The following is a 61,493-nucleotide window of genomic DNA, read 5'->3' as shown; positions in this document are numbered from 1 at the left end:
ACAGTGACATCACTATCAGAAATCAACTAAAAGGGACCTCTCAGAGATTGCCGGTCTGGTGGGTAGCCAATCACAGGCTGCTCGTGCCTCCCGGCCAATCACGAAGCGGACAATACGCCCCGCCTCCACGCTAGTCAAACACACCAATCAGAATCTCGTTACTGTGACAGAAAGCGCAGGCGCTGCTATGTCCCAGGTCCCCTGTGTTCCCGTCCTCTCCACCCCCAACCCCCCCCGGCGTTGGTAGGATCATACCAATGACTGATAACCGTAATATGTAAATTAGGGGGCGGAGCAGCGCGAGAGGCCAGGCCGGCTGCAGCTCGGACGGACGTTTGTCGTACCGGGGCACTGAGGCGTTACCTTGCCTGCAACAGCGGCCAGCCCACGAGGAAGAACAGAAGGCACGTGGGCCTTACGGGTATCGTGGGACGGAGCCTGTCCTGCCGGTGGTCCGGAAAGGGCCTGGGCGGGGCACGTCTAGCCATTGGCTCGATAGTGTTGGTGGGGTCTAGCTAGGCAACGTCTCGCTGGTCTGCCAGCACCGGCGGGTCAGTGCGCATGCGTGGTTGCTACGTGCGGATGGGGAGGGAGCGGGGATTCAAACGCTACGCGGAGCGGAGCCCCCTGGCCCTGCCTAGGGGCAGGCGCGGTGAGCGCAGGCTCGGGGCGCGGCGGCCGGGCTCCGCCGTGTGTGTATGTGTGTGTGTATATATATATATATATATATAGGGGTCTGGTCTCTGCCCTGGAGCTTGCCCGGCCCGCCGCCACCCCCAATGCAGCCCCTCCTGGGGCTCCCTGCCCGCGGGGTGTGGGGAGCCTTCCCACCCGGGCCGGCTTCCCTGTGAGGGGGGAGGAGGGGAATCATTCTCGCCTCAGACCCGCCCCTGGGTGCGGGGGCTGGTGGGGGGTGGCCTGGCCTTCCTTTGTAGCGCTCATGGCTGTCCCCAACAGGCCGTAGCTCCCGGGTCTGTGGGAGTGGGTTATAAACACGCGTTATGTCGGGTTGCCCCCTGTAGCAGAGACTTTCCAAGCATGGTTCCGTTGTTGTTCGTTTGTGACCTGGTCGGGCCTGTGACCCCCAAGCCTGGCCCGGCCCCCCTGTGCTAGGTGCTGTACAAACTCGGTACAAAATGCTAGCCCTTGTCCCAAATTGCTCACTCTGGCCTTGGCGCAAATGTGCTGAGTGTTTTTGGATCAATGTCTGGTGTTTTGTTTTGTTTGTCAGATCTGCAGGGAAGGCAGTTCCACTCCTAGTTGTGGAGTTCCCAGAGCTGGTTAAAATGGATCAGTCCGTGGTGCACCTCTGGGTGAAAACGGAACCCTTCATAGTGGGGGCTTTGCAGATCCCCCCTCCATCCAAGTTCAGCATGCACTATCTCCGGAAGATGTCCACGTATGTCCGGACGCGGGCCAGCGAGGGCTGTTATCCACGCCTTTTCTGGCCTATGTGGCGACACATTGCCTGTGGGAAGCTGCAGTTAGCCAAGGATTTGGCCTGGCTCTACTTTGAGATATTTGACAGTCTAGTGGAACGGACTCCAGAGGAACGTCTGGAATGGGCAGAGGTGGTGTCCAGCTGCACGTCAGAAGAGGAACTAGAGAAGCAGAGGAATAAGGCATGAAATATAATGTTGTAATCTTTCTCTGGTGAACTGTTTTAGGCACTGGAGCATGGGCTATGCCAATCAAGATTGTATGGTTAGGGCCTTTTGCTACTCATGCACATCATTTGGGATCACATCCAGCCTTTTGATCTGAAGGGTTGTACAATCACATCTCCAACAGCCTTTTTCTCGCACTCTTCATGGCAGTGAAGCCCTAATCATTCTGCTAACCGTGCCTCTGAATGCAGATCACGCTACCATTCAAGTTGTTAGTTGTTTTCTGTTTGACTGGGGTAAATACCAGCAACCAGATCTGCCCTTCAGAGCCACATTGCTACTTTTCCACTTTAAAAGACAAGGTAGCATTACAGAACAAATGTTGTTCAGCAAGATTGCATATGGTTGGTATAACTAACAGACACCTTTCTAGAGTAAAACATTTGACATAAAAAATAACAGGGTCTTGCTTAAACCCTTAAAAGCAGAGAAATCCCAAGTGTGGTTTATTCCTAACACACTACTATTTTTCTACACAATATAGGAAGATGTGCACAAAGGAGACTTCTGTAAAGGTGACCTGCAAACAATTTCAATTAACCTATTCCTTTTTTTCTGCTTTATGATGTATAAAATAGATTTGAACATCTACATTTTTTTTTCTCTGTTTGTTTCACTTTATCAGGATTGTCAGCTATTGTTTCCCCTGGTTTTGCTGACTGACTTGTAGGGAGAAGGGGGGAAAAAAAGAAAGGTCTCAGAATGTATGTTCTCCCACAAAGGGTGGGACTATTCAGAAAAGTCATCCTTTAACGTGTTAGTTGGTCTTACCAGAAATGAGATTTAAACAGTCTGATTTAAAAATCCACTCCTCTTTTTCTTGCCTCTTGCAATGTCATTTTGCTTATTCTCTAGTCATTGTAAGGCTAGACAGGACCTGAATTTGTAATGGGGCATGGCGGAAAGCAGAAGAAAACTTTTGTCCTCTGGCATAAGTCCAATATTTTTCCTTTGCATGTCACTGTTAAAGAACTCTTTCCACACTTTTTGCTAAACTTTTAACACTTTCAGCATTTGTTGATTGAGGCCTTTGTGGAAGGGTCTGGATCAAGGCTTATTCTTGTGGGAGGAACCTGACCTCACTTCCTTTGGTCTGTACTGGAAAAGCCAGTGGTCTTCTGAAATTGTAATGCTGTTCTCTGACAAACTCGTGTGTGGTGCAAAAAGGCATGCTAAGGAGTGCACATATAAAAGATCCATGTGATTGTCCTGAAATCAATTGAGCTTAAACAGCAAGCTACCTAGGCCAGGAGTAGCTGTCCATTAGTCATTTGCACTGGTCCTTTGGGTCTTGTGTTCATTCACAAAGTCTATGTGCTATTATCTAGTGGGGCTTTGGTAGCGCTTGCAGTAGTCAAGATTGCAAAACAGGTTTGTTTATAACCACTTTTTTGCGAACTGATCTTTGAAATGTACAGCATTTAGGGGGCACGATTTGAACACAGGTCAGCCATTTGAGCTAGAGGGTGAAAAACTATATCCATTTGAAAACCATTCTAACACACTCATTAAAGACTACACTTAATTGTTTTTTTTTAATTTGATGCTTGATAATGGCCATTTTTCATTGGAGGGCCTAGTGCTTTTGTTTGATGGTGTCCCAAACTGTGCATATTGAGCCCAAGGAGAAGTGTTTTTAGGAAATTATGGGCAAGAGGAAAAAAGGTTTGAGAACGAGTGTCTTCCTAAGGTTACCAGTGGCATGTGCAGTGGCAAATATTGTGATGTAGACAGTGAGAGAGGCAGAGCTTTTTGCATGGTGTAACATGGCTACCAGTGAGGCTTGTAAAGGAGGGGTGTAGAGTTAAAGAAACAGAAACCCCGTAGGAACCAAGCAAGTACCTGTCAAGCCCATAAACCTAGTGTGTGTGTGTGTGTGTGTGTGTGTGTGTGTGTGTGAGCTAGAGCTTTCTTGAGGCTTGTTTAATAGCTGATAGTAACACCACACACCTATTTGTGTAGGGGAGCCACAATCAGTTGTGATATTGTAGCTACCCTGTTATCTATGTTCTAAAATAATAGGCTCTTTGGTTGAATTATTGCATGCATTAGTCATGTTCTGGTATGTGTTAACTTTGTGTTCCCCTCTTGGCCAGCTGTCAGTAGACACTTTGCAGTTCCTGCTGTTCTTGTACATTCAGCAGCTAAACAAGATTTCCTTGCGGACATCTCTGATTGGAGAAGAGTGGCCAAGTCCCAGGGACAAATCTCAGTCTGACAACCTGACTGGAAAATCCACCTGTCAAAATAAGGTATTGTTTGTAACCCTGTCCCCACAGAGGTTACTGTGAGGGAGGGGCTGCAAAACCGTCACCTTAAAGTGGGGTGGGGAGCAGATCTGCTTTGTGGGGGAAATGAACTCCTGCCCAAGGCTTGTGTTTGCACGTAGGGGTGCACTTAATCAATTGAGCTAAATAATAAATGAGATGGTTACTCTAACATTAATTTTCAAAAATCTAACTTGCCCATAAAAACTTGCAGCAGACTGAACTTTCACATCCAGTCTCAATCTGTGATAGGTTTTTTAAAATTTCCCCCCCAAATCTTTGCCCTTCAAAATAGAGGAGTGTAACAAAGCAGAAAATGTTCATTTATTTCAGAGGCTGCTCCTCCATAATTACATGTTCAGGCTTCTAGGGTAGCCATTCTTAGAGTTACACAGTTACACAAAGCTGTGAGAAATAGATTAGTCAAATATAATCAAATGTAGGTGGTTATGTCTTGTATCTCACATTCAGAAGTATCTGAAGTTAGCCAGGTAAGCCAATCCTGCTGCACTACCATATTCGAAAGTGAATTACAAACTGAGGGCAGCACAATAGAGACACTTAGCTGACCCACACCTTGAAAAAAGGCCAGTTGCTAGTGTCAGCAGGATTTTTGTCAGGGGTATGACATCAATACCATACATGTTGTAGTGTCACGTGGAACAAGAACTGTTGAACTGCAACTCAAGAGCATCTGAAACTAAAAATAGGGGTTAGCGGACTTTAAACACAAAGACTTATAATAGACAAGAGGGGGAAAGTGCTTATCCAGGGCTTTGTGCTGAATGGTCCTCTTTACACATACTGTTCAGGGCATTCAGCATCATTCTATAGTGGATGATTTTTGTTAACTGCAGTTCAAGTTCAAAACTAGACTGGCCCATCTTGTGAAGCTTCATGAGTAGATAATGGATCTGCCATATCTATTTCAGAAGCTTCATTCCCCCACAGGTTGGGGGATTATATTCATTGTGCTTATCCTTTTGTGAACTATTGAGGAAATGCCCCTGCTTGATGCTAATTTTCTAGGTATCTGGAATGGGCACTCCAGGTGATTGTAACTCCTTGGTGTGGTCCAGTGAGGCCTGTCCAGCATAAGCTGATGTCTGTTGGAGTTTTCATCATCGGTTGTCTCATATTCTGGTTTTCCCTTGCTATGGAGACCTTCAGCACTTGAACTATAATGATCCTTTGAGATGAATGTTTAATGGGATTTTTCCTCATAATGGTTTATCTGAGGTTTTTCCCACAACTCCTCCTGAGTTAGTACTTGATTGCATCTATTCTAAGCATCCAGGTTCAATAGGAACCATAATTACCTTCATGGAGGCTTAGACTGTCAGGTGTTCGTTACAGTTCATTCCCACCCTCGTTTCCAAGCACCTGTGTGCTGAACCTTTTCATGAAGAGTGGAGTGGGAATCCATTTCCTTCTCTCACTCTAACTAATATAATGACTGGTTGGTCATGGCCACGGCAAGTAGAACTATTGAACCTCTTCCACTCTGAAGATGGCTAGTGGATCCAGTGTCCTTTATTTGCTGGGGGAGTCTGTTGTGGGGGTAAGAGAAGGTCTGCAGAATCAATGGTTCGGGGGAAGGAGTCTGTATTCTACTTCTACTGATTTCTCCATTTAGAGCTGCTGTGGGTGGGATCTGAGCAGGATGCAATGGATATTGCATTGAGAAAGTGTCTCAGCCCAGTAAGAGCTCCTCTGTTTTTGTTTTGATTTCTAAGAACTGGAATGATTACACCCACCAAGCGTTTGTGCAGAACCACCTGTTGGATCTGCTGGAACTGCTACTGGACCCGGACCAGCTCACGGCCTCTTCCCATTCCACTCACGGTAGCCTGGTCTCCCTTGAAGCTGTTCGAGCTCTCAGCTTTCTCATTGAGGGGACTGTGAACAAAACCAGGACTGTCCATCCTCTTCATGAGCTTGCTCTCTGGCAGCCCTTGCATGTGAAGAACGGCTACTCGAAGATTACCAAAGCCTTCTCTTTCCCCAAGCTAGAGGTCTGGCTGAGGGCCTGCCTGACTGGGAGCCCATTTGGGACATCTGCCTGCCTCAAGTCTGGGAAGAAACTTGCGTGGGCACAGCAAGGTATTTGAAAGCCTTGGCTTTGCTCTTTAGTTTTAGGATCAACTCTCCACTCTCCTCTGCTCCTGTTGATCAGGAGTCTGGTTTGTGGGCATTGGTGCTCTCCTGCCTGTCCTCTTGTTTACAGGAGAGAAGGGGGAGTTCACAGCTAAAGAGCTGGTCATGTAAAATGCCTTCACCTCCTGTTTCCAAACTCTCCTATTTAACACTCATTACTCCCTCTCTGTTCTCTAGCTTGCATGTGTCCCCCTCCCTGCTTCAAGTTGATATCCAGATATTGTGTGGTGTATATTGGCTGTTGCTAGCAGGCTTTCTTATTCTTCAAGATACATATTTGTTTGCAAGGTGCATTCTGCTGCATAGTGAACGTTAATGCCCAAGAAAGCAAATGATTGATTGCACAAGTTAAATCCAGGGTTAGGTGGAATTGCTGTATAAGCTGCTCCATATAGCTCTGTCAATGTAATTCAGTCCCGACTAATGTTACTACTCTTCTGTTCCTAAGTGGGGACTAACAGATGAATGGGGTGGTCCTCTAGCTGTTCAGGTACTTTCATGGCCTCAGTCACTGTTGTATCTGAGTGCCTCACAAACATTAATGGATTTACCTTCAAACACTCCTCTGCGGTGGGTCAGTATTCTTACTCCCATTTGACAAATGGGAATTGAGGCGCAGTGTAGATTAAGTGACTTGCCCAAAGTTGCAGAGGGCAGTCTGTGGAAGTATTACACTGCAGCTGGGAGGTGTGACTGCAGCACATGTTGACGTACCCAAGCTATATTTGATCTTCTGTCTGTGGGCATCAGAATGAAGACTCCTGATCTCATTTAACATACGATTATAGGTTTTCAGAGGGAGAGAAAACTAGTCTTAATCCAGTCCATCAGACAGAATGGAAGAACATCCTATAGTAACAAGTGCCCTGAGGGCTGTATGCCTACAGGGAGCACACCACTTGGTAAGAATACATTGGAACAGACATGCTCCTATTCCATCAGCACAGTGGTGAAAATCTGCAGACTGCTGTAATTCTCAGTTTGTCAGAAAGAGCCCTTATGTTCAGGAGGAATTTTACAAAGAGAGTTGGGATCTAAATCCCAAGCATCAGGGTGACTGTTTTTTTGATGGGATATTTACTCTGTGGCTGCCTGGTGAAATGTGATGTCATGGTCCGCCTGCTTAGGAAATACGTTCAGACTTTTTTTGTGCTAATGTATGTAACTTTTGCCTTGCAGTTGAAGGAACAACCAAGAGAGCAAAGATTGCCTGCAATGCCCATGTGGTTCCTGAGGTTCACCGCAATGTGGTGATGAGCCAAGTCTACAAACAGACGCTGGCCAAGAGCTCGGATACCCTGGTGGGTGCTCATGTGAAGATCCATCGCTGCAATGAGTCCTTCATATATCTGCTCTCCCCTTTACGGTGAGTTTGTTCTCCTGGGATGCAGTGAAACGTCTTTGGGTGGGTTGCATAGGTATTTCCTGGTTCCCATTAGACATGGCAACCCCATTTTAACAGTGTGTGGCCTTGTCCTGTTCTTGGGCATCCTGGCTTACTTGCGATCTTTCTCTCTTTCAGATCTGTGACCATTGAGAAGTGCAGGAATAGCACTTTTGTCCTGGGCCCTGTGCAGACGGCCATTCACCTCCACAGCTGTGATAATGTCAAAGTCATTGGCATCTGCCACCGTCTGTCTATCTCTTCTACAACAGGCTGCACCTTCAACATTCTCACACCTACACACCCTCTCATTCTCTTGGGTAACCACGCAGTAACTTTTGCCCCTTATCACACCCATTACCCAATGCTTGAGGACCACATGGCCCGGATGGGCCTGGCTACAGTGCCTAACTACTGGGACAGTCCAATGCTGGTGTGCAAAGAGAACAGTGATGCCAGTGTCTTCCAACTCTTACCCCCCAGTGAGTTTTATACCTTTGTTATTCCTTTTGAGATGGAAGGAGACACGACAGAAACACCTGGGGGGCTGCCACATGCATACCAGAAGGCACTGAGTCAACGAGAGCAGAAGATACAGGTTTGGCAAAAAACTGTGAAGGAGGCAGGACTAACCAAGTGAGTAATTGGCTTCCTCCAGATATTTAATGCTCTGAAACTCAACTTGCCCATACAGGTACAAATCTCTTTGACTTGACATCACTGAACAAAAATGCCCTTGCATGAGGTCTGTTTATCTAGTCCAGTGGTCGCCAACCTTTTTATACCCAAGATCACTTTTTTTGAATTTAAGAGCAACCCAGGATCTACCCTGCCCTTTCCCCGAAGCCCTGCCCCGCTCACTCCACCCCCGCCCCCGTCGCTTGCTCTCCCCCACCCTCACTCACTCTCATCAGGTTGGGGTAGGGGTTTGGGGATTGGGAGGGGGTGAGGGGTGCAAGCTCTGGGAGGAAGTTTGGGTGCAGGAGGGGGCTCCAGGCTGGGGCAGAGTGTTGGGGTGCAGGAGGGAGTGTGGGGTGCTGGCTCTGGGAGGGGGCTTAGGGCTGGGGGTTTTGGGTGCAGGAAGCGGTATGGGGTGCTGGCTCTGGGAGGGGGGGAGGGGTGTGGGCTTCCGCTAGGCAGCACTTACCTCGGGCAGCTCCCGGTCTGCGGCGCAGCGGGGCTAAGGCAGGCTCCCTGTCTGCCCTGGTCCCATGCTGTTCCTGGAAGGGGCCAACATGCCCCTGTGGCCCCTGGGGGAGGGGATGTGGCACCACGCGCTGCCCCTCTCTGAAGGCACCGCCTTTGCAGCTCCCATTGGCCACAGTGCCCTGTTACCAGCCAATGGGAGCTGTGGGGGTGGTGCTTGCAGGTAGGAGCGGCATGCGGCCGGGGCAGGCAGGGAGCCTGCCTCCCCCTGGGCCGCGGGGGCTTGCTGGTCTTTTCCGAGAGTGGCGTGCGGCCGGGGCAGGAAGGGAACCTGCCTTAGCAGCCGTCCCATTGCACCGCCAGGTTTTTAGCGATCGCGATCGACTGGGAGAGTCTCCAGGATCGAGCAGTCAATCGCAATATACCGGTTGGTGACCACTGATCTAGTCTGTGTTTTATGCATGAGCGCATTGGGGGCGTGAGGAGCTGGCAGCGTTTGGTATCCTGCTTTTGTATTGAAAACTCCTGCCACCTTATTCTGTTTGAAGGAAATCGTGTGTGTGTGTGTGTGTGTGTGTGTGTGTGTGTGTGAGAGACAAGCTCACAAAATACAGGAAAAATTGTGCAAAGATTTTATGAAATGAAAGAACACGCATACTATGGGGTTCACCCTGTGTGTATTAACTCCTCAGACACAAAATGAGAAGCTTGTAGTTCTGTAAGTAAAACATATTAATGCAGTCAAGTCTCCAGTCTACTAACTAGGCCTTACTTTGCTTTTGTAGCTGATCTTGCATACTGTACTAATCTACACTTTTACCAATTTACTGCTTTTTCAGCACCTAGCCTGTTAAGTTTTGAATAAATTAAAACATGTTCTTTTGATGCCAAACTGACTGGATAGGAGTGCAGGACTCCAGATATTGACCGTTCTGAATTTAGCTGGTCCTGTCTTCAGGATTTTACTCTTGGTATCATTTTGATGCAAACAAACTGCAACAAACTGTCTCCCAGTGTTGATAAATGCAAAGTAATGCACATTGGAAAACATAATCCCAACTATACATATAAAGTGATGGGGTCTAAATTAGCTGGTACCACTCAAGAAAGAGATCTTGGAGTCATTGTGGATAGTTCTCAGAAAATATCCACTCAATATGCATTGGCAGTCAAAAAAGCAAACAGAATGTTGGGAATCATTAAGAAAGGGATAGATAATAAGACAGAAAATATCATATTCCCTCTATATAAACCCATGGTACGCCCACATCTTGAATAGTGCATGCAGATGTGGAACTCCTTACCTGAGGAGGTTGTGAAGGCTAGGACTATAACAATGTTTAAAAGGGGACTGGATAAATTCATGGTGGCTAAGTCCATAAATGGCTATTAGCCAGGATGGGTAAGAATGGTGTCCCTAGCCTCTGTTCGTCAGAGGATGGAGATGGATGGCAGGAGAGAGATCACTTGATCATTGCCTGTTAGGTTCACTCCCTCTGGGGCACCTGGCATTGGCCACTGTCAGTAGACAGATACTGGGCTAGATGGACCTTTGGTCTGACCCAGTACGGCCTTTCTTATGTTCTTATGTTCTTATGTTCATCTCAAAAAAGATATATTGGAATTGGAAAAGGTTCAGAAAAGGGCAACAAAAATTATTAGGGGTATGGAACGGCTGCCGTATGAGGAGAGATTAAAAAGACTGGGATTTTTCAGCTTGGAAAAGAGACGACTAAGGGGGGATATGATAGAGGTCTATAAAATCATGACTGGTGTGGAGAAAGTAAATAAGGAAGTGTTATTTACTCCTTCTCATAATACAAGAACTAGGGGCCACCAAATGAAATTAATAGGCAGCAGGTTTAAAACAAACTGAAGTATTTCTTCACACAACGCACAGTCAACCTGTGGAACTCCTTGCCAAAGGATGCTGTGAAGGCCAAGACTATAACAGAGTTCAAAAAAGAACTAGATAAATTCATGGAGGTTAGGCAGGGATGGTGTCCCTAGCCTCTGTTTGCCAGAAACGGGGAATGGACGACGGGATGGATCACTTGATGGTTACCTGTTCTGTTCATACCCTCTGGGGCCACCTGGCTTTAGGCCACTGTCAGAAGACAGGATACTGGGCTAGATGGACCTTTGTTCTGACCCAGTATGTCCATTCTTATGTTCTTATAACCTCCTTTACAAACCCACAATAGGGGTAGAACTCTGGTCTTCAATTTTAAAGGCTAGAATAGAAGGAAGCAACAATAGCTTGTGTTTCAGCTGTTTTTTGTTTCCCTGTTCTGGGCTCAGCCCGTGGCTTCTATATTTGGGGGTCAGTAAGCCAAGTCATGGAGAGAGTCCATAGCTTCTCTGAATTGTTTAATTTTGGATGGTCTCAGTCCTCAGTTTAGTTAGATGAAGCCAGGGTTCCAATGAGACTGAGTGGTATCATTGGTCTGTGATTTGTCAAGTCCTTCCAGACCACCTTCTTTTGTTTAGGGCCTGAAGAGTCCCTTGTCATGAATACTACATTTGATCAAGGTGCTCTTTGCACTCCGTGCAGATTTCAAGACTTGAATAGATTGGAAAATGGCCTTGGTATCTGACAGTCTTCTGATTCAGAATTTCTATTGCACTGCATTACATTTGTCTATCTTGAATCCTGACTCCTCCAGTATCCGTGTGTGCATATGTCTTGTTGAGTAAAGGCAGCACTTCAGACGTGAGTGATTTAATACCATTGACATGAGGGGTTGGGTAAGTAGCATGGGGTTAATGTGTCACTCTCTCCTCTGGAGATGACTATTTAAATTTTGCCTGGGTTACAAATGGCAGATATGTATAGACTTAAGTTTTATGTGATGTAGGTTTTTTAGTAAAAGTCACAGGACGTGGGCAATGAACAATAAATCATGGAAACCAGAGCTCCGCCGCCCGGGGCTGAAGTCACAGAGGTCACATAAAATCACCGAATCCCTGACCTCCGTGACAGACTCGTAGCCTTAGGTATGTATAATTGTCTGTTTGTGCTCTGAGAATCCTAGGGCAGAAGTCCTACAGGGCAGAGGTACAGTAACAGCAGTGTGGGGAAGTCTGCGTGGCTTATTTCAACACCAGCAGTCTCTCTTTCAGGGGTATTCTAACTAATAGTTTTGATTAGGTGAATTCAATCTTTCCCATGTGGGCAATATGGGAAGCAAATCCAATGGCTTTGTTAGGCATGGTAAGTGTAGATCTGTTGCTTATTTTCAGTGAGGATGGAAAAGGCTACTCATTTGAGTAGCCAAAGAGAGATGTTTGGAAGTGTGGTGTGAATGCTTACAAGACTATTTCACTTGCTACATTGCTGATGTCCTGGTGGGTTTCAGGGATCAGAGGAAGCAGTTCCAGGTGCTGGTGGAGAACAAATTCTATGAATGGCTAATTCACACAGGACATCGTCAGCAGCTGGACAGCCTTGTGCCTCCTGCAGCAGGCTCCAAGCAAGCAGCAGGATAGGATGCTCTTCTTTAACTGAAGGAAAGGAAGGGTGAGTATTGGGACAGTTTCTCTCCTGCTGCATGATAGAGAAATTGTCATACTACTTTACATACATTTGTGTGCACATGGTATCCAGATGGAAACAATGAGTGTGAAATTGTGTCCGTGGGCCTCCTCCCAACAGCTTCAGATCTGGCTTTGGTTTTCCGTTTGGAGCCAAAACCTCCTCTGAACTTCTATCTACTCCCTTGTGCACTCCAATTCTTCCTTCCGTCCCCTTGGCCTTTCTGGCTGAAGAGCTCTGTATGGATCTCTGATTTCAGTTTCTGACGGAATAATTTTGAAATGAGGTTGAAGTGCTTCACTTACGCCTCTGGTCTGTATATAGTATTTGTCTCTGACAAACCAGCCTGCATGTGTCTGCATAGACAAGATGTGCGCTTCAGGTATAGTCTGAAACCAAATCAGTTAGAACAGTCTAGTTGTTCTGATCCCTTACTTGCCCTCATCTCCTGCTGCTCACCATGTACCTGAGGGCTTGTCTACATGGGGGTTTAATCCACAGTAGCTCGAGTCAGACTAGTGTGAAAATGCCTGTGCACTCACGATGCAATTCATTAGAGCGCAGTTATACCGCAAACTCTGGAATCCTTTTTCGAAGTGTATTATGTTTGATGCAAATTGTGTTAGTGCAGTTGACTGTGTGGACACAGTGCTGCCATGCAGTACTTGGGCAGTTATTCAGCTGGTATCCCACGTTGCTGTGCATGTGTCCATTATTGATCTGTCTGTTTATCTGTGTGCCTTCCACTACTCTGGGATCAAGTTGACTGGATGTTCCTTCCCCTGTTTAAAAATTGTCATGGGAACAGAGTTTGCCCATTTGCTCCTGGATTCAAATATATTGGCATTCCTTCACGCTCCAGCAGCCTTTACAACATGCCTTGAGCACCCACTTGGAGTCTTGCTGTGCCCCAGATCTCATCGCCACCTGGGGGTCAGTGCAGCAAGTTCTTGTGGCCAGCCACCAGATGAAGGATCTCTTTTTGGACATTGCTAAGTAGTGGTCCATAAGGGGCCACAACCAGGATGCTGACCAGTGTGTGATAAAGAGCAAACAGCTTAGGAGGACTTAGATTAAAGCCAGGAGTGCCAGGAAAAGGTCCAGCAGTGGAATTGTATCCTACCTATTTCTTGAGGAGCTGGATGGGCTTTTGATCAATTACATCGTTACCAAGCCTGAGGAGCTTGTGGACCCTGATACTCCCCCTGTAGACTGCAGACAAGTGGCAAGAGTCATCAGAGGAGGAACATGAGGAGGGCAGTGAGGGGCTCTCCCCAGAAAGTCAGGATCTCCTCAGCCAGAATCAAGGGTCCTGATTCCTATGTGGGTGAGCCAGAAACCAGGCTGAGACTGAGAGGCAGATTACATGCCCTTCATATAGGATTTATCTTTACAATGTATTATTGTTATATGACACCACTGTGCTAGCTTCTGAGCCAAGTGCCCCATGGCCACAGCCTTTTTTGGCAGGTGAGAGCTGGGAGTCTTTCCGAGTCTCCAGCACCTGCCTCCCTTTATTAGCCCACGTTTTCAAAATGGTGTCTACTCCAGCCGAGCAATTGGCTTCTGTCTCAGGCGAAAACCTCGACCATCAACTCTTTACAAGCATATGCCACGGAGGACATGTATCCATCTACCTTATTTTCTTTTCTCCTTTCTGCATCTGTCCTGTCTGGCAAATGCGAGCTCCCCCTTCCCCCCCCAAAACCCCTGTCCATCTGCTCAAAATAGTGGCTGGCAGCATGGCACAGCTGCAATCTCTACTCCGGGGTAAGCAACCTATGGCACGCATGCTGAAGGCAGCACGTGAGCTGATTTTCAGTGGCACTCTCACTACTCGGGTCCTGGCCACCAGTCCGGGTGGTTTTTAATTTAATTTTAAATGAAGCTTCTTAAACATTTTAAAAACCTTATTTACTTTACATACAACAATAGTATATATAGACTTATAGAAAGAGACCTTCTAAAAATGTTAAAATGTATTACTGGCATGCAAAACCTTAAATTAGAGTGAATAAATGAAGATTCGGCACACCACTTCTGAAAGGTTGCCGACCCCTGCAACTCCATCCCTCGCTCCCCTCCCGCAGCATATTTGAATAATGAAAACACTCAGTTGTGCAACTTTAAGCCATTTGGGACAGTGGCTCTGGGAAAAGGGGTTTGGTTAGTAGTCTCAGATGACAGGGGCATTGCATGCCTGTAAAGCACTAAGCCTACAGCTCCCTGCTGAGGTATAAACATGCATTCATACACGGAAAGAGGTCAACCTTATGGATAGCTTACAGCTGTTAATGTCTTTCCACAGACTTGCATAGAGAGAGGGTTTTGGAGCAGTTCGTGCTTCGGACAGTCAGTGCAGAACCTGATCTGTTTTTCTCTGCACTTTAAGCATGTCTGTAGGGGAGATAAAGTAGAATCAGAGAAATTGCTTGATTTTCCCCCCCCCCCCCTCCCCTCCCCCCACCCCCCATCTGCACTTTATCTGGGATAGGTGCACAGTCATTGCTCTGGCATGCCCTCCACTCCTGCCACACTTCTGGGGGACTGGCTTGGTGAAGTTCTTCACCATGTATCTCACTGGTCTGCCCTTTGCCATTGTTAATAAGGCCGTTCTCTGTCGCCTAGTCACCCACCTCAGTGTAACATCACTGAGAGTCAGGACACGGATTACTATCCCGCTCATTCCATATGCTCCCCACTAACTCCTCTGACACCATAGAAACAACTCCAAGGCACAGCCAAATTGCAAAGCCAGAGTGGGAATATAATTCCCAATCCCACCCCCAGCCTCCGAGGCACAGCTGCAACTCAAGCCAATCTAGCCCTCCTGAGCATACACTGCCTACTGGCTGTGTGGGCACACTAAGACTCAAGAATCTCGGGGGTGGTGGGGTGGGAATGAGAGACACATATTAAAAAGGATATCCTAGCCTGTCTGGAATACCACTAACATCTGCTTGGCTAGGTTTTTTTCCCTACTCCCTCAGCAATGGCACCTGCAGTGGCCAGACCTTCAAGGACAGGGGCTTTATCCATGGCTGATGGGGAAGAAACAGAGAATTTGGGATGAAATATCCAGCTTTCATTGTAGACCCCCTCCCCCCAAATAAAAAGAAACTGGTGAAGAGCTGGTCATTGTATTTGAGGTCAGAGATGGAAGAAGACAGGGAGCTATTGAACAAGAGAGTTGAAGTGGCTAGAAACAGTGTCACAGTGGCTAGGGACAGCGTTGCCATGGCAAAAGGCACTGTGGAGGAAGAAAGACACATGCGTAGGTGACTCAAGGAGGTTGTACAAGCTCAGAATGCTCTGCTGCAGCGCATGCTGCGAGTGGGCACACAGACAATCCAGTGCCCTCAGCCAGGACCCAGCCATGTTCTTCTTTGAGTGATTGCTCATATTGATTCCAATTAGGTGTGTGCAGTTGTCGGAAAGTTTTTCCCTTAGGAGCACCCATCGGGTCGGCTGTGGAGCCCCCTGGAGTGGTGCCTTCATGGCGCTCAATATATGACCCTGCCGACCCGGCACCTCCTCAGTTCTTTCTTACGGCCAGTGACGGTTGTTGGAACTGTGGCGTCTTGCTCAGCAAGTTCTACCACGTTTCCCTACCTTTGTTTGTTTTGTTTGTTCTCTATACGGATTAGTTAGTTTAATTGTTAGTTAGTATTAGTAGTTAGCAGTTGGGATGTGGGGTTTATCCTCTGTCCTGACCGCTTTTTCTTGGGAGGGCTTACATGCCCAAGTCCCAGGGGTTCAAGCCCTGCAAGTCCTGTAGCAAGCCCATGCCAATGGGTGACCCCCACAACGCTTGTCTAAAGTGTCTGGGGGAGGCTCACCAAGCCAGTTGGTGCAGGATTTGCAAGGGGTTTTGCCTCAGAACCAAAAAGGAGTGAGACTTTCACCTCAAGCAGCTCCTTATTGAGGCGGCACTTAGACCTCAGCCTCTGCTGGCGCGGCGGGACCTGGCGCTGAGTTCATATGGTGCATAGCGCAGTGGTGGAAGCGGCACCCTGGACGGACTCTGGCAGAGACCCGCAGCACCGCCGCTCCCCAGCTCCGAAACCGGCGGGATTGACCCAGCACTGCTCCCAATCCCCAGTGCAGAAGCGGCACCAGAAGCAAGGGAGGAGCAGCTCTCTGTCCCAGGGGTCCGCCAATGGGGCTGGCCAATGGGGTGCATCCTCATGAGGAGCACCCAATGCCAAAGGATGCGGAGATGGCACTGTCGACTTTCCTCCCGCAAGGGGACCGTCGAGTCCGGTGCCGTTGGACTCCCTGGCCCAGGTCATCAAGGAGGTGGAGCTAACATCCACCCCGGACACCTTTGAGACCGTGAGGGACCTCACTGCCATGACAGTGCCCAGGTCACCCACTCCTTGCACCAAGCCTCCAGTACCACATCGTATGGCACCGTTTCGAGGCAAACTAGCGATGCTCCAGCCCTCGGCACCGTTGATAAAGTCCCGGTGCTGCTCTAGATTGCGCCAGCGCTCCTGCTCGTGACGTCAATCCTTGTGTCAATCCCCATTACGCAGCAGGTTCTGGTCCCAATGCCGCTTAGTGACCCCGCGCAGCTCCAGATTGGGGCACTGCTCCAGGTCGTGGCACTGCTGTCCAGCCCTTGAGATGAAGGATGCGTATTTCCATACAGCGATTCGTCCCGCACATCGGCACATCCTACGCTTCGTGGTCAACCACAAGCATTACTAATTCACTGCCTGCCCTACCATTAGGCCTCTCAACAGCCCCCCAAGTGTTCACCAAGTGCATGCTGGTCGTGGCTGCTTTCCTCCGTCAACAGCAGGTGCAGGTATACCCCTACCTCGACGAATGGCTGCTCAGGGGCCACACCAAGGGACAGGTGCAGTCCCAAATCCGTTTGGTCAGGTACACGTTTGAGCAACTGGATCTTCCTTCTCCTCAACATGGGGAAGTCGACCTTGGAACCGACCCAGAGAATAGAATTCATTGGGGCAGTGTTACTCGGTTCATGCGCGAGCCCTTCTGCTGGAGACCTGATTCCAAGCCATCACGGACATAATTCAAAGCCTCCAGCAATTCCCAACCACAACAGCAAGGGGGTGCCTGAGTCTCCTCAGCCACATGGCTGCTTGTACTTGCGTGATCCGGCTCAGACTTTTGCAGGCATGGCTCGCTTCGGCCTACCGCCTGGGGCGCAACAGCTTGAATTCAGTGGTCACGATGCCAGGGCAGGTCCTTACATCCCTCCACTGGTGGCTCAATCCTCAAGCTGTGTGCGAAGGAGTCCCCTTCCACAGCCCTGAACCTTCCTTGTCCCTGGTCACAGACGCGTCAGCTCTGGGATGGGGGCGCATCTGGGAGATCTCCAGACACAGGGCCTGTGGTCCCAGGACGAGCTGTCCCTACATAGCAAGATCAAGGAACTGAGGGCAGTGTGCCTAGCCTGCCAGGCCTTTCGGGCCCGACTACAAGGCCAGTGTGTAGCAGTTCTAACAGAGAACACCACCACCATGTTTTACATCAACAAGCAAGGGGAAGCCCGTTCCTCTCCCCTATGCCAGGAGGCCCTCCAGCTGTGGGAGTTCTGCATAGCCCACTCCATTCACCTGGAAGCATCCTTTTTACTAGGAGTTCAGAACACGCTGGTGGACGGCCTCGGTAGGTCCTTCCGCGCACACGAGTGGTCTCTCCGACCGGATGTCATACACCTCATTTTCCAAAGGTGCAGGTTTCCCAGATCAACCTGTTTGCCACCTGACGCAACAGGAAGTGCCCACCCTTCTGCTCCTTCCAGGGTCACAGCCCAGGCTCCCTCACGGACGTATTCCTGCTACCCTGGAGACGTCACCTGCTCTATGCCTTTCCCCTGTTCCCTCTCGTGCACAAGGTCCTGCTCAAGGTCTGCAGGGAGGGGACAAAGGTAATTCTAATAGCTCCAGCGTGGCCTCGACAACACTAGTGCACTACTCTACTGGAGCAGTCAGTGGATGCACCGGTCACGTTACCTCTCCTCCCCGACTTACTCACTCACTCAGGGCTACAGTCGCCTCTGTCACCCTGACCTACGGTCCCTCTACCTCACGTCTTGGAAGCTTCATGGCTGAACCCCATGGAACTTCTGTACTCAGAACAAGTAAGGAAGGTCCTCCTCGGCCGCAGAAAGCCCTCCACTAGAGCCACGTATCTGGTGAAGTGGAAGAGATTCTCGTGCTGGTGTGACCAGTGTCATACACCCCCTCTAGAGGCGCTGGTACCTCTCATCTTGGAGTACCTCCTACACCTGAAACAGCAAGGCCTGGTGGCGTCCTCCATAAGGGTACACCTCGCTGTTATCTCGGCCTTCCACCTTGGAGCGTCTGGTCGATACGTCTTCGCCAATCCTATGGTTGGTCGCTTCCTCAAAGGTCTGTACTGCCTACATCCCCAGATCAGGCAGTCTGTCCCTGCATGGGACCTTAACCTGGTCCTCTCCAGGCTCATGGGGCCTCCATTCGAACCACTGGCGACCTGCTCCCTCCTGTATCTGTCATGGAAGGTAGCTTTTCTGGTTGCCATTACTTCTGCGAGGAGGGTGTCTGAGCTCTAAAGGCCCTCACCTCTGAACCACCTTACACGATTTTCCACAGGGATAAGGTGCAACTCAGGCCACACCTGGCCTTTCTCCCCAAGGTGGTGTCGCACTTCCACACCAACCAGGACATTTTCCTGCCTGTCTTTTACCCTAAGCCTCATACCAGTAACCACGAGCAGCGGCTGCACTCCTGCGATGTTCGAAGAGCACTAGCTTTCTACATCAAGCGCACTAAGCCGTTCAGAAAATCAAACCAGTTCATAGCGGTGGCGGACCAGATGAAAGGCCTCCCGGTCTCATCTCAAAGAATATCCTCCTGCATCCGCACGTGCTATGAACTGGCCAGAGTGCCGATCCCGGCTCTCACGGCATACTCCACTAGGGCCCAGGCCTCGTCAGCAGCATTCCTGGCCCAGGTCCTGATCCAAGAAATCTGCAGGGCAGTGACTTGGTCCTCGGTACATACCTTCACCTCTCACTATGCCATCGTCCGGCATGCCAGAGACAGTGCGGCGTTCAGCAGAGCTGTGCTCCAATCAGCATTCCTTAACTCTGACCCCACCGCCTAGGTAAGGTTTGGCAGTCACCTAATTGGAATCTATATGAGCAATCACTCGAAGAAGAAAAATCGGTTACTCACCTCTCGTAATTGTTATTGTTCGAAATGTGTTGCTCATATCCATTCCAAACCCACCGGCCTTCCTCTCTGTCGGACTAGCTGGCAAGAAGGAACTGAGGAGGCACCGGGTCGGCAGGGTCATATATTGAGCTCCATGAAGGCGCCACTCCAGGGGGCTCCACAGCCGACCCGATGGTGCTGCTAGGGGAAAAACTTTCCAATGACTGTGCATGTGGTGCGCGCACACCTAATTGGAATGGATATGAGCAACGCATCTCGAAGAACAACAGTTACGAGAGGTGAGTAACTGTTTTTTCTGCAGCCCCTGGACAACACAGGGTACTGGGAACACCAGCATATGTTCCCCGCTGTACCCCTGCAGTCATGCTCTCAGAGGCCATTCGCTGGCCCAAGCTCAGGGCAGAGAGAGCAATTGCACCTGGGAACGCAGCGCTTTTGAGCCATCCAGTGCACCTGATAACTTCGAGCCCTGCCACTCAATACCAGACGCCCCAAGAACAAGAGGCAACAACGAGGCGTGTACTCACCCCTTGTTGTAGTCTGCCGTCCACTGCACTGTCACTTTAAAGCTTTGCTTCATTATTTGTTTAAAGCTTCATTTCTGCTGGTTTAAAAATCCATTCAGAAAGAGTCAGCAATGCACTTTATGCAGGCAGTCCATTCATTTTGACTAAGTCAGAGGTTTTTACAAAAGGGTAAAGGCACAGATAAAATAAGGATTGCCACATCTACCACCTATCAAAGAGACTGCACAGCTCACAATCCATTTCCAGTTGGGATAACAGCTGGATGTATAGCTGCACATTTTCAGGCCTGAAACTCCAGGAGCCATAGACATCCCTGACAATACTGCACTGGCTGTTTCCATTGGACATTTTGCTGGCTGCTCAAACCCCTGAGCAAGTCTCTGCACCACAGCCTCCCACCCATCGGAAAGGCTTTCTCACTTACTATCTCAAATATTGTGCAGAATATAACCTGCAGCATGGGGTTTTTTTTATCCAGCTTCTAACCTATTCCACAAACAGTGCCAACTTCCTTGCAGATGGCCAAATGCACACTCTGCTGTCATTCTGCAGCTACTGAGGTGATGGGATCATGAACCAGGGCAGCAGCAGCAGTCTCGCTCGATAACTGGAGCAATTGCCACATCATTAATGTCCAGAACGATGCTGGGGGCAAATTCTCCTTTATTCATTCAGATAATTAGAGCTGAGTGTTGAAAGAGCCTAGCATTGTGGGTCTTTCCAGACCACCCTATGTTTGTGAACCTGCCACGGTGGTCAACCAGCCCTTGGAACACCATGGAGAAATATCCCTCTGGTTATACACTCTGAGCCATGGTGCGGGGGACAAGCAGTTGGCATGTGGGTCCCATCAGTTGCCCCAATGCTATTTGGGAACCCCACACGTGCAAAGCCATCAACTTTCTCCTGAATATTACGAATTGGCTGGTTATGAACCAGTAGCATTAGGAGGTGACCAGCTTGCACGTGGCATTGGCGACCAGTGTCTCTCTGGGTTTGGGCACTGCATGTTGGTATGCTGCCACTGCAGTTCTGGGGCTTGCCATCCTGAAATTCTCTCATCACTGCTGGTCGTCCCAGGTCTATGGAACAATCCTTTCCCACCAATCCCCACTGGGGCGTTTCCCAAGCCCTGAAAAGGTGTTGCACGGTGTGACCCTGCTTCAGGAACAGCTCCGGTAGTAGCAGTTGCTCTGTGTCGTCCTTGTCTTCCTCATCCTCATCTTTCATTGTTCCTCCACCACTGCCCAACCTGCTGCTGAAGGAGCTGCTGCTGCTGGAGCCGCCATATCCGCTTGGTAATGCGGTGGGCGAAGTCCAAAGACAAAGCCAAGTCGATCAGCTTCGAGAGCTGAACTACATCCCAAATAGCCTCTACCTATGTGCAGTTGCCAGCATAGTGGTGTGGAGCATTGCTGGGTCCATGCTGGCTGACAGCAATTTGCAAACGGCACTTGCCTCTCCAGAAAGAGAGGAATGATGGGCTGGAGAGAGCTCAAGCATGGGATGTTTTTGAATTTACTCCAAGTCCTGGAATTCCACTGGCTTCTTCATTGCATCCCACCGCATGCAGCGAGAACTACGCCAGCATGCACACTGCTTAGCATTGAAGCAAAGGACCATGGGATACCCTCCGAGAATGCCATGCACTTAGTGCACAGCAAGCCCTTGCCGCCTGGACACAGAGATGCAAACTGAAAGAAGGCACAGCCAGCCCGTGTGTACACTATTAGTGCAGCTTGGGTTAATTATTGAGTTAATACACCTCTACCCCGATATAACACGACCCGATATAACACGAATTCGGATATAACGCGGTAAAGCAGTGCTCGGGGGGGGTGGGGCTCCGGCGGATCAAAGCAAGTTCGATATAACGCGGTTTCACCTATAATGCGGTAAGATTTTTTTTTTTTTTGGCTCCCAAGGACAGCATTATATCGGGGTAGAGGTGTATTGTGCATTAATTCTGCGGATTAATCCCTCTATAGACAAGCCCTTAGTGGCCACTTCCTTGATGCCTCAAAGAATTCTTTCCCATATAATCTTTTGAATTTCCTAGTGGTGATGCACAAGGAGCCAGACACTTGCCCCTGGTATGGGTACAATCACCACACATTTCAAAGGGTGAGGAATAGTTTGCTAGGTCAAACTGATCATGCTCTGGGTTTTTCTCCAGCAAGCTGTTGGCCTGGGGAGGGGAAGTCACTGAGTTGTTGGTGATTGCATGGTTGGAGTGAAGTTGTGTTTTGTTACAGCGTTGTGAAGATGGATGGTGACAAACTGACGGTGGTTTCCAGTGAACACTTTGGGGCCATGCTGGTTAGACACTCCTGTGGTGTTGCAAATTAATTAGGATATCTGGACCTCGGCATCAGCATGAGCTGGACTCTCTTTTTTTTTTTTTTTTTTTTGTCCTGTTCAAGACATCACTGCATCACCTTGCTCCTTTCCAGGACTTGGGGTACATCAACTCTCCAGCCGGCTTCAGGAGGAAACCAGATGGAGGATTACGTGGTAAGGAAAGGTGGTGCAAAGACAAGCCTGTGCCTTGCTGTGGGCCTCTTAGGCAGGGTGGGTGCCTAGTTAATATTCTGGGCATGTACGTATCCTGCGAAGGCACTCGCGCTGGTGTGACACTGGCTGCAGGGTCATGGGGCTGTTATGTGTACCTGTCTGGGGAAGAGCTTGTTGCTCCCTTTCATAAATGAAAAGAAAATGTTTGATTTATTTTTTTCCCCTCTCTCCAGTGTGTAAAATGAACTTCAGGTATTTTTCTATGTGGAGATGGCGTTAGCACTTAAAGGATGAAGTTTCATGAAATTGCCTAGGTCTTTTTCTTTGCCTCCTCCTTGCTTCTGTGAAATGTCAATAAATGGAATTTTAAGCCAAGTCAAGCATGTTTCCTAGGAAAAATATTCTCAGTAATGAGGTGGCCAAGGATTGGGGGGCTCAGCCCCCCAGATCTGAGCAACAGCCCAGCTCAGTGGGTGAAGCTCTGCCTCTGGCAGTTCCAAGGCTGGCTTGGCACAGAGCTGCCTGGCTGCCAAGTAGCAGGACAAGCAGGGAGAGTCGCCAGAGGCGGCAGCAAGAGGGGTGTGCCAGGCCCCTGCATGGTGCGGAGTCCCTCCTGAGTGCAGCCATGCCCCGTGCTGGTGTGGTGGGGGCAAGGCCTTCTCTACTGAGAGGCCAGAGGGAAGGGGCTGCAGAGAAAGGAGCCAGACACCGCCATCCAGCCCCCAAATAACCCCTCACCCAATGTCGTCCTACTGCCCCAAATAAACCCAAGCCTCACAAAACCACCTCCTGTTACAGCCCCTCACTCATCCCCCTCACATTTAGAAGAGCCGGTCACTGTAAATCTCTGAATTCTGAGTGTCAACAGGCCAGCGTGGAGAGTTGGGCTCAGCCCTATGCGGGTGAGGTGGGCTCACTCTCCTATTGCCCGCCCAGCCCTCCCCTGCACAGAGGCTGGGATGGAGAGAGCAACCCGCACACGTGCACTGGAGAGCAGTGTCTGACTGTTTTGACTCATTTCTTCCCACCACAAAGAATATTTTCACCAGCCACCTACGGTTCTAGCTCCTGTGGTGCTCTAATGACATGTAAATGTGGTCATATTCCATGTGGGGGGGAACATTAGTTCCCTTAGCAACAGTGGGTGAGACTTCTCAGTCCTGGAGGTCAGTGAGTTTAGTATCAGCTGTGGCATCCCTGTCACAACAGTAGTTTGATCTGAGCAGCGTTTCCTGTCATCAATATTTCAGCTTCCCACAGTTGAAAATCAGTGGGAATGGGTCTCACCCTCAATATCTGCTCTCAAGACAACCAGTCTCCAAGCGTATGTCCACACTGGGATAAAAACTAACCACGGCTGGCCTGAGTCAGCTTGGCATTTGGGCTTGGGCTGAAGCCTGAGCTCTGGGACCTTGCGAGGGTGGAGGGTCCCAGAACTTGGGCTCCAGCCTGAGCTTGAATGTCTACGCTGCAATTTTTAGCTCCTCAGCTGATGCCCCTCAAGTTCGAGCCAGCTGACCCAGGCATGAGCAGGGCTCATGGGGTACATCTGATTGACCAGTTCACAATTAGTGAGGCAAACGAGGCAAGCTGCTGCATGGTTGATTACATACAACATGGTGAGATGTTTATTTGAACCACCCAACTGGCAAATGTGAAACAGAGAAACCAAACGTGTGGAGCACAAGGAAAATAACGGGATCTGATGCTCTAGCCTCAACATCTTCTGGACCTATGCATGCATGAGTCAGCATTTCCAGTGGGCTCCTGGAGCCAGTAAGTGGGAGGGAGAAGGGGGTTGAGGTATGGTCTGAGGAGAGACAGTGGGGCCACATGCTCAGCTAGTGCTAATTAGTATAGCTCCATTGACTTCAGTGGAAGAGTGACATCTGATTGACAGCAGCTGGTGATCTAGTCTTCTGGTGTTCAGCCAAAACTCTCCTAGCCATCAGTGGGTGTCATAAATATAAAGGGAAGGGTAATAACCTTTATGTATGCAGTAACAGAAATCCCTCCTGGCCAGAGGTACAGAATCACTTACCTGTAAGGGGTTAATCAGTTCAATTAATCTAGTTGGCACCTGACCAGAAGGACCAATGGGGAAAGAAGATACTTTCAAATCTGGGGGGCGGGTTGGGGGGTTGGGTTTGTTCTCTTTGTTGGTTCCCTCTTAGGACAAAGAGGGAGACCAAGCAGGTAACCCAGCTCCTAAAAAGATCCTGAACTGATGCATCTAAAAATGACAGAAATTGTAAATAATAGCAAGGAAATGCATTAGATTCTTTTGTTTTAGCTTGTGAATTTTCCCTATGCTAAGAGGGAGGTTTATTCCTGTTTTTGTAACTTTGAAGTTTCAGTGGGTGTTTGTTTTGCCTGAGTAACAAGTGAAGGTAAGACTTGGACGTGGCTCTTAGAGGTGTGGGACAAACCCAGCTACACCCTCGGGTTACTACCCAATCCAAAGTGGATGATGATGAATCTGTCTTACACATTTGCAGGATGATGATAAAAATCTAATTTGGCAACACACCCTCATAGCTTTGTAATGTCACAATTTTGCCCCCCACAGGACAACTTACTCATGCAAACTCCTCTTCCCCCATCCCCTGCCCCCCCGGACCTCCACAAGTGGCTGTCTGTCCTAGGCCCAGGGAAGAAATGGAGGTGTTGGCTCTGACTTGCACCTAAATGGGGGACGTGGGATAGCAAAAGGGAATCCAGTTCTGGGATTAATATACCGAGCCACTGTAGCACCCTTCAGTGGGAGCTGGGTCCTAGGCTGGATGCTGGGATCTTCATAAACAGCTCTTGGATTAATGGTGGTGAGTGGCCTCACATCTAGCAGAAAACCAGTGTGTGTAAGCCACAGACCCTGATACTTAAAGGATTAGGCAGGAAGGAGAATGGGATGCCATTGGGCAGATATCTAGATCAGTCGGCCTCAGGGTGCCTCTGGAGTTGGCAGGGTTTAAAGGTGTGCTGGTGTAGACAAAAGCATGCGGAAGCATTGGGATGAAATGGATCCGTTCTGACAGACTTGAAATAACAGCTGAGTGGTTCAGGCGCTGCTTGCCAAATTCATCTGCTGTCTTTGTCTCTCTAAGCCTTTGGAGTGGTGCCGGCAATAGCTGGAGAGGTGTTTATAACAGAGTGACTTCTGGGGGCACAGACATCTACACCCCTGTGTTCCTTGTTTTGTGCCCTGCTTTGATTGTGTTAAGTATTTACCTAGCCCAGTGCATTGAGTCAGTATAAGGGTGTTCCTAAGAAAGATGGTCTTGTGGTTAAATCACAGGTGATCTTAGTTCTGTCCCTGACTCTGACATGGACTTCCTGTGGGACTGTGGACACCTTACTTAATCCCTCTGTGCTTCACGTTCCTCATCGTAAAATGGGGATAAAAATCCCTCCCCTGGGTATGTCTGTTAATGTTCTTAACAGCAGTTTGAGCCCCTCAGATGGAGGGTGCTATAGAAATAACTAGGTCTTATCTAGAGAGCCCTAGATCTCAAAGCACTCTACATAGGTCAATATTACTATCCCCATTTTATAGATGGAGAAACTGAGGCACAGAGAAGTGACTGGACCAAGGTCACCCAGCAGACTATTGGTAGAGCCAGGTATAGAATGCAGGTCTACTGAGTCCCAGTCCAGTGCACTATCCACTAGGCTACACTGCCCGGTTCAGTGTTATCACTGCTGCACAAACATTTCTCTAAGCAGAGGCCATTCTCTCCAGCTCTCTTCCCACCCTTCTGCTGAGCATGTGTTTATGAAACCTGTCACCACAGCACCTTGCAACAGTTGGAAAACGTCCTCTCACAAGGCTTGGTCCCTTTTTACAGAGGGGTGTAGGGCCTAAGATTCTTGGATTCTAGTCGGTGATCAATCTTTTTTAGCATGTTCAAAGCAGAGAGAGCAACCAAACTGTGTCATCCCCCCAGGCAGGGGGCTTCTTAGTTGGAATGTTTTTGGCCGAGTTTTGGTGTTCTGACTCAGCAGACCATTCAGCTCTGATGATGCAACAGCAAAAAAATAAAGAGCATAGCGAAGCCTCCCTTTATTCCCTAATCCTGTTTGCTTTTCTAGAAACAATCCCTAGCCCTAGAATCACTGACTCAATTCTTGGATCCCATTCTCATGACAAAGCGAATGTCTGGTACAAAAGGAGCCTTATAAAAAGGGGCCCCCAGATTCTGGGTCTTTACAGGTGCTCCTGGAATTCCTGCAGCAGCTAGGGTGTAGTGCCTAGAACGGAAAATGTCCAAAACAGGAACCAGGGTAAGTTTGTGTGTGTATCTTTCCGAAGGGAAGAGATGCAACTTAGGAAGCTGCTCTTGTTTACAAATATGGCAGAAGTGCAGAAAGAGCTTAGGGTAATGGAGCAGAATTTAGCACAGTGGTAGGAGAGTCTATTTCTCAGAAAGAAGATCAATGAATCAAAAGCAAGTGTTTCAAAAATATACGTGGCTTTTCCACTGGGGACAGGAGCTTTTCAAACCGAAAGCTCGCTCAGGCAGATAAAATGACTATTTAAAATACAGGGCTGTATTTTGAGTGACAAAGATGGTCTCTCCTCCCTTTTTCTTCACACTGGATATTTCTCTTTCTGCTACGGTACATAAGGAGAGCGGAGGTGGGAGGTGAATGCTGTGGCTGTTGGGGAGACTTTCAAATGTGCCTAGTGCCTCATGCTCTCCTCGGTGTCTTACTGGGGAGGACTGCTATGCCATGGAGAGTGTGGCAAGCTTGCGGGAAGATGCGCGGTCTGTCTGCAAAGCATCTGAGTTCCAAAGCTAGCAGCCAGCACCAGTGTATGCTCCATAGTTAGGCTGTCGAGGAGAAAGTACAGCGTGACTGCTGGGATGCTGATGCCTGACTCTCTGATCACAGGCGGGGGGAGACCAGTTGTGTGAAGTGTATCATACTGCCAAAGAGGGCACTGCCCAGACACCTGAGCTGCTTCAGGATATGTTTACCCCAGCGTTTTGGAGTGAGCCTCCCAGCCTGGGGTGACAGACTTGGGCTAGCAGGGCTTGTGCCAGCACTCTAAAAATACCTGTGCAGACAGCGCTTTGAAGGTGCTGCTTGGGCTGGAGCTAGGGCTCTGAAGCCCACACCCTTCCCTAGCCTTCAGAGCCCAAGCTGCAGCTTCAAAGTGCTGTCTACACCACTATTTCTAGAGCACCAACGTGAGCCCCACAAGCCCAAGTCTGGTGCTCCAAAACGTTGGGTAGACATACCCTCAGACTCCAGTGCTGTACCCAGGGGTGTTGAGAGCAGTTTTCCCACTGACTTGAGTGGGGGTGGGAGCAGGCCTTACACTTTGGACTCCTAGCAGGTTTAAAGCAGACAGGAATGTAGCTCACAACCCTACATTCTGCCTATGGATCAAAGTGCATGAGACTGAGAGCCTAGGTGCTGGTTCCCAGTCGGGTGCTGCTTCGCTGAGTGACCCTGGGCAGATACAGCCAAATTCTGAACTTCCTACTCCCACTGGGGGACACACTGGAGTGACCCTTCATTGCTCTGTGTGCCCATATGTAAAATGGGCACAATGACACTGCACAGGCATGCCGTGCAAAATATTCTTGTCATCCGCTCCTGTCTCCGAGTCCCATCGCAGCATGAGAACAGGGCGCTGCAGGCAGGCAGAGACCTGCCCCAGTATCAGGTGGGCACAAGGGTCTGCTCATGTAGAACTTACTTCACTACTGGGACCTAAGATCTAAGCAGGGGGAAAGGTGCTTTGTCTGACAGCTGGTGGTGTTGGGGCTGAGCCTGCTGGCGGACAGTAACTGACTAAAGATCAAGGACAAAGGTTCACTCGCTGCTTCACTAACTTCTTTTCTTGTTGCTGATGTAACTTAAATTGTGGGGAGCAGGAGGCTCCAGTGTCCTCTGAGAGGCAGGATGGTCCAGTGGTTAGGGCACTAGCCTAGGACTCGGGAGACCTGCTGTGCCACAGACTTGCTGTGTGACCTTGGGCAAGTCACTTAGCCTCTCTGTGCCTCAGCTTGGCACCTGTATAATAGTGACGCCAGCACTGCCCTGCCTCATGGGCTGTTGTTACTGATTGTAAGGAGCTCAGATGCTATGGTAATGGGGCCCACACAAGCACCTATTACCCCAAATGCATTATGTGCTGTGGAGCCCCTACCTTGGCATTCTGGCAGTTAACGGGGTAGAGTTATACTAGGAGGTTGGCTGTTTGACTGAGGGGTTGGAATGTCACATGTGACGGCTATTTCAGGCTGCTGAGCTCCAAGCACTGTGTGTGTTGTCAGGCCATTGCAGAGATGGGCCGGGAGTTTAGAACTGCAATCCAGAATTCACCTGTCACTTCCCTGCGGGTTAGAGCTGAGCCATCTCACTTGAACTAAGGATCTGTGCCCACCTGCAGTGAAGTGTGTGTGAAAGGAGCTTAGTGGCGGGCTGGTGGGGCGGAGCGTGTTCCTTACACATTCCCTGAGCTCTTCTCACTAAGGCTAGACATACTGATCTTTATTGTTAGTCCATTCTTTGCTCTGTGGACATAAGCTTCACGGGTTCTCAGTTCTCTTTGTGGTCATGTTTGAAGGGGGATGGGAAGCAGCCTGAAAACAGGAGCAGCGAATTGTTCTCTGTGACTACAAAACTTTGATTTGCTTGGTTAAAGCAAATTGAGGATGGGGGAGGGAAGTCAAATGTATTTTACAAATTTCACTTTTGAAACTTTTTTTCACTGGTAAAACAAAATGGTCATGTTAAGGCATCATAGCTTAGGAAGTGGAAACAGGCTGATGTATGTTATACATAGAGACTCCGAGAACTATGAAAGGGAAAATCATGCAGTTAATAGATAAGGCCCGATCATGCAAACATTCACGTGCTTAGTTTTAAAGCACGCGAGTAGCTCTCTCACACAGTATTTGGAGGACTGGAGCCTAAATGTCTTTACCTCTGTTACAAACCATCCCTGAAATAATTAAAATGACAAGAGATGTGAACCAAACTAGCCTTTTCCCTCTCAATGGTTTGTTTACTTTTTGCATTTCCCTTAGCGTGGCCAATGAAAACAGACCGTTTCATTCTTCAGAATTAGAACAGAACTGTGGTGTTTGGGTTGCAAACAACGGTGCTAACCCTGCCGTTCTTGTTACAAAACTGGCTTTCCCTCGGGCTACTCGCTCTTCTAGGGACTATTGGTGGGTATGAGGCTTCACAGGATTGGGCCCACTGCAAGCAATTTAAACCAAAGCAACCCTCTCCCCCACCCCAATTTTTTTTTATTGCATCTTTCTTTGAATGTCATTCAAACCATTCTAATAATACTAGGTTTTGTCATTTCTTCCCAGGGCCGTCCCTTTAATTGCTCATGGTTAAAGATGTGCCTTTATGTTAAAGGCAGTAGCTAAGGCGTCAGCCTTGTTCAAATGGTACGGTTTTAACTAACGCATGCTTACTTCAGTGACAGCACTTGCAGTTCTCACCTCCTCAGCCTGACTCTTCGCTGCTTTTGCCCAAGAGTCATCGACTGAGCCGTCACCATCTGTTTGGAAGAAGGAACCTCCCCTCTCTCTGCTTTGCTTGTGTTTCAGATCACTTTCTACGAAGACAAGCATTTCCAGGGCCGTCGCTATGAGTGTGACAGTGACTGCCCTGATTTTCACACCTACCTAAGCCGCTGCAACTCCATCCGAGTGGAGGGGGGTGCCTGGGTTGTCTATGAGCGGCCTAACTTTGCAGGGAACATGTACGTTCTGACCCACGGCGAGTACCCCGAGTACCAGCGCTGGATGGGCCTTAATGACCGCCTCAGCTCATGCAAAGCCATTCACTTAGTAAGTCTGACTTTCCCTTCTTCTCCCCAGTCTCCCCCAAAGCACACGTGTTGCTGCTTCTCCTCCATAACACAACGGATGGGATATTCCCAGATATACTTGAGAACGAGGTTAAGAGAATCCCAACAGGTCACATGGGACAATTTTTGCATCATCAGAAGGTTGCAATCTAAGGGGCAAGTGAACAAACCATGACCCTGGGAAGGCAGAGAGAGTAAGAAAATCTTCCCAGGAAAGCTTCAGTGTTTTCATGTAGAACGCGGCTGTAGTTCTATTGAAACGCTGCTGCAGCTCAGTCTAACCCACAACAGAGGGAAATGCTCTGAGCTTCCCCATGACCCGGTGAAGTGGTGCAAAGAAATGTGATGTCAACAGATAAAGAGAAACTCCCCCACTGATTTCAGTGAGAAAAGCAGTTTGCTTTGGGCAGGTTGTAGGTAAGTTTCAGTGGGTACCTCTAACAATTGGGGTGTCAGTGTAGTTTTGTTTGGAAATAACATTGCTGCAGTTTGCTTCTAGGCAGCTGGGCTTTGGAATTTATACAGGGGAGGTGGTTACTCTGTACCCTGTTTTCCTTAGTTTGCTCATCTACTCTCCTTGCTCCTCTTCCTGGCAGACGCAGTTTGCAGCAGCTGGTGTGTACACATGGTGACATTTCCCTAAGCACCTATGTCAGTTAGGGGCATAAGCCCCCTGGGAATTTTCATCCCTGGGATTTGTACTCCCCACTCAGTTGCTTTGGAGAATCTTCCCTACATGGCCTGTGCCAGCCTGGGTTTGTCTGACCCTCTGTAGCTTGTTTCCCACTCTGCTCCCTGCTAGAACCGATCTCCCGCTCGTTCAGTTTCAGTGCAACTGGCACTAGAGAGAGGAGATGGCTGCCAGGCAGTAGCTCAGCCCCCAACCCCCAGAGGTGGGGTGTAGGTAGGGGGATGGTTCCCCTAGGAGATCTCTGGTGCCTAGTTCAAGTTAATTAAAAATAAAACCACTTGCCCCCTCTTCCCTGGGATTCCAAGTATGGTTGGAGACGCGAGACAGCGTGCTGCCTGCTTTTCCCATTGACTCAACTGGCCACAGGCTCCATCCCTTTCAGTCAAACTTCCAGCTGCTTCACTGTACGCGTGCGGCCTGCGTGGAAGTTGCTCGCTGTCTGCAGCAGGGGCTGGGAAGGACAGTGAGGATGTTAAATAAAGCCAATGGCGTTTTGATACAAGACCTTTAGTAGAGGGCTCTTTCCATATGCTGGCAGTGAAGTGTGTGAGAACAACCCCAACTCATGGAGGGCTGTTCTTGCTTCTCAGGATCATTAGCGGAGTACGGGGAGCAGCGTGAGGGGGAGCAGCCCTGAGCCAGATAGATCCCTCAACTGCCCAAGACTAGAGAGCACAAAAGGGGAATTTTAAGCCCCGTATCACTTCAGGCACCTGCCCCAAGTGCAGGAACATTGGATCTAAGGTTTCTCATTCTGCCATGGTTGCAAATCGCTCCGTTCAAGCATTTCAGTAGCTCCTGCCAGCACTCGCAGAGCGCAGGGCCTGGCCTTTAGAAATACTGGCTGTGTACCTGCTTCACTGAGGAATCCATGCTTACCTGCTCTTACACAGGAGTGGATCTGGATCTGTCCTGCGGCTTGCGCTGGCAACCAGCTCACCCCGTGGGCAACCTGCTGAGTGAGCAAGGGGCAGCGAATGCTCAATAGTGGTGTGAAAGAAACAGCTGATGCATAAGGTGGATGGGAAGGCTGGTTCCCTTCCAAAAGTTTAGAGGAAGGGAATGCAGGGCAGCCTGGCATTGAGGCTGGCAGGGTGTGACAGGGTAACCAAGGCGTGTATCTCTGAGTACAGGCAAATAGGACCCTGAGCGAAGTGCAGGCAGTTTTCCCAGGGCATCCCCCTTCCTTAGTCTACGCTGGGAGTTCCTGTGGCTATCAAAGGAGAACACCATGCTTGGCTGGCTTTCTTTGCCCTTCTTTCAAAGGAAGGCTTTGCCACTTGTACTCAGCCTGCCAGCGCGAGGAACCCGTTGCCATGACTAGGCTGTGAAGAGCAGGGAAGCTTTCATCCGCTGCTGGCATTCATGTGACCCTCTCCACTGGCAGGGAATAAAAGCCAGGTGCATCAAAAGTACAGGCCAAAGCTGATTTTGAAAGGGACGCAGCTCAGCAGTGTTTCACTGATGGTATACAGCACCCTGTGCATCGTCCTTCATGTGTTGGTTGGAAATGTTTTTATCTGATCAAATGCTTTTGTATCTCTGTAGTGCAGCTGCCCTATGAACTATTAAGTATGGAATAAAGAACATCCCTAAAAATGCAGGTCACGCGGAAGGGAGGGAGGGGGCAAGTACCAGTGTAATGCTGGAGGCAATCAATGTGCTTAACAGTGATGCCTGTGGCAACCAAGGAGTGTAAACTAAGAGGTGATAAACCAGTGTCCAGCCAGCTAGTGCCCAGAGCATTGCCCCTGCCAGAGGAGGGAAATCCAATGCATTAAATACTGCATGCCTCCATATTCCAGAGGCAGGCCTGGGGCATGAGCAGCTGCTCCAGCATCCTCCAGCCAGAGCATACCTTCCCATAGGGGGCTCTGGAACAGCAGGACTTTCCTCTGGAACAGCTGGGTGGGCCCCAGAGGACACCACCTCCCCTGCCACTGGTCTCAAAGAGCTGCCCCTTCTGGTTGCTTTAACAGTGGTGGAGCCCTGCTGATATTCTATAATTAAACAGTGGGTGGAAGTATTTAACTTGTAATTCTGACTATTAACCCAGTCAGCTGGTGCCTGGTTTAGAGTCTTTTGCCTCCCGTGCTGCCTTCACCAATGCCAAGGCCTCGTAGTGGTATGTGACTGCCTTCAGCTGTGATCAGTGCTTGAAAGAGCCAACCGATGGGGGCACTCAGCTAGGGGGTCATTAGATGAATGTGAGCTATGGGAAACTTCCCCCCGTGGGCATTTGGGACTCCAGCTCATCCAGGGCAGCAGTGAAGCGTTCCTTTCTGGTGCAGAGGGCAAGAGGAACAAGCTGCCCTGAGGAAGGGAGACGGTGGCATTCAGCTTGGAGCTGGTGGTGGTAACAGACCAGGGAGGTAGGGATGAGGTGGGCCAGGCTGCACAGGAAGCTGCAGATTAACACCCTTGCAGCGCTTATGGCTATTCAGTGCTTGAAATCTCAGCCAATATAATGTTTTGCACATGTGAAATGTGAGTACAGGCTGTCACCATTTCATTGACCCCTTACTGCCCTGGGGCACACTGCGGCTCCAGTTCTGAAACCTGCAGCAACCGAAGGGTTAAAGCAATGGGAATCAGTTTAAAATACTGAAGCGCAGCCAGCCAGCCAAAGTGCATCTCTTATCCGTCACCAGCAGTGCCCTGGCCTCTCCCCGCTTGAGCCTGGGTTTGCCCTACCCGGCCCCTCATCCAGTCTTTTCCACTCCGGGATCCTAACGCTGGCATAGCAGGATGGCAGCATCTGGCACCATCTGGAGATGGGCCAGTGACTACATGAGGTGTAAAGCAGGGGAGAATCAGACCTCTGAGCCTGCAGGGTGTGCTCAAGTGTTAAAGCCTCTGGGCAGTGGAGGAGCCGATACTGGTACAGCAAAAAAAAAAAAAAAAAAAAATCCAGACAGGGGTTGGGGGAGCCTAAGGGCACCTTGAGGTGCAACAAACTAACCCAGGTGAACTGGAAAGCCAGCCGATTGTTTTGGTCGGGCCTGTCCTTTTATACGCCTGGGAGCTACCTCTTTTCCCCCCCCTCCCCCCTCTCCTAGTCACTATGTTACCATCATCAGTGCATTCCCCAGGGTTGGGGGGAAAGGGGAGGTTTCTTACCTCTCAAGAGTAATGAGGCCACTTTAATTGTTCACCTGTGATGCTCATAAACAGCACAGTCCCATGCAAACCCAGGGTCTCCATGGCCAGCGGCCTCCTGCAGTCTCCATCCAAAGCCACTGGGACATGAAGGGGCTTGCACAGGAGTGCAATGAGCGAAGGGTTTTGTGGCATAACAGCTGATGCTACTCGGAGTTCTGGGAGGGAAACAGAACCTCCTGCTCCACTGTGTAAATCAACCCCTAGCTACCAGGGGTTAGGACGAAACCTTGGGAGGTAGATTACTGTACATCTGCCTGTTGTGGGGTCCTTTACCTTCCTCTGGAGCATCTGGCAATTGCCAGAGGCAGGATCCTGGATGAGCTGGACTCAGGTCTGATCCAGCCCGGCAGTTCCTATGCTCCCTGTGTATAGCGAGAGAATGAGCCTGAACTGTGCTGCTGTGCCCAGCAACGTGTGATTCTCTGTCTCCTGTTCCAGTCCAGTGGAGACCAGCACCGCATTCAGATCTTTGAGAAGGGGGACTTTGGTGGCCAGATGTACGAATCTACGGAGGACTGCCCTTCGGTCATGGACGAGTTCCACATCCGGGAAATCCATGCCTGCAAAGTGCTGGAGGGGGCCTGGGTATTCTATGAGCACCCCAACTTCCGGGGCAGGCAGTACCTCTTGGAGAAGGGGGAGTATCGTAAGCCCGTTGACTGGGGGGCTGTGTCCCCCACTGTCCAGTCCTTCCGCTGCATTGTAGAGTGAGGGGTGGGGCAGCTCCCCCTTTGCCAGGGAAACCGCGTGGAGTTTGTGAATAAAGCAAGTGGCTGATGCAATGCTGCCTGTCCTGCTTATTTCCGCTCTGGTGGTCGGGCCCTGGCTGGCTGCACCCCGCAGCCACCCCTCACTCACGCTAGGGGCTAGACCTTTGCTACCATTCACCCCTCCCTGCCCTGTGCCAGCCCCTCCCCTCCCCATGGCACCAGTGCTCCCCTCCTCACCCTGTTAGGGTTGCCAGGTGTCCGGCTTTCGAAGGGAATGCCCGGTCTAAAAGGGACCCTGGCAGCTCCAGTCAGCACTGCTGACCAGGCTGTTAAAAGTCCGGTCGCTGATGCAGCGGGGCTAAGGCAGGCTTCCTGCCTGCCCTGGCTTCATGCAGCTCCTGGAAGCAGCCGGCATGTCCCTATGACCCCTAGGCAGAGGCACAGCCAGGGAAGCTCAGCGTGCTGCCCCTGCCTCAAGCGCCAGCTCCATAGCTCCCATTGTCCGGGAATTGCAGCCAATGAGAGCTGCCACACGGGCACTGCACAGGGCCGACTGGCCACGCCTCTGCCTAGGAGCCAGATACGCCGGACGCTTCCGGGAGCAGTGTAGGGCTAGGGCAGGCAGGGAGCCTGCCTTTGCCCCGCTGCGCTGCCAACTGGGAGCCGCTTGAGGTAAGCGCCACCTGGCCAGAGCCTGCACCCCAACTTCCTTGCCCCAGATTGGAACCCTCTCCTGCACCCTAACTCCCTCCCAAACCCCGCACCTCCACCTGCAACCCAACCCCCTGCCCCAGGTTGAAACCCACATCCAAACTCCCTCCTGGAGCCTGCACCTCGTCCCCACTCCCAGAGCCTGCACCCCAAGCCCCCTCCTGCACCCCAACCCCCTGCCCCAGCCCTGACCCCCCTCCTGCACCCCAACCCCCTGACTCCCCCTCCAGAACTCCAAATCCCTCGGCCCCAGCCTGGAGCCCCCTCCTGCACCCCAAATCTCTTATCCCTGGTCCCACCCCAGAGCCTGCACCCCCACCCCCAGCCCAGTGAAAGTGATTGAGGGTGGGAGAGAGCAAGCAACGGAGGGAGGGGGCTGGAGTGAGTAGGAGTGGGGCCTCAGAGAAGGGGCAGGGCAGGGGGCGGGGCAAGGGTGTTCGGTTTTGTGCAATTAGAAAGTTGGCAACCCTATGCCCTGTGCCAGCTTCTCCCCTCCCCATGGCACCAGTGCTCCCTTCCTTGCTCTATGCCAGCCCTTCCCCTCCCCATGGCACCAATGCTCCCCTCCCCGCCCTGTGCCAGCCCCTCCCCTCCCCATGGCACCAGTGCTCCCCTCCCTGCCCTGTGCCATTCCCTGCCTTTCCCAGCCCCTGCCTGGCTAGCCCTGCTGGGAGCCCTGGCCCCCAGTGCCCCAGGACTGATTCTCCATGGCCATGCACCTTGGGGTGGCCTTTGGGGGCCTGTGTATTCAGTTCCTGGCCTCAGTCACCTGCCCTGCTTCCAAAGAGTGGTGACTGGCCACCTACCAAAGGTAATAGCATGTGGGGCCTTGTGCCTGTCGTGCCAGCCTCCTCCAGCGCTGTGCACCCGTCCTGCCAGCAGGTACCTGCTGGGATTGGGCCCTCACTACAGCGCCAGCCATGCTAAAGCAGAGAGCTGCCCACAGGGGACAGAGACGTGTGGAGGAACTAGGAGAGGGAAGTCAAGGCGAACCCGAGAAAGGGAGAGCAAGAGGGGAAGGATCCCAATAAGGGATAGAGAGCTGCCGCCCCACTTTCTGCAGGGGCAGCCAGGGAGTTTTGGTAGCTCAGCCTCTTTGTGACCAAGAGACGCCTTGTACCTGCTTTTCAGAACACCCCCAGCTCTGTGCAGACGTGGCTGTTGCTCACCGGGGCGGGAGGAAGGGAGACTCAGCTGAGAGACAGGCTCCAGGGAGAGCCAGACAGAGGTGGGGTTGGGGAAACAGGCACAGGGGCTGGGGGAAGAGGAAGAAAAGGGAGATGAAGGCGAGAGAGCAAACGGGCAAGAGAGCAAACGGGTGAGAGAAACGAACAATATGGGAAGAGGAAGGAAGGAAGAAATGGGGGGATGGCAGGAAAAGGACATAGCTCAGGTGGAAGCAAGGGCCTGCCCATGCAGAGCCTGTGGTGGGAAATCATTCGTATGGCTCATGGTTAATGGTCCGTGTTCCAATGGTGTCAAAAGGCCCCAAACGAAATCAGGGCCCCATCGTGCTGGGCGCTGCACGTACATGCACTGAGAGAGTCTCACCCCCAATAAGCGTTAGGCCCTGCCTCTGCCGACTGCTGGAGCGCCTATCTCTGATCTCCAGGGGTGCCCGGACCAAATGGGCCTGCTCGCGTCCTTAAAGCTGAGCACATGCCCTCCACCTTTGTAGGCCTGGGGCCATGTACTTACATTGCAGCCTATGCGGCCAGAGTTGCCGGCGACACTCGCATTCGCTTGTCAGCATTTTGCCTTTCCACCCTTTGGGGGTGGCTTAGAAATATTCTCGGCCTAGAGCAGCCGTGCGGGTAAGGCCGACCCCAGTGAATGCCTCCACGGGGGAAGAGTGAACTGTTCCTTGGAAGGTAAATAAACCCAATAGCCCCTGAGGGACAATTGTCAGATGCAGCAGGTTTTCCCCAGCCAGAGGGTCCAGCTTTCCCTGGTTCCTGGTCTGGGCCTCTCTCCTGAAGAGGTGTGTTTTCTCGCTGTGCCACCAGGTGTCAGGCTGGCTCTGCTGGGCCCACCACCGCTGGTGTAATCATTCCCATTTCCTGGGCAATGCATCAGCGTGCAGAACATGACAAATGTCCATTTTGCGGGGCATTTTCTCTGCACGGGATTCTGGGGAGCCAGCGAGTTTTTTGCATATCAAGCAAGGGGACCAGGGACTTTGGATAATGACATTTGCTGCTTAAAGAGAGCCCCTCCCTGCAATGGCCCTGCAGTCTCGTCCAGGTTGATAGATGAGGTTATTACATGGCAGTGAGACATGCTTGTAAGTAAGTGATGCTTGTCAGGTGCTGCAGGGATACGGCCCCCTGTGAGTACATTAGTAATTGGGGGTGGGGCGTGTGGGAAAGGGTCCTGCTCCAGAGGAGAGGGGCTCTGCTGCAGCACAGACAGGGAAGGGGGGGGGGGGGGAGGGAGGCTGCATGCCCTGGTTGTAAGGGGCTGGATGTAAGGGGAAGGGCCTGGTGGGCAAGTTTAACTGAGGAAGGAGGCCTGTGGCATGGCCCCGGCCGTGGGCACAATGTGTTTAGAGAGGCGGCTGTGGGGAGAAGCTGCTGCAGCTGGAAAAGTAATCAGCTGCCCAAAGCAGCTACAGCCTCTTACCCCACCTGGACAGCAAGGGAGCTGAAGAAACCCCTCCTCCCTGTCCTGGAGCAGGAGTGTACAGGGCTTCCTCCGGCTCACACGTCCTGCCCAGCTAGGCCCAAGCCACGCAATCCACTGCCCTTAGCCTTAACCCAGAGTGCTGGATGCAGAGGGGGCCCAGTGGTTGCTGAGCTCTGTGGGCTGCTCCTCGCCAGCTGCATGGACAATTCCTGCGGGTTGCTCCCAGGGAAGGGTGGCACATTCCCCGTCCCTCTGGCACAGTCCTTTGCTGCTTTCCTCCTTTGCACTCAGCTTTTCCAGTGTGTTCTTATTCAGTCTCATTTCTCCTCCTCTCTCCATTTCTCTGTCCCCTTCTCCCCCTGTGTTGTCTCCTCCTTCCACGCCATCGGCCCTTCAGTCCACTCTTCCCCATCAACCCCCATCTTCTCTCCCCTTTCATTCTCTTCCCATCCTGTACTCCTTTGCTCTCACCCTCCTCTGTCACCACTGCCTGCCCACAGGCCTCCCTGGGTCACTGCTATGGCATAGGCAGTGCGCATACTTCCCTTGGGGCTGGCAATCTCTCTCACAGGACAAGAAACACAGCTAGAGCAGCCCTGGTCCCTTGGCTTCTCTGCCCAGCCACTCTCATGGCTCTTTGCAGGTGGTGGTGGAGCTCCGCCTTGTGCAGAAAGGGGACCATTGTGTGCATGGGGTGGAGCACACATTCCTCTTCACCAACACCCCAGGACAAGCTGGGCTTGTGGGTCCAGAAAGGCAGCGTGGCCCTGCAGTGGAGCACTGTGCTGTCCATTCCATGCACACTCGCCTCTAGGCACAGGATGCCCTGCCATGCACACAGTGCGATCCCCTTCCCATGCACTCAGCAGGGTCCAGCCTGTACATATGCTGTCTCCTCAACACACACATAGTGCAGCTCACTTCCTGTGCACACAGATGGCAGCTTTCAATACCTTTGTTGGGGCTCTCCCCCACTGTGTGTTCCCACAACCTGATGTCCCTCACCCTGGCACAACAGCAACCACTGAGGCAGATTTGAGGATATTTTAGGGATGATTAGATCATCTAGTCCAGGGGTGGGCAAACTACGGCCCACGGGCTGGATCCAGCCTGTCAGGGCTTTGGATCCGGCCTGCGGGATTACCAGCCCCATGGCGCAGCGCAGCTAAGGCAGGCTCCCTGCCTGCCCTGGCCCTGCGCCGCTCCCAGAAGCAGCCAGCACCATGTCCCTGCGGCCCCTGGGGGAGGCAGAGGGCTCCGTGCGCTGCCCTCGCCTGCAGGCACTGCCCCCCGCAGCTCCCATTGGCCGGGAACGGGGAACTGCAGCCAATGGGAGCTTCGGGGGAGGTAACCACAGGCAAGGGCAGCGCGCGGAGCCCTTTGCCCCCCCTCTCCCAGGGGCCGCAGGGACATGGTGCCGGCTGCTACCAGGAGCGGCGCGGGGCCAAGGCAGGGAGGGAGCCTGCCTTAGCCCCGCTGTGCACCGCTGCCACCCTGGAGGCGCTCAAGGTAAGTGGCACTGGGCAGGAGCCTGCACCCCGAACCCCTCCTGCACCCCACACTCCAACCTGCTGCCTTGAGCCCTCTGCACCCCTCCTGCACCTCAACCCTCTGCCCTGAGCCCCCTGCTGCACCCTGCACACCTCCTGCACCCCAACCCCTTGCCCTGAGCCCCTTCCTGCACACCATACCCCCTCCCACACCCCGCACTCCCTCCTGCACCCCAACCTCCTGCCCAGCCCTACATTCATAGCCCTGCATGCAATTTCCCCACCCAGATGTGGCCCTAGGGCCAAAAGGTTTGCCCACCCCTGATCTAGTCTGACCTCCTTCACATCACAGGCCATTGCATTCCACCCCAAACACCCCTGGGTTGAGCCCAATGATTGAGTTCGATTGTAGCAAGAAGGTGTGGCCTCCCTTGGAGATTGAGAAGTAGGAACGGCCGGACGCCCCCTGGTGGGTGGAACCTGTAAGGCCTTGTCCACCCCTCCGAATGCAGAGGGGCAGGACAGGAACAGGAAATACAAAAGGTGGTCCCTGCAACTCAGTTGAGCTGGAGCTGCTGAGGGAGACAGATGCTTCCAACCTGCTGCTGGAGCAGGAGCCTGCAGAAGACCTCTGCTGTCCTGAGGACTTACTAGAGCTTCCAGACATGCCTGATGCTGAGGAGCTGCTGGGATTGCCAATGGTGATGTACCCCAGGGAGATGGAGGATGACCCTGGGACTCAGGTACACCCTGAGGGGAGGGGAGGAAGTAGCTCAGGGATGGCTGACTCTAGTCTGGCTGTGTTGCTGCCTGAACACAGGTCAGCATGTTGTGGCTGGATTCCCTGCTGACCCAGTGGTGGAAGTTTCTGCCTTGGGCTGGGACCCGGTGGAGTCAGGTGGGCCCGGGTCCCCCTAACCTTTGCCTCCCCATCATAGGCCAGGAGGCCTGTGTTAGTCTACCTTCTACCAGAGCTAGGTTGCTAGACCAGTCACTGCTCTGCCCTGCCTGAGGGCAGGAGCCTTAGACTTCTCTGGTACTCTGCTCTGCCTGAAGGCCTGGGCCCCGATGGCAGATTAATGCTTGGCCCTGTTGAGAGAGCCTGAGCTCTAGAGACAGCTAGTTTTCCCCTTTTACAGATTACCGTTCTGAGTATGTGACAGCGAGGAGGTGTGGCCTCCCTTGGAGATTGACAGGGAGGGATGGCCACACACACCTACTTTGACTAAAGCATTTCAATCCTCAGGAGACTAACATGTGCACCACAGGCAGAGACCTTTTGAGTTTGCAAATCAACAGAAATATATATTTTTAAAAGTGGTGTGTCCTCTCCTTTCCCCCCTTTGATTACTGAGGGAAAGACCTATCTTTTTAGATTTGTCAATCGCCTACCATGCTTGGGGGGCACCATTCAAATAGAGCTCGGCAAAAGATTTTGGAATCAGAAAGCTGCACTGAAATTTTGAAATTGGAAAAAAAGAAAAAAGACTTTGGCAAAGTTTGCACAGATTTCCCCCTCCCCTTTCATTTTTCCACCAGTTGCTGAGCTGGTCAAAATTTTGATTTGAAATGTCCCATTTCAAAATTGTAATCCTCCTCCCTGTTTAAAACAGCAGGCCTAATCCAGTGACCATAATCAATAACAGAGCATTATTAGGCACATTTTTCATATGGAGCAACTAAAGAAAAGTTCAATGAACTGGCTTAGAGGCAGTGTTGTCTAGTAGGTTAAGCGCTGGCTGTTTAATCTACAGACCTGTGATCAGCTCTCAGATCTGTCCCTTATTTGGTGTGGTTTTATTTATTTATTTTTTTTTAGCATCTCTGACCAGTGTTCATGGTGATGGTGCTGAATGCTGTGCAGGGCAAATCGATAAGGTTGCCAGTTTTGGTTGGACATATTCCTGGAGGCTTCGTCACATGACAACATCTTAATTCCTGGAGACTCCATTGCAATCCTGGGGGTTGGCAGCCCTATACATGGGAGTGTCACACTTAGCTCTGTGCAAGTGGCTTATTCTTCCTGGGCCTCAGTCACCCTGTGTCTGAAAAGAGGCCAGCCAGCCATTCTCTCCTCTGTAGAGCATTGGAGCATGTACAAATGAACACGTGCAAAGTAGCACGCTTAAGCCCATTTCACAGATAGAGAACTGGGAACCAGGAGAGCTGAGAGAGGTGGCTGGGTAGATTTGAGTGTAACTCTTCTGCCAGGTGCTAAGGCCAGCCACAAGGCCCGGTTTGAAATGTGTAGGGGACCTTCCTGAAAAATAAATAAAACATCTCACATAGGCCTATCAATTAATCACAGTTAACTCATGCAATGAACTAAAAAAAAAATCGTGATTTAAAAAATTAATCATGGTTAATCGCAGTTTTAATCGCACTGTTAAACAATACAATACCAACTGAAATGTATTAAATATTTTTGGATGTTTTTCTGCATTTTCAAATATAGTGATTTCAATTACAACACAGTATACAAAGTAGACAACACTCACTTTATATTGTTGTTTTTTATTACAAATATTTGCACTGTAAAAATGGCAAACAAAAGAAATAGTATTTTTCAATTCACCTCATACAAGTACTGAAGTGCAATCTCTTTATCATGAAAGTGCAATTTACAAATGTAGATTTTTTTTTGTTACATAACTGCACTCAAAAACAAAACAGTGTAAAACTTTAGAGCCTACAAGTCCACTCAGTCCTACTTCTTGTTCAGCCAATTGCTCAGACAAACAAGTTTGTTTACATTTACGGGAGATAATGCTGCCTGCTTCTTGATTACAATGTCACATGAAAACAAGAACAAGTGTTAGCATGGTGCTTTTGTAGCCAGCATTACAATGTCTTTACATGCCAGATATGCTAAACATTTGTATGCCCCTTCACGCTTCAGCCACCATTCCAGAGGACATACTTCCATGCTGATGATGCTCGTTATTTAATGCATTAATTAAATTTGTGGTTAAACTCCTTGGGGGAGAATTGTATGTCTCCTACTGTGTTTTACCTGCATTCTGCCATATATTTCATGTTATAGCAGTCTTGGATGATGACCCAGCACATGTTTGTTTTAAGAACACTTAACACCAATGTGAGATTTCTAAAGATAGCTACAGCACTTGACCCAAGGTTTAAGAATCTGAAGTGCCTTCCAAAATCTGAGAGGGACGAGGTGTGGAGCATGCTTTCAGAAGTCTTAAAAGAGCAACACTCTGATGTGGAAACTACAGAAACCGAACCGCCAAAAAAAAAAATCAACCTTCTGCTGGTGGCATCTGACTGACACAGATGATGAAAATGAACATGCGTTGGTCCACACTGCTTTGGATGGTTATCGAGCAGAACCCATTATAAGCATGGACGCATCTCCTCTCGAATGGTGGTTGAAGCATGCAGGGACATATGAATCTTTAGTGCATCTGGCACATAAATATCTTGTGATGCCGGCTACAACAGTGCCATGCGAATGGCTGTTCTCACTTTCAGGTGACATTGTAAACAAGAAGTGGGTAGCATTATCTCTTGCAAATTGTAATCAACCTTGTTTGTCTGAGCGATTGGCTGAACAAGAAGTAAGACTGAGTGGACTTGTAGGTTCTAAAGTTTTGCATTGTTTTATTTTTGAATGCAGTTATTTTTCTGTACATAATTCTTCATTTGTAAATTCAACTGTCATGACAGAGATTGCACTACAGTACTTGTATGAGGTAAATTGAAAAATACTATTTCTTGTTTTTTTTCCCTTGTAATCAAAAATAAAGTGAGCACTGTACACTTTGTATTCTGTTTAATTGAAATCAGTATATTTGAAAATGTAGAAAACATCCAAAACTATTTAAATAAATGGTATTCTATTATTGTTTAACAGTGCGATTAATCGCAATTAATTTTTTAAATCACTTGACAGCCCCAATCTCACACTGGCTTTGGGGAATAAAAATACAACTTTCCTGGTCACCTCTGCCGGCAGTTCCCTCCCCCACACACCTTGCAAGCATTCAAAGTCCTTTGGGCAAATGGGGCACCGGAATATTCTTTGTTTAGGGACAAAGGTGAACACTCCAAAGAACTGTGGGGGAAACCCTTTATATATAGGTATGAAATTGAGCAACCCAGATCCCTCCAGGAGGGGTTTGGTCATAGCATTTGAGACAGGTGGCAAACTGTCCAGAATGCTGTCTCATCACAAACTTCCCCCCACCCCAATCAAAATCCCCAACCACTGACCCAGTCAGTCTGCCCAGGTAGGCAAGGGGCATCTCCGGTCTGCCCTGGTCCTGACAGAATGGCTCCGCTAGGGCCTATTCTGAGGTGCAGCTGGTTGGGCCAGTTCAGGGATTTCAGGTCTGCATCCAGCAGTCCAAAGCACTGGAAAGCTGGCTCAGTATCACAGCGGCCAGGTCTGCTCCATCCTGCCAGCCCCACTAGGCCTGTATGATGGCAGCTCTCGTCCAGTTGAACTTTGCCGTAGAGATCTTCATATCATGCACAGAGCAGGATTTTCAGTTGGGGGAGCAAGAAGCAGCTCCTTGACCCCAAGTCAAAGCCCTTTTCCTTCACTGAGCCCAAACTTTGTTAGCCAGCCAAAGTCCGTTTCTTGTAAGCTCGGGATGACCCCTCCCCTTGCCCAGCGCACATCCTGCACAACTGCTGCTATACATTGGGCCAGAGGGAGACTGGGCCCGAGAGAGAGAGAGAGAGAGAGAGAGCAACTTTCAGGGCACTCAGCTGAGATGGGAGAGAACCGGGGTCAACTCCTTTCTCCAAGATGTAATTATCTATCCAAAGTGGATGAGCACCAACAGGAGAGATTGAGGGTGTCCCTCCCCTCAGCGGAGCCAGTAGCTTGGTGGTAGTGAACTCACATGGGAGTGGCAGACGTGGGGTCAAGTCACTGCTCCACATCAGGCAGAGTGGGGCTTCACAGCTGGGGCGCCTGCGAATGCCCTAACCGCTGGGCTATCAGGTGTGCTAACCTGTGTTGCGTCAGGCCCAAGTCTGAAGGCATGCTCTGAGCACTCCTACTGGATTGGGCCCCGCTGCTGAGGCAGGCAGGGGAACACTGGGTTGGAGAATCCCTTTGGGGCTCTTGCACATGCTCACTAGCTGTGGGGCGGCATCAGGACTTTGACACCTTTGTGAACACCCACCGGCGGAAACGTAGGCACCTCTGGGAAGTTGGGCTCTGGGGCTAGGCAGCAGCTGAATGGGCTTTTGAGAGGGTCAGTGGCACCTGAATATTGGACTTAGGTGCTGAAAGAGGCAGTTAGGTGCCTCCATACCCATAGGTGCTGACTTCGTGGGTGCTCCGGGGCTGGAGAACCCATGGAAAAAAATTGGTGGGTGTTCAGCACCCACCGGCAGCTCCCTGCCTCCCCTGCTCCAGCTTACCTCTGCCTCCGCCTCCTCCACGAGCGCGCCACCACGTCCTGCTTCTCCCCCCTCCCTCCCAGCGCTTGCGCCGCGAAACAGCTGATTCGCGGGGCAGGGAGGGACGGGGGAGGAGGGGAAACGCGGCACGCTGGGGGAAGAGGCGGGTCTGAGATGGGGATTTGGGGAAGGGATCCAATAGGGGCAGGGAGGGTGCGGAGTTAGGGCAGGGACTTTGGGATGGGGTTGGAATGGGGGCTGGGCCAGGGGTGGGGAAAGGGGCAGGGGGGCGCGGGCACCCACCGGCGCCGGAGAAAGTTGGCCCCTATGTCAATACCCAGCCCAAAAATCCTTTTCAAATCCAGATGAGCTGTTTTTCTAAAAGCTCTGCTCTAGGAATTATTTTGGGACAGGTATCTGGCCCGTGTCATACAGGAGATCAGATGAGATGATCACAACAGTCCCTTCTAGGAATCTCTTCCCTGTGACTCTGGACAGTCAGCAATACCGTTTTAGCTTTCCACACACAATTTATCTCCTTCCTTTCATCACCCAAATGTGGACATTGCAGATCATACTTTAGTTTTCTTTTTAGTTGTGATATTTAGTGGTTATTTTCAGACTTGAGAAAGAGCTGTGGGACACATTTTCAAGCCCAGTTTTCAGCTAAGTAATCACAGAGCATTGAAACTGCTTGAACAGGGGGCTGAGAAAATGATGCATGTACAGAGTTCTTTAAAAGCTTGCTCTTCAGTTGCTCGCCCTACTTACAGATAATAGTCCATGATGTAAATGTTGCATTGCTAACTGATGACATGAATGTTTATTAAGAGAACAGCTCATGTGGAAACATAGTAATGTGTTAATATTTTAAATGCCTAAACACTAGTTTGAAAGCTGGGCTTTCTCTGCAGCAAAAGAAACCAGTCATTTCCCCACTTTAGCCCCAAACAGCACCAGAAATGAGTGGCCAAATCAGAGCAGATGGTGCAGATCTTCATAATATGCCCCTTCCTCTCCTTTCTTACGTGGTTAGGTGAGCAGCCAGATAATTAACAGTGTTGACACTAAAAGTACTATCACTGGCAGCTGAGTTGGGGCCGCTGAGATGGAAAGGACAGCTCGCAGCTCAGAGCTATAGTTTCAGGCTCCCTGCAAACTCAGCAGACGTAACTACATCCATTACATTTGTTTCACGGTTTGGAGGTTTCCTTTGCAACCGATATAGCTAGAGACATACTTTATTAAAAATCATAGAATATCAGGGTTGGAAGGGACTTAAGGAGGTCATCTAGTTGTGAAAGGGAAGACTCTGGAAAACGATTGAAAAGTCTGTTTGTGTCTCCCAGTCTTGGCTAGATCTTTGCACCCATCAATAAGGTGGGCCCCACACATTGGGAAACATGGCATCTGGCATTGCAGAGTGCATGGGATTTAAAATTCCCCTAGCATATAATATATATATACCCCCTCCTTAAAAAAACACCTCGTTATCCTAACATGACTGTGGGTGTTCTCAGTGTCCATACCAAATATCTAATTCTTTCACGAATCCTATTAGGCTCTTGGCTCAAATGGAATCTGGTGGCAATGAGTTCCAGAGGCTACTTGGGCACTGTGCAAAAAAGTATTTCCTTGTATCAATTTTAAATGAGTTGCCTTTAACTTTCATTTAGTGTCCTTGTTTTAAAAGAAAGGGTACATAGCAGAGCCCAACCTGCCTCCTAGTCATTAGTTGGGACAGCTTATTCTTATTAGATCTCATCCACATAGGGAAGTTTTTTTTAATTTAAATTCACACTGATGCAGTTCTACCAGACTAATCCCCTCATTTAGACGCTTTTATTCTGGTACAAGACTGGATTGTTTTTTTTGGTTGAGCTCATGTTGCATGGGAAGGGATTTAGGCTACACCAGTGGATTTCAACCTTTTTTTATTTGCAGACACCTAAAAAATTTTGAATAGAGGTGTGGACCCCTTTCAAAATCGTAGACATAATCTGCGGAGCCCCCTCCTACTTTCTTCATATGGGAATTATTCCAGAGCTCTCAGTTTTGGCTCCTGTCTTTTCACCCCCTTTTGTGTCATATCCTTTTTGAGAAGAGCTGATCACAGTATTCCAGATGCGGGCGTCTGTCCCATTGGTTGATATGATGATGGCAGCTCATTGTCCTACATGACACTAACACAATATGTTTAAGACATCATAAAAGAGCCATGGATTTACAGCATTAAAAATCGGTGCAAATCCAAGCTGGAATTTGGTTTATCAGGTTGATCAATGATAGACTCCAGCTCCTCCAGTGGGGATGGGGGGGATTCTGTTTGACTTCCCTGCTCCTTCACTGTGACCTTGCTCAGAGCACAAGAGGGACAGACCAATGTGTTCTCATGTGTCTGAGTCTAAGTTTTGGTTGTTTGCCCGACTTCTTCTCCTGGGCCAGATTAACCTTGCCCTGGTGCATGGACTGTGGCCCCGCCCACGGCTCCACCCCGAGGCCCTGCCCCCGCTCAGCCTCTTCCCCCTAAGGCCCTGTCTGCGGTTTGCATGGATGGGGAGGGGGCAGAGAGGAGCAAGCCGCAGGTGGGTGGGGAGGAAGAGGGCAGAGAGGAGTGAGCAGCGTGCAAGGCAAGGAGGGAGCAGAGAATAGTGAGTGACAGGTAGGGCCTCAGTGGGAAGAGGCCGAGCAGGGGCAGGGCCAGGGTCCAGGCGCCAGGGCCCCTTCTGAGTGTGGGCCTGGCCCCACGGTGCCATTGTAAGTGTGGTACTGTGCTGCTCTCAGGACAGTAAGGAGTGCTGTGGGGGTTGTGCAGGGGAAGTGTCACAGTCGTGTCTCTGCCATCCGCCTGCAGCCCCTCTCGCAGCCTCAGGAACCATGTCACTGTCCGTGTCCCCCCTTCCGGGGGTAGTCCTGCCGCTTCCCAGTGGTGACTGTAGTCAGTTATCCTGCCACTTGCCCAGTGGTGAGTGTGTGGGGATCCAGGCCCATCCACTACTCCAGGTCCCTGCCCAGGGACCCTGAGGATTGCAGCCTTCTGCTTCACCTCAAATTCCTCTGACCATTGCTATGTCTCCCTGGGCCACTTTCCCATGGCTCCAGCACCTTCTTCACCCTTCCTCAGGGCCTGCAACTACCCGTTCCCAACAGCCAGCCAGGAACTCCTCTCACTCCCCTGGTCTCTGTCCAAGATGCTGCAGGTCTCTCAGCCTACTGAAAACACAGTCCTCACTTCTTGAGCTCCAGACAGTGACTGACTGCTTCTGGCCCTGCAGCTCTTTTTATATGGGCCTGCTGGGTCCTGATTGGCTGCTCCTCACAGCCCCTCTCCTATTGGCTGCTTTCTGCACAGCCTCCCTAGGGCTCTATTAACCCCTTCTCTGCCAGTGGGGGGTGGACGCCCAATCACTTGAAGGAGCACCCCCTTCTGGCCAAGATAGGAATCAACACAGTAGCTGTTGGCAGCCTTCTTGTGCTGGAGGATTGCTGCAACTGGAGGCAGGGGAGGGGGAAGGGCTTGATACAAATCTAGTGGGATGTCTCATCTTTTCTCCATGTTTGGGAGCCCTTCCAAGAGTCTGGGAGCAGAGATGTGGATGTTAAATGCCCCTAGACGGAACCCCACGCTCAGGAGAGAGAACGTTCCAAGGGCGTTGCTCTACACTGCGAACAAGTCAGCTTGAGCCACTCCATGGTTCCGCTGATTGGGACAGAGCAGCCAGGACCGTGGCAATCTGTTCCAACAGGTTAGTGCCAGCCTGTAACAAGCCACCCCTGTAACACCCAAGAGCTGCTCCCCGCCACGCACGCCGAACGATCTGAGATTCTCGCATGGCTGAGTGGGAATGTGGTGACTCTGATTCCAGTATGCAAACCATTTGCTTTCCTGATCCATTTGCCCTTACGTTAACATTTCCTTTGCATGTCCTTTTATTGGAGCGCTTGGTCTGCCCACCACCAAAATGCAATTATCAGAATGCCTTTCCCCCCCCTTCCCTGAACGGCTCTTGCCCTCTGGTGAATTTTGCATTGTGCCCCAAATGTTGGCAACTCATACCAAGAACAATAAAATGTGCTCAGGGTTTTTTTGTTATTATTTTATTTTAGATTACTTTTTCCACAGGGGGCTCCCTTGTCAAGGCTGCCCACAGAACAGAGTGCATATGTATATGAGCCACAGACCGAGGGAAAGAAAGCGAGCAGGCAATCCAAACCTGGGCTGCTGATGCCTTCACTTGACAGCTAATTTCCATTTTTCAGTATCAGGGGGTCTGTTCCAATAATTGGCATGCAGATTGTGTCTGATGGGCCTGTTATACAGAAGAAAGGAATCTGCTAGTTAGAATAAGCCAACCCCAGGCTGATGGATGGGGCATAAGGAGGTCATTTCAAAAGAGAATATATATATATATGCATGCACACACTCACACGCACATATATATATTTCATATTTCATACCCTCTCCCCTCTCCTACTTTCTTTATCCTGCAAACTTTAATCTAGCATATTTCATTGAGATGAATCCTTCCCTGTTTCTCTCTCTCTTTCCTTTTTTCCCTTTAAGGGATATTTTTGACAGAACCCACTCTTGGCTTTAATAATAAGATGGTGGGGCATTGTAGAAATTAAAGTGGTGCCATGGTTCATTAACAGTTTGGGATCATCCAGAACTGGCCCACATGTTAATTACACTTCTGGAATTAACTGGCATGAGGCATTTCTCTCTTCCATCATCCTTAATCCACTGGGCATGTGAGACATTCTGATAGCCTGGCAGAAATCATAACACATCTTTGCTGCCTCTGTTTGGTCTAAATTGTTATTGTTCCTGTGTGTTCTTAAATGATAATTCTCATTGGCTTAGGTCATGTATATGTCAGCCACAGGCATCAACTCTTCTCCCCTTGGAACACAGCTGGAATGTCCCCCCTCCCCCCCTCCCCGGGCTATACATATGTGCAATAGCCAGATACTAGAACAAACCAAGCTGTTTCATGGAGTCTCCATGCAGCGCGCGCGCGCGTGTGTGTGTGTGCAGTGTGCACATTACCACAGCTAAAATTCACACTAGAATGCTGATGATCTCCAGCTACACCATCACATCAATAAAGGGTTAAGTTGATCTCAGGAGTTGTTAGGAAACAACATCTTGTTTTCAAGATCACTGATCAGCCAGTGAAAATTGTTCTGATGGTTTGATCTTGCATGCCATTAGCTGAGTGGGTTGTCACTCAATATCCCCTTGGAGGGCAGAGAACTTTGAGAAGTGAGAGTAGTCTTTGTTTCCATCACTCAGCTGAGTAGGAATTGTTGAACCCTGGGTCCCAACCTGGGGCTCCAGCATCTACACTGCATTATGTGGGCTCGAGTCCAACTACCTATATCCCAGACTTCCTACTGCCCTCCCAAAAAGTGGACACTCTAGCCCTTTGTTCATGGTGCAGTCTGGGAAAGCTTGACTAACCACCAAACTGGACTGTCCAGCGGACAAAGAAAGTTGGCCTGTGGGATTGTGGGATACTTTTGGTGGACTCCCAGAGCATGAGTCCAGTGGGGCTGCATCTACACTGCAAAGCAATAGGCCTTGAACCCTGGGTCCTGGCTTGACTCAGGCTCGGACCTTTGTGGGGTCCTGGGACCCTGGGTCCAAGCCCTGGGTTAGAGTGATTTGTGTGTAGATGGAACGTAGGTTAGGCTTGAACCTGAGTTCAAACCCTGGGCTTACATTGCAGTGTAGATGTGCCCCAGTCAGTGACTAATTTGGTTATTTTGATAGCTGCCTAACCTTTGTGAAAGCAAAGGTAGTCAGTCCACTGGACAATTCAGCACAATGCACACCTCCGATTTCTCAGCAGCACACACCAAAGCACAACCTGAACCTGGCCCTCTGATATTTAGGAGAACAATACCAGACTTGTCAAGAACACGTCTGTCTGCCGCTAATATGCCATACCCTGGGCGGTGGGGAAGGTTTTCATGGCATGATCAGGATTAATTGCATTACCTCTGTATGAGTGACAAAAGTCACACAATCAAATCTTGTGAAATAAGTGTTAGTAAAACCTTTCCACCCCACCCCATCACCCTGCCATTCTGTCCAGGCCAGGCATTTTACAGTACGTTTGACATGATGGGGATTCTTAAATTGAGACTGGCCCTCTTTCTAAAACTGCTTCACTTACATGGCAGAGAAGAATAACTCCCACCATTGCAGCCTCCTCTGGGTGAAGTTCTCTGCCGTGTGCTATGCAGGAAGTGAGGTTGGATGGTCATAATGGGCCCTTATGACCTTCACATGGGATAGCATACTGATACTTCTCATCTCTCCATTTGTAAGGTCAGATTACCTTAATACCTGGAGTCTAACTGCTTTGTTCTCCAAAAGGACCAACTATAATTACATTGCAAATGGCCTGACATAGCTGTTGTGTACACAAGCTGTTCTATGCCTAACCCTCGGCTTCACGGGCTTAAGCTAATCTCTGGCTATTCGAGATCAGGATGGGACCTAATGTGGGAGGCAGACTGTCCCACTTCTGCCATCGCAGGGTTCCTACACCTTCCTCGGACGCATCTGGTCCTGGCCCACTCTCAGAAAGGGGAGACTGGGTTAGATAAACCTCAGGTCCGGTCCATTATGGCAACTCCTATGGTCCTAAGAACACTGTGATGTCTTTTAATTGAGTAGGGCTACAAACATGTTTTTACCATTAAAAGGGATGCAGGGGGCTCCTGCCTTCCCAGCTCCCATTTCTAGTCCTGATTGTGAGATCCCAGCCTTGAAACCTGTCACTGCTCCAGGACTGACTATTGCCTGTCCTAAATCTTAGGCCAATGTAGTGTGTGTGTGTGTGTGTGTGTGCGTGTGTGAAATTTATACTGCCATAAAGAGCAGATTCCCATCTCCCCCTGGAACACATAGCATTGATTCTAGCTCTGAAAGGTCGGAGACATCAGCCCTTAGAATTGTGACATTTTCAGAACAGAGAAAAGCTATTTTACATCATTCTCAGACATTGTTATGGCTCCATCTGAGCCCTGTGCAGTTGGACTCGTTGTAACGAAAGAAGCCTGACTATACAGGTGGTGGGACACAAAAAATAGTCTTAATAACACTTTTAAAAACTCTGAAACCCTGTGAATTTTTTTGTGCACCACAGGCAGTACATACAGCATATAGGGTGTTGGGAGAGTGGAGTAGAAGTATGATGGATTCTCATTTGGGACAATTAGCATAACTGAGAACATAGCTAATCCCAGACTTAGGACAAAGAGCTTGTCCCGCACCTCCCCTTCTCGTAGTTATAAATACAGAGGTGGCATTCATGTGTCAAACTGCAGCACCGTGGGATAAATGAGCATTTGGACTTCTGGCCACCTCATCTGCCCTGCCCGCTAATCTGCCTCCACCGGGACTACGGATCACCTACTAAACATCTCAACAGCCACAAAGAGCTGCCTTTTAAACAAAGTAATCTTATAAAACAGTTCCTTTTTGCTCCCAAATCTGGAATTTCCCTATAAACCACACACTGCTCTGAGTCCCAGCATGGGCAATATTCAGTCCTGGACCAGGGACAGATTTGTGGTTGGCAGGAGGTCAAACTAGGCCACTGGAGTGGTTCTAGCCTTAACACCTATGAATCTCACTGGCGACCTGTCAGGTTTAGAAATGTCAGCTGCATGGCACTGGGCTGGGGAGAGTCCCAGCTTCCTGATGGGACCCACGTAACGTCCTGCTATTCCCATTTATACTGTGATATTGTTATGCATATAAGCACTCTTGGACGTCAGCTGTAGTGGTTTTTATGGCTCCCTCTAAGCCCTGTGCAGTTGGACTCATGGTAAGTAAGGCCCCGATCCTACAAGCTACTCCCTGTGAGCAGAACCCTGTACCATGCAGAGCCTCACTGACATCCAAGGGCCTCCGTGCCACCACAGGGTTCTGCCTATGCAGAACAGCTTGTAGGATCGGGGCCAAAAGTGGATCCCAAACATTGTCCCAGCCTATTTTTGTTAGAACTTGTAAATGGGTTTTCCTGTATTATGTGGGGCCCATGCAGGAGGGAGTGGGATGGTAAATAGGTATGATCAGCCCTTGTGATTACCTGCGTAAAATAAAAATAATGAAACAAAGAAATCCTGTTTCTGAGACTACAATAAATTGCTGCCATTGTGTTCTCCCAGTTCCTAAAAGAAACTGGTCTCCACTCACTCTTCTTCCTCCTCCCCTGTCTCACCTTGGATTCAGCACTAAAAAACTGTAAAAGACGTTAATAAGACAGCAGGCGCTTTATGCCAGAGGGTATGAGTGATACGGTTGGAAATGAAGAATATTCCTCTGAATGTTGTCAATTTGTTACTTCTCATGGCTGGTGGCAGCTCAGCAAGGGGCATGGTTATCTCTGAGCCAGAGCATCATAGCTCTGGGTTTCTGCCTGGACTGTTAGATATTGCTTCGTGGCCCCAGTGGGACATTCACAATTTCTTTTTCCTTAAGAACCTTTAAACAGCTTTCAGGTCCTAGCTGCCCGCCTGCACCAATGGGGCAGCTACCAGATGGCACTGGTCAGTAGCGTAGTGCTCGTGAGAATGGTCTGAACGCCTGGCCTAAACTGTGTGGTACAGGTGAGCACATGGCCAACAGTGCCAGAACATGGGCATGCTCATGGGGGTAAGTGGCTGGATTGTCTGCTCCCTGGACAGCTCTCTGACCCCTGGAATTGGTTGCCCTATTAATTAGACTCCTCTGAAAACTCCAGAGAGGGGGAATATTTCCACAGCTAAGGCTTGGTTAGGCTCCTTGAGATCTCAGGTATTTAGGGTGATGAAGTACAGAACTCTCTCTTTTTGGGGTCTGTCCCCAACTTTCCCCTGGCTGGACAGGACCGCTCAGTTCCTTTGTGGCACCAGCAAGCAGAGGCCTTTCTCAGCCTGTTTTCCCTTCTCCTCACCCTTTCAGGGTGCATGCTGTTAGCAGTAGCATAGTCAGGTTTGTTGTTGTTCTATTGTCTCCCTCTACCGGGCAGTTGCAGATGTGGGGGCCTTGCTGGTCGGTGTCTCGTTAGAGAAGAAATAATTGATGTGGAATCTGGGTATTTACTTTGTGCAACTTGTATATTTGTCACTGTACACACCAGTCCTTGAACAGAGGTGGTCACAAGCAGCATGCAGGTAAGCCCCTGTCCCTGACATCTCCACTCACACACTGCCTTGAGAACTGACTCTAATTAGAGAGATTAAGGCAGATAGCAAGCTCCCTGGCTGCTTGCCACAGCTCCCCCTAGGATTCCAGAGCCCAGCCTCCACCCCGAACCCGGAAGTCTACACAGCAGTGAAACAGCCCTGCAGCCTGAACCCTGTGAGCCCGAGTCTGTTGGCACGGGCCTGCCATGGGGGTTTTCTCTGCTGTGTAGTCAATGCAGATTCGGATCCAGAGTTAGTGAATGGACTTGGAAAGGGTTGTGATGTGGTCAGAGCAGCAGGCAAGGAAGGTAAGTTTTTCCATGTGGGCTGCATTTTGGACAGACTGGAAGGTTGTGAGGCAGGTGACTGAAAAGCCAGAGAAAATGTCCTAGAAAGCGGGTGCTTGCCAGATGCGAGTCTGAACAGATGTGGAGAGATCGGGTGGAGAGGTAGATTAGGGAGGCATTGGTTAAAGATTTGGGATAGTAGTGTGCATATTTCCTGGGCTTTGCTAGTGCTGAGCATTTCAGGTTCTTTGAGTGATTGCTCAGGTGTATTCCACTAGAGGTGTGCGTGCTTGCCACGTGCACCGGTGCCAGAAGTTTTTCCCTTAGCAGTACCCGTAGTGGGGGAGCCCTGCTGCGACCCCTGGAGTGGCGCCTGTATATCGCACCATAAAGGAGGCTGCGTGCTCCCCCTACCCTCAGTTCCTTCTTGCCGCCAGTGAAGGTAGTTGGAACTTCTGCTCCAGCAATTGCTGTAGCTTCTATCCTTGGTAGTACCTCGATCGTTACTAGTTCTGTAGTCAGTAGCCTGGCCTGGGGCATGCCCCGAGCCCCAGGCTTCAAGTCATGCGACTCCTGTCGCAATTCCATGCCCAGAAGCGATCCACACTCCGAGTGTCTTCGCTGTCTGGGTGAGGCTCACATAAGTGAGCAGTGTAAAATCAGCAAGTCCTTTAAACCCCGGACTAAATGCGAACGCGAGATCCGACTCCGGACCCTACTTATGGAGTCAACATTGGCCCTGGCACCGGCACACCGACCCGACCTGGCGCCGGGCACCACGTCCTCGGTGCGGAGCGACGCCCCATCCACCAGCCGGCACCGCTCCCCGGCCAAGAAGCAGGGCAAGTCCCAGCGACGTCGAGATAAGGACAGGGGTGAGGCCGGGCCTGAGTTGGCCAGGCCGCGATCCCCCTCGGGGCCCAGACCTCCGACTCGTGCGGAGCGGAGTAGTCCGTCCCCTTCCACGCGTGTATCCCCGCCGATAAGGGTTCCTTCCACACCGGTGGCAGCCCAGGCGGTGTGCGACGTCCTTGCCATGCCGGTACCGAGCGGGCTGCCAGAACTGGGGCCCCGGTCCCGAGGGAAGCCGCCGTTGGGCGCTCACCAGCCGTCACCGGACAGGTCGGTTATTGATGCCTCCATTCAATCCGCCGGGCCCTCCCGCAGCCCCTGACAGACATCCACTCTGTTGTCGGGGTCGCCTGGGAGCGAGTCGCCTGAGTTTTCCTCGACCCATAGAGGCTGCAGGCGCCGGGACGGAAAGTGTCGACGCTCTGCGTCCAGTGATAGCAGGTCTCGACGTCGCCGGCACCGATGGTCATATCACGACGTGCGCCATGCTCGGAGTGCATCCCGGCAGTCACCGGCACCACGGCATCATGCCCAGAGTCACCGACGGGACTCCAGGGATACAACCTCCGATGTCTACTTTTCGTCGTCGTCGAGGTCGAAATCCCAGGGCAGGACCCGACGTGGACGGCACCGGTCGAGCCGTTCCTACGGCACCGTGCGCTCCTCGGCCACCTCTGCCTCGGACCCCAGCCGTCCTTCCCCGGGCCGCACCGTTCCCCAGGAGCAGAGAACCCTGGTAGGACCCCAGGCAGCTCAGTGGCAAGGGGCGCCATGGCAAGGACAGTGGTGCCAGTGGGCACCGTGGCCCCAGGCGTCCGCTCCGACGAGGCCCCGCTCCGTAGCTGGGGCATCCCAAGCGCCCTCGGCTTCCGCGCCTCGGCACCGACAACAGTCCTCGGATGCCGCACCACCGGCACCGCACCCGGACGCGGAGTGTGACCTGCCGGCACCGCCCGATGCCCTGGCCGTCCCGGTCGTCCCATCGGCACCGGATGAGTCCATAGCGGCACCGCCCCCTCCTTCTCAGGAGGATTTCAAGGCGCACCAGGAGCTCCTCCGGCGTGTAGCTGCCAATCTCCAGCTGCAGGCGGAGGAGATGGAGGAGCCATCGGACAATCTGTTTAACGTCCTCTCCTCCTTGGCACCGGGCCAGGTGGCACTGCCGCTTCACCAAGGGGTGGCCAACATCTCAACTGGTCTATGGCAAACCCCGTCCTCACTACCGCCCATCTCTAAAAAGGCGGAAAGGAAGTACTTCGTGCCAACAAAGGGGCACGAGTACCTTTATACTCACCCTACCCTGAACTCGGTGGTGGTAGAGTCAGTTAACCACCGGGAACGGCACGGTCTGCCCGCCCCAACCCCTAAGGACAAGGAGGCCAGGAGACTCATAGACTCATAGACTCATAGACTTTAAGGTCAGAAGGGACCATTATGATCATCTAGTCTGACCTCCCGCATGATGCAGGCCACAAAAGCTGACCCACCCACTCCTGGAATAATTCTCTCCCTTGACTCAGCTGTTGAAGTCCCCAAATCATGATTTAAAGACTTCAAGTCGCAGAGAATCCTCCAGCAAGCGACCCCTGCCCCATGCTGCGGAGGAAGGCGAAAAACCTCCAGGGCCTCTGCCAATCTACCCTGGAGGAAAATTCCTTCCCGACTCCAAATATGGCGATCAGCTGAACCCCGAGCATGCGGGCTAGATTCTCCAGCCAGACCCTCCGGAAAAAAGTTCTCTGTAGTAACTTTTAATATCCCATCATTAACCATTGTTACTAATTACCAGCGATGGCACGTTATTGACCTATTGACTAAAATCACGTTATCCCATCAAACCATCCCCTCCATAAACTTATCAAGCTTAATCTTAAAGCCAGAGAGGTCTTTCGCCCCCACTGTTTCCCTCGGAAGGCTGTTCCAGAACTTCACCCCTCTGATGGTTAGAAACCTTCATCTAATTTCAAGCCTAAACTTCCCGACGGCCAGTTTATATCCATTTGTTCTCGTGTCCACATTAGTACTGAGCTGAAATAATTCCTCTCCCTCCCTGGTATTTATCCCTCTGATATATTTAAAGAGAGCAATCATATTCTCCCTCAGCCTTCTTTTGGTTAAGGTGAACAAACCGAGCTCCTCGAGTCTCCTTTCATACGACAGGTTTTCCATTCCTCGGATCATCCTAGTGGCCCTTCTCTGTACCCGTTCCAGTTTGTATTCATCCTTTTTAAACATGGGAGACCAGAACTGCACACAGTACTCCAAATGAGGTCTCACCAGTGCCTTGTATAACGGAACCAGCACCTCCTTATCTCTACTAGAAATACCTCGCCTAATGCATCCCAGGACCTCATTAGCTTTTTTCACGGCCACGTCACATTGCCGACTCATAGTCATCCTGCGATCAACCAGGACTCCGAGGTCCTTCGCCTCTTCCGTTACTTCCAACCGATGCGTCCCCAGCTTATAACTAAAATTCTTGGAGACTGGACACTTTTGGAAAAAAGGTTTATTCTTCTGCCAGTTTCCAGCTCAGGGTGGCAAACCACCAAGCACTCCTGAGGAGGTTTGACTTTAACTTGTGGGGCTCTTTGCCAAAGTTCGAGCCATCCCTGCAAGAGCAGGACAGGAAGGAGTTTAGGGCGCTGCTTGACGAGGGTGCAGCAGTAGCGAAAGCAGCTCTCCAGACCGCCTCGGACGCAGCTGACATGGCGGCTTGTTCGATGGCCACGGCTATCTCCATGAGGCGGGCGTCGTGGCTTTCCCTGTCGGGGCTGTCGGTAGAGTCCCAGTCTCTAATGCAGGACCTGCCATTCGATGGCAAAGCATTATTTGCAGACCAGACAGACACCCATCTGCACGGGATGTAGGACTCCCGCACCACCCTGCAGACACTTGGTCTGTATGTCCCGCCGGCTAAGGACAAGCCCAGACCACAGCCCTTGGTTCGCCCTGCATGGGGCAGGTACGAGCCCCCGCCGAAAAGGCCTAGGGACCAGAGGCGCCAGATCACAACGTCAATCCTGCTCGGCCCCACGCCCCGGACCCCTGAAGGGCAAGAGGCAGGGCAAGAGGCATTTTTGACTATTTGCGGGAGGTCACCCGGACTGTTGCCAGGGTACACCCCCCCCAGTTAATAACGTTGGTTTTTGGCAACCGTTTATCAGCCTTCCGAGTACATTGATCCTGTATAACGTCGGACCGGTGGGTCCTCAGTACCGTCTCCGAGGGGTACAGGCTGCAGTTCGTTTCACCCCTACCGCACCACCCTCCGTCCCGGGATGTCCCGGGGGACCCGGAGCACGCCCTCCTCCTAAACCAGGAGGTGACACACCTCCTCACCCTAGGTGCGGTGGAGAGGGTACCTCAGGAATTCCAAGGCAAAGGGTTCTATTCCCAGTACTTCCTGATCCCGAAGGCCAAAGGTGGGCTCAGGCCCATCCTCGACCTGCGGAATCTCAACCAGTTTCTGGTTCGCTGCAAATTCCGTATAATGTCCCTGACCTCTATTGTCTCGTCCCTGGACCCGGGAGATTGGTTCGCAGCCCTGGACCTCCAGGATGCCTATTTCCATATCCATATTTTCGAGGGCCACAGGTGCTTCCTTCGCTTCCTGGTGGGGACAGACCACTACCAGTTCACGGTCCTCCCCTTTGGTCTTTCTACGCCCCCCAGGGTTTTCACGAAATGCATGGCGGTGGTCGCAGCCCACCTCAGGAGGAACGGGCTGCAGATCTTCCCCTACCTGGACAACTGGCTGCTCAAGGGCAAGTCTCGGTCCCAGGTGCAGGTGCAGATGGAATTCCTGCTAGACACCTGCACGAGTCTAGGCCTAGTGGTAAACGAGGAGAAATCCACGTTAGTCCCGGTTCAGCGCATATATTTCATAGGGGCGCAGTTAGACACGCTGGTGGCCACAGCCTCCCTCCCCCTGGACAGGTTCGAGATGCTCAAAGGTCTCATCGCCTTGGTCACGGCCTTCCCGCTGACGACGGCACGAATGTGCCTTCAAATCCTAGGCCATATGGCAGCATGCACTTTCGTGGTGCGACACGCCAGGCTCAGGATGAGGCCCCTCCAACTCTGGCTGGCCTCCCAGTATTCCCAGGCCAGGGACGGCCTGGACAAGGTCATCCCGCTGCCACCCAATGTGGTGGCCGACCTGCAATGGTGGTCCCTCCCGAGCAACATGCTCCGGGGTATCCCCTTCCGGGAGCCCCCTCCCTCACTAGATCTGGTATCGGACACTTCAGACCTGGGATGGGGAGCCCATGTGGGGAACTTCAGGACCCAGGGCAAATGGTCGCCCTCAGAACTGTCCCTGCACATAAATGTCAGGGAACTCAGGGCGGTACGCCTGGCGTGTGTGGCCTTCCGCCAGCACTTGGGAGGGAAGGTGGTCAGAGTCCTCACGGACAATACGACCACAATGTATTACATCAACAGGCAAGGGGGCACACGTTCAGCGGCCTTGTGCCAGGAAGCCCAACTCCTGTGGGAGTTCTGTATAGCCCAAGATATCCTCCTGAGAGCCTTTCACCTGCCCGGCAAGCGCAATACGCTCGCGGATCACCTGAGCAGGTTTTTCTCCCAACAACACGAATGGTCTCTGCACAGGGAGGTAGCCAGACGGCTCGTCCTATGCTGGGCACACCGCCCAGAATCGCCTCTGCCCACGATTCTGCTCCAGGGTGGGGGAGGGCGACGGGGCGATATCGGACGCATTCCTGATTCCATGGTCAGGCCACCTGTTCTATGCCTTCCCACCCTTTCCTCTGATAGGCAGGGTCCTACAGAAGGTGAAGGCGGACGGGGCACGTATTATCCTCATAGCCCCGGATTGGGCCCGTCAGCATTGGTATGGGACCCTCCTGCAGCTTTCAGTGGCCCCCCCGTACAGGCTGCCGCTTCGACCGGACCTCCTCTCCCAGGAGGGAGGACGCCTACCCCATCCCAACCTGGCCATCATCCACCTGACAGCATGGCTGCTCCATGGTTGAATGAGGAGGAGGGGAGGTGTTCGGAGGGTGTTCGACAGGTCCTCCTAGAAAGCAGGAAACTGTCCACACATTGAACCTACTTGGCAAAATGGTATCGGTTCTCCAGGTGGGCGAGGGAGAAGGGTGCTTCCCCCTCCTCCGCTCCTCTCCAACTCATCCTTGATTACCTCCTGTCCCTTAAGACCCAAGGACTGGCGCCCTCCTCGGTCAGGGTGCACATGGCGGCCATCTTGGCCTTCCACCCCCTGGTGCAGGGCCACTCGGTGTTTTCACACCACATGACGGCCCGGTTCCTAAAAGGGCTGGATCGGACCTTCCCGTACGCTAGACCCCCGGGCCCGCTCTGGGACCTGAACCTTGTGCTCTCCCACCTCACAGGGCCCCCCTTCGAGCCCTTGGCCATGTGTTCTTGGTCCCACTTGTTATGGAAAGTGGCGTTCCTGGTGGCCATCACCTCAGCCCGCCGGGTCTCGGAGCTCAGGGCCCTGACCTCCGAGCCCCCATACACGGTCTTTCATAGGGATAAGGTCCAGCTCCGCCCACACCCAGCTTTTCTGCCGAAGGTTGTCTCAGCTTTTCACATAGATCAGGACATTTTCCTCCCGGTCCTCTGTCCTAAGCCTCATCCCTCCAACAAGGAACAACGCCTGCACATGTTAGATGTGCGTAGAGCACTGGCGTTTTACCTAGACAGAACCAGGCCATTTAGGAAATCCCCCCAGCTGTTTATTGCATTGGCCGAGCGCATGAGGGGGCGACCGATTTCCACCCAGCAGATCTCCCACTGGATCACCTCGTGCATACGCACTTGTTTCGACCTGGCAGGGGTTCCCCCGCCTCCTATAGTGAAGGCTCATTCGACGAGAGCTCAGGCCTCGTCGGCTGCCTATGTGACTCACGTCCCTATTCAGGACATATGCTCTGTCCACACCTCCTCATCGCACTATGCGATCGTCTCCCAAACACGGGATGACGCAGGGTTTGGTAGGGCGGTACTCCGCCTGGGTAACCCTTAAAACTCCTACCCACCTCCATCAGGTATAGCTTGGAGTCACCTCTAGTGGAATACACATGAGCAATCACTCGAAGAAGAAAGGATAGTTATCTGTTCCGTAACTGGCGTTCTTTGAGATGTGTTGCTCAGGTGTATTCCACATCCCACCCTCC

At 50.9% G+C, this 61,493-nt stretch overlaps 2 protein-coding genes across 2 annotated transcripts; both read left to right on the top strand.

The window, feature by feature from the left end:
* The first annotated feature begins 1,271 nt into the window (after positions 1–1,271).
* Positions 1,272–22,219, top strand: TBCCD1 (TBCC domain containing 1). Its single transcript, XM_065410423.1, has 7 exons — positions 1,272–1,622; positions 3,764–3,919; positions 5,671–6,037; positions 7,271–7,457; positions 7,614–8,111; positions 11,981–12,141; positions 22,135–22,219. The coding sequence occupies exons 1-6, from the start codon at positions 1,287–1,289 to the stop codon at positions 12,108–12,110; spliced, it is 1,674 nt and encodes a 557-aa protein (XP_065266495.1). The 5' UTR covers positions 1,272–1,286; the 3' UTR covers positions 12,111–12,141; positions 22,135–22,219.
* A 36-nt stretch (positions 22,220–22,255) lies between these two features.
* Positions 22,256–34,847, top strand: CRYGS (crystallin gamma S). The gene is made up of 3 exons (XM_065410424.1): positions 22,256–22,393; positions 29,974–30,216; positions 34,528–34,847. The coding sequence occupies exons 1-3, from the start codon at positions 22,256–22,258 to the stop codon at positions 34,798–34,800; spliced, it is 654 nt and encodes a 217-aa protein (XP_065266496.1). The 3' UTR covers positions 34,801–34,847.
* Positions 34,848–61,493: the final 26,646 nt, after the last annotated feature.

This window comes from Emys orbicularis, chromosome 9 (assembly GCF_028017835.1).
Source record: "Emys orbicularis isolate rEmyOrb1 chromosome 9, rEmyOrb1.hap1, whole genome shotgun sequence".
Taxonomy (NCBI): Eukaryota; Metazoa; Chordata; order Testudines; family Emydidae; genus Emys; species Emys orbicularis.
Note: the sequence above shows the minus strand (reverse complement) of the source record. Positions and strands in the feature narration are given on the sequence as shown.

Bases quoted from the DNA above. Each gene is read 5' to 3' on its own strand.
- CRYGS (XM_065410424.1), top strand. From the start codon at position 22,256: ATGAGCTGGACTCTCTTTTTTTTTTTTTTTTTTTTGTCCTGTTCAAGA. The intron at 22,394-29,973 runs GTAAGGAAAGGT...CTTGTGTTTCAG, and splicing joins ACCAGATGGAGGATTACGTG to ATCACTTTCTACGAAGACAA. The intron at 30,217-34,527 runs GTAAGTCTGACT...CTCCTGTTCCAG, and splicing joins CATGCAAAGCCATTCACTTA to TCCAGTGGAGACCAGCACCG.
- TBCCD1 (XM_065410423.1), top strand. From the start codon at position 1,287: ATGGATCAGTCCGTGGTGCACCTCTGGGTGAAAACGGAACCCTTCATA. The intron at 6,038-7,270 runs GTATTTGAAAGC...TTTGCCTTGCAG, and splicing joins ACTTGCGTGGGCACAGCAAG to TTGAAGGAACAACCAAGAGA. The intron at 8,112-11,980 runs GTGAGTAATTGG...GGTGGGTTTCAG, and splicing joins AAGGAGGCAGGACTAACCAA to GGATCAGAGGAAGCAGTTCC.